Genomic DNA, 72,089 nt, shown 5'->3' on the forward strand with positions numbered 1-72,089 from the left:
CAGTAAGTATGATTTCCAATAAGTTGGTTGCTCGCTCCATTGTTCCGGAGAACGGAGTCTTGGTCATTTTGCCCATGAGGCATGGTTCGCATGTGTCAAATGATTCATAATCGAGAGACTCTAAAAGTCCATCAGCATGGAGCTTCTTCATGCGCTTGACACCAATGTGACCAAGGCGGCAGTGCCACAAGTATGTGGGACTATCGTTATCAACTTTACATCTTTCGGTATTCACACTATGAATATGTGTAACATCACGTTCGAGATTCATTAAGAATAAACCATTGACCAGCGGGGCATGACCATAAAACATATCTCTCATATAAATAGAACAACCGTTATTCTCGGATTTAAATGAGTAGCCATCTCGAATTAAACGAGATCCAGATACAATGTTCATGCTCAAAGCTGGCACTAAATAACAATTATTAAGGTTTAAAACTAATCCCGTAGGTAAATGTAGAGGTAGCTTGCCGACGGCGATCACATCAACCTTGGAACCATTCTTGACGTGCATCGTCACCTCGTCCTTCGCCAGTCTCCGCTTATTCCGCAGCTCCTGTTTTGAGTTACAAATATGAGCAACCGCACCGGTATCAAATACCCAGGAGCTACTACGAGTGCTGGTAAGGTACACATCAATAACATGTATATCACATATACCTTTGGTGTTGCCGGCCTTCTTGTCCGCTAAGTACTTGGGGCAGTTCCGCTTCCAGTGACCACTTCCCTTGCAATAAAAGCTCTCAGTCTCAGGCTTGGGTCCATTCTTTGGCTTCTTCCCGGCAACTAGCTTACCGGGCGCGGCAACTCCCTTGCCGTCCTTCTTGAAGTTCTTCTTACCCTTGCCTTTCTTGAACTTAGTGGTTTTATTCACCATCAACACTTGATGTTCCTTTTTGATCTCCACCTCCGCTGATTTCAGCATTGAATATACCTCAGGAATGGTCTTTTCCATCCCCTACATATTGAAGTTCATCACAAAGCTCTTGTAGCTCGGTGGAAGCGACTGAAGGATTCTGTCAATGACCGCGTCATCCGGGAGATTAACTCCTAGCTGAGACAAGCGGTTGTGTAACCCAGACATTTTGAGTATGTGCTCACTGACAGAACTATTTTCCTCCATTTTACAACTGAAGAACTTGTCGGAGACTTCATATCTCTCGACCCGGGCATGAGCTTGGAAAACCATTTTCAGCTCTTCGAACATCTCATATGCTCCGTGTTTCTCAAAACGCTTTTGGAGCCCCGGTTCTAAGTTGTAAAGCATGCCGCACTGAACGAGGGAGTAATCATCAACACGTGATTGCCAAGCGTTCATAACGTCTTGGTTCTCTGGGATGGGTGCGTCACCTAGCGGTGCTTGTAGGACATAATCTTTCTTGGCAGCTATGAGGATGATCCTCAGGTTTCGGACCCAGTCCGTATAGTTGCTGCCATCATCTTTCAGCTTGGTTTTCTCTAGGAACGCGTTCAAGTTGAGGGCAACGTGGGCCATTTGATCTACAAGACATATTGTAAAGATTTTAGACTAAGTTCATGATAATTAAGTTCATCTAATCAAATTATTCAATGAACTCCCACTCAGATAGACATCCCTCCAGTCATCTAAGTGAAACATGATCCGAGTCAACTAGGCCGTGTCCGATCATCACGTGAGACGGACTAGTCAACATCGGTGAACATCTTCATGTTGATCATATCTTCTATACGACTCATGCTCGACCTTTCGGTCTTCCGTGTTCCGAGGCCATGTCTGTACATGCTAGGCTCGTCAAGTCAACCTAAGTGTATCGCGTGTGTAAATCTGGCTTACACCTGTTGTATTCGAACGTTAGAATCTATCACACCCGATCATCACGTGGTGCTTCGAAACAACGAACCTTCGCAACGGTGCACAGTTAGGGGGAACACTTTCTTGAAATTATTGTGAGGGATCATCTTATTTAAGCTACCGTCATTCTAAGCAAATAAGATGTAAAACATGATAAACATCACATGCAATCAAATAGTGACATGATATGGCCAATATCATTTTGCTCCTTTTGATCTCCATCTTCGGGGCGCCATGATCATCTTCGTCACCGGCATGACACCATGATCTCCATCATCATGATCTCCATCGTCGTGCCTTCATGAAGTTGTCACGCCAACGAATACTTCTACTTCTATGGCTAACGCGTTTAGCAATAAAGTAAAGTAATTTACATGGCGTTATTCAATGACACGCAGGTCATACAAAAAATAAAGACAACTCCTATGGCTCCTGCCGGTTGTCATACTCATCGACATGCAAGTCGTGATTCCTATTACAAGAACATGATCAATCTCATACATCACATATATTTCATTCATCACATCCTTTTGGCCATATCACATCACAAGGCATATGCTGCAAAAACAAGTTAGACGTCCTCTAATTGTTGTTGCAAGTTTTTACGTGGCTGCTATAGGTTTCTTAGCAAGAGTGTTTCTTACCTACGCCAAAACCACAACGTGATATGCCAATTTCTATTTACCCTTCATAAGGACCCTTTTCATAGAATCCGTTCCGACTAAAGTGGGAGAGACAGACACCCGCTAGCCACCTTATGCAACTAGTGCATGTCAGTCGGTGGAACCTGTCTCACGTAAGCGTACGTGTAAGGTCCGTCCGGGCCGCTTCATCCCACGATGCCGCCGAAACAAGATAAGACTAGTGGTGGCAAGAAAATTGACAACATCTACGCCCATAACAAGTTTGTGTTCTACTCGTGCATAGAAACTACGCATAAACCTGGCTCTGATACCACTGTTGGGGATCGTAGCAGAAATTTAAAATTTTCTACGCATCACGAAGATCAATCTATGGAGTCATCTAGCAACGAGAGAGAGGAGTGCATCTACATACCCTTGTAGATCGCGAGCGGAAGCGTTCAAGAGAACGGGGTTGATGGAGTCGTACTCGTCGTGATCCAAATCACCGATGACCGAGCGCCGAACGGACGGCACCTCCGCGTTCAACACACGTACGGTTGGGAAGACGTCTCCTCCTTCTTGATCCAGCAAGGGGGAAGGAGAGGTTGATGGAGATCCAGCAGCATGTGACACCCAAGTTTTTATTTGGATTTTTCAAAAGATTTTGTTTAACTTGAGGGAGGTGTTTTAAAAAAAAAATTCAAAAGAACTCTCCCTTCCAAAATATTTTTTTTATGGCAAGAGTTTTATTTGGATTCACCCAAGACTTGTTTTGGTCTTGGAGGTTCTTGCTTTTTATTTGGACTCAAGACAAAATGCTTTTCATTTGGGGAAAATGACTTTTGAAAATCTCTTTGAAAATGCACTATGGCTTTTGGAATAATCCTTTACCACTTTCAACAAACCTCTCTTGACATGGCCTTAGTGCAAATCCACTCTCCTAAACCTTCCCTCACCTTTGGATCATGATTTACTTCAAATCCAGCAGGTTGGACCTCTCCATATAATTATTTCTCCATTTTAAATCATTCAAAACAATTTATGTCTTCTATTCTAGCCCTTAGAGATTTACAAAGGAGCTACCATTTCTGTTTTGATTTTTGCCCCAAACCTTTTTCCCTTCCTAGTCCTTTGAACCCTCAACCAAGATCCATGAAGATCCACTGGTCTTCAGTTCAAATTTTTCAAACTACACTTGCTGCAAGTTTGGACCAGATTTGTCAAATTTGGTGAAATTCATTCAAATCTTTCTCCAAAAATTCTGAGTAAAATCAGGCAGCCCCTGGGTGCATTGAGTGGTCACCTCACCAAGCCCCAGCTCCAGAAAAAAAAATCTCCTTGCCAAATCATTCTGTCGAACACCTACTGGACACTGTTACTGTCATTGTTCAGTTATGTTCAGAAACAGTTTCAGTGCACTGTCGTTTTCTTCAGAACCTCTCCTCGATCTCGACAGTAACCGCGTTGGCACCTTGCTCCCCGTACCCTCTCCCTTGTCTCTACACCGCACGAGTGCCTGGACGCTTGCGGACGTCGGCGACGAGCAGGAGGAGGTGCGCCGCCCCGTGACCGACGCCAGTGGCGGCTTTGCGGCCGCCAGAGAGAGGCGCGGCGCAGACGGCGCCACCCAGCGCCGCCCAAGCCACCGGAGCTCGCCGCGTGGCCTTCCACTCCCCAGAACGCGCTGCCACTCTCGTCGTGAACCGCAGGGCGTGGAGCGCGCTCTCTGCCGCCGTCGTGCCCGTGCGGCCACCCCACCGTGGACCGGCGCCATTACGCCAAGACCAACCGAGATTTGCGGGGGAACGGCACCAGTAAACCTCACTGATGCTGCCAGGCCACTCAAACCCCCTGCTCAACCACTGCCTCGCCGTAATCGCTCGCCGGAGCAACCCCGTTCACGGCCACCCCCTCGATCCGCCTATAAATAAAGGCCCCGAGCTTCAACTCGAACCCACACCACCTCTGCACTCCCCCAAGACCCTGCCTAGCCACTGGAAGAGCCCCGAGGAGGTCTCCTTCCTCAACTCCGGCCGCCACGACCCGCCCAGGGATCCAGCTCGATTCGCTCCCGTGCGTGCACCTCTGCCTCCCATTTCTCGCCAGTAGCCCTCTAGTGCATCCCTCCTTCTGACCCGCGCTTCAATTCGGAGTTTGCAGCTCACCACCGGAGTTCCCCACCATCACCTGAGCCGCCGTCCGCCGGAGAAAGTGTCGCCGTCGACGTGGTGCTCTCCGTCGGTCGAGTCCACCACCCACCGACGCGGAAGGACACGCTTAAGCTCTTGGTACCCTCCGATCTCCCTGACTCGCCGTGGTTCGACGCCGGCGTCCACCGCAGTCTTCGGGCGCCGGCGAGGTTTTTAAACCTGACATGTGGGACCCCCTGTCAGCCTCTCTTCTGTTTCCCCTCGCGAAACGTTTTCTGTTGGTGCCTTCGGGCAAAATATGTTTTCCCTTTTGAGCTGGCGCGTTTCTTTCCAAAGCGTTTTCTGTTTTCTCAGTTTAAACCCTGGAACTTTTCTGTTTCATTACAGATGAGTCCCTGGACAGAAACCTTTGTAACTTTTTAATAAAAAGTGATTTTTGAGTGATTCTTTTTCTGATAGTCTTAAAATTTTGTCTAGTTGTTTATGGGATTTATTTGTAAAATTTTTGGAGAAGTTTTTATGCACGCGTTGGTTTTCACGTTAGTGCCCGTTTTCGTTATGCCATAGGTTCCGGAAGAGGTGATGGAGCCGCGAACTTCGCCGAGCTAGACTCCGACTTCTCCGAACCAGGCAAGCATGTTTGAACCTTTGATATGATAGGTGTTTGCAATGTTTGCGTATAAGTTTGTGCGTGGCATATGAGTGTCGGTGAGTACCTCGTTGCTTGTGAGGCAACTACCCGCCTGTTCCAAAGTTGCGATGATCTCTGGTGAGAGATGGCCTAATCAGGTGGTGACATGAAGGGCAGCAAGGTGGTACTGTTGTAGCATACCAGCCTTGCGTCATCCGACAAATTCCGACGTTAACATGGACGGAGTCACGTTATCGTTCCTTTCCCTTTTGTGCTACCACATGTTTCTTTGCCATGATGCGGTTTAGTAAGTTGGTAACCTCTTTCCGTGTACACACCAAACAGAGGGACCGGGATGATGGTTCCATGGCCCTGGATTAAAGCCAGTCATCCGGTCAGGGGGCATGGGTGTTTCCGGTTGGGACCGAGAGGGGGGGCACCCCCTTAGAGTGCGCGTATAGAAATTTGATCCCATGCTACGCGAGGTTGTAGCCTCCCCGTCTCAAGGTTTTTCTTGAACGTTGCCGAGGGTGATCCCTGGCTTCGGAATGTTGAATGGGTGTGTACTGGTTAGACGTGTTTCTTCCAAAACACCATAAACGGAACTAGTCCCCGTGACTACTGAAATCCGTTGGCTGTGGTTAAGTACAAACTCTGCAGAGTCAAATCCTTCCAAGTCATCGTATCCATGATCAAGTAGGGTGATCAGTATATCCATATCTATCCCCATGAAATTTATCCCCGGTGAACAAGCTCAAGTGGTAAACCAAGTTTGATTGTTAGTCCTGCGGATGGACTAACCTCATATTTGTCCCGTACTTGTAATAATTTATGTTCTCGAGCTACTGAATTATTGAGCTACAATATAAGCCCTTTATGTGATGTCGCTCAGACGTCCGACTGTGGCATGTTTGCCTTTTACTTTCAATATAAGCCCTTTATGCGATGTCGCTCAGACGTCCGACTGTGGCATGTTTGTCTTTTATTTCCGTTATAAGCCCTTTATGTGGTGTCGCCCCGACGCCCGACTGCGGCATTATTATTCTTGCAGTTTCCTCTCGAGGAGTCATTCAGACCCTCGTTTGGCACCAGTACTACTATTCTTGCAGTTTCCTCTCGAGGAGTCATTCAGACCCTCGTTTGGCACCCAGTATTTATTTTGGGATTTCGGGAGGACTACCGCCCGACTTCTCTGTTATTTTCCCATGCATTATTATCTCTATGTCTGATCGCACTTGTTGATCTGTTCTTATGCTTCATGTTTACATTTTTTATATCTTATGTCCGAACTGTCTTGCGAGTACTTTCATAGTACTCAGCTGGCTTGTCGATTTGGCTAGATGTTGACGAAGGCGATCTCTTGGATGAAGAGTTTGATAGCGCGTCCGACGCCTAGAGGAATCCCAGTCAGTCCTGTGCGATCCCGGATATTGGTCACTTGTATTATATACGCTTCCGCCACCCGCAATAAGTCTCCTCGAGCCTCACTCCGACGCTCGAAGAGCTGTAGTCTTCAGGAGTCATATCACCCGCTTCGCGGTGATATTTCCACCACCGTTATTATCGTGAGTTAGTAGTTATGCCACCCTATTCCGCCGTCTTGTTTTATCGGCGTGCATGTAATAAATTGTTGGGAAGTCCCCGCTCAACCTTGTATTATATTCAGTACTCCTGGTATTTTTCTTCTGTGACCAAGATATTGTCTACCAGTGAGAAGGAATTCTTCTTTACTGGTCCGTGAAAGGGACTGGTCTCTCAATAATTATTTTATTGAAAAACCGGTCGTGACAAGCTTGGTATCAGAGCCAGCCTGACTGTAGGAAGCCACTAGGTGCGATCGCTAATCGGTTATTAGCGTCTTTTGTGCTTTTTCAGCGTTTTGCAATTGTAGCTATTTTCTGTTGGTCATCATAAATTTATGACATGACTACTCAGAATTTTTGCCTACTTTTGTAGATGGCTGGCAGCAGCTGTGAGACTCGAGTGTTCACGAACGTGCCCGAGGGGTTTGTCAAACTTCTCGTCTCCATCACCAAGCTCGCGATCGGGCCAGCGACTCGCCCGGAGTTCACGCTTTACCAGCACAAGCTCAGTGACGACGTGTCTATGCACCAAGCTGTGGTGCAATTCAAGGGAGGACGTTCTACAGCTCGCCACTTCCGTTTTGTGGGAAGGGCCATGCCTACGGAGAGGCATGCCATGCAGATGGCTGCCCGTGAGGCGATAGCTCGTCTTCGGGACATCCTTCCTACGATGAAGACTCGTCGCTACCGCTACCTCCCATGCCATGTGCCATATACCAGTCACTATGCATTCGCCTGCCATCGGGGAGAACGAGATGAAGCCATCGAGATGGTTGTGGAGTATCTCAAGGCTCTGGAGGAGTCTTTCGACAACCTCGTGGACGATCTTGTGGGTGCCCGCATGGACTTAGTCCGGGGCGGTCCTGCCTGCAGGAAGGAGCTTCTCCACACAGCACCGCCTCTGACATTCGTCTCGTCTTCAGCCTCTTATGCACCGGCCGTTTTAGCCACTGCTCGCCGTCTGCCTACCACTAAGGAGTTCGACCGAGTCATCGCTCCTACTCCAGTCAGAGCTGCACCGCCTGCCGCACCCGCTCTACCACCTGTCGCTCCCGCGCCATCACCGCAACGCAGTGTTGCACGCCAGGAGCCAGCTAGGGAGGAGGTGGAGGTTGATTCTCCTGGACCGCTGAGTCTTGCCCTCGGCAAGGGGAAGGAAATCTTCACCATCTCCGACTAAGAGCGCCGAGTAGCCGCGCGTTATGTCTGCTTGTATGATGTGTTTTCTCTGTACGCTAGTTTGTATTGGTGTGTTTGCTGCTTTCCGGAGGAGTACGCTAGTCTAAATAACATGTCAGGATTGTGTGCGCGCATCCTGAGTGTTGTATCGTGTGTTTGCTTTTCGCGTGTAAGATATAAGCTAAGCAGTTCTTCTCCATGCAAAATCGTTTATGTTTTCTTAAAAAATCCTTGAGGTCTTTTAAATTGTTGCCTTTGCAAGATTTTCCTTGTGCTACACAGTTCTTCTCATGGATTTTGCAAAATAATACCCCAGACTGGAAAAATGTCTCGTCCATGGACTCGCTCCATGCCCAATCAGCCAGAAGAAGTTTATGGGACACAGACTAGCAACAACTTCACCCAGGGACAGTCCAGTCAACAAGACAGCGAAGCAGCCTTGTCTCAAGTATGCCGTCTCTTCGAACAAAGCCAGCAACAGCACCAAGAGATGATGAATCATGTCATCAATATGGGAAACCACCGTGAACCCTATCAACCACATTCCAAGTTATTTGAGTTACAGAAGACCCGCCCTTCAACTTTTGCTCACACCGATAAGCCGCTGGAAGCCGATGATTGGCTCCGTGACATTGAAAGGAAACTGATTATTGCTCAGTGTTCAGATCATGAGAAGGTGCTTTATGCACCACACTACCTTACTGGAGCAGCTGCAGCATGGTGGGAAAACTTCCTACACATGCATCCAAGTGAACACAACATCACCTGGGAAGAATTCAAGGAAGGCTTTCGTGGGGCACACATCCCCAGGAGCATCATAAAAATCAAGAACAGAGAATTTGACGATCTCAAGCAAAGAGGCATGTCAGTGACAGAATACAACGGTCAGTTTACCCAGCTATCTCGTTATGCCTACGACGAGAACATGACAGAAAACAAGAAGATGGAAAAATTCCTGGACGGCCTGGCACCAGCACTAAAATGCCAACTGGTTGTACACACTTTCCCGGATTTTAAAACTCTGGTTGACAACGCCATTACCTTGGAGAATGAGCGACGTAGTCTAGAAGATCTCCGTAGGCGAAAGAGGGACAAGACGACTCTTGCTCGCAACAACCGAAGCAAGACTGAGGTTCCAAGGACAGAAGCAAGGAGATCCACGACCACTGATCCAAGGCCCGTCAGACAGTTTCATGCCAGAGACAAGGAGTACACGTACCGTCCAAGGGTCACCTGCTATGCTTGTGGTGAAGAAGGGCACTATGCTAAACAGTGCCCAAAACCAAGGAACTCAGCCCCCAAGCCAAACAATGGTGGGAACAATCCAGCCCCCAAGCGCAACAACTTCAATCCCAACAACAACCACAAGAAGGGTCACCTGAACCATGTGACCAGGGAAGAAGCGTAGAATGCCCCAGACATCGTGCTCGGTACGTTCCCTGTCAACACAGTACCTGCCACAGTTTTGTTTTATTCTGGAGATTCCCATTCGTTCGTTTCGAAGAGTTTTGTTTTGCAACATGGTTTTCCGATACTTCCCTTGGAAAAATCTATGATCATCAAGTCCCCCGGAAATAAGCAAATCGCTCAGGGTTACTGCCAAGGAGTGGTCATTGAGTTCGAAGGACTACAGTTCCAAGCAAATCTCATCGTGTTGGAGAGTAAAGGACTGGATGTCATTTTAGGGATGGACTTGACCACCAACAAAGGATTCATCGACTGTTTCAATCGGACCGTGATTCTCACTCACCATCACGGCAAGACAATAAAGGTTACAGCTCAAGAAAGGCCACGGACACGGCAACCAAAGCTGAACAAAGTGGACATTTCAGAACTGAGAAAAGTTCTAGTGGTATGCGAGTTTCCTGAAGAACTGCCAGGCATGCCACCAGACCGAGAGATAGAATTCAGCATCGAGCTAGCACCTGGCACCGCTCCCATCTATAAGAAACCTTATAGAATGGCACCCTCAGAATTGGTGGAGTTGAAGAAGCAGATAAAGGAATTATTGGACAAAGGATTTATTCGAGCCAGCTCCTCACCATGGGGTTCGCCAGTGTTGTTCGCCAAGAAAAAGGATGGGACACTGAGACTGTGTATAGACTATCGAGCCCTCAATATGGTCACCATCAAAAACAAATATCCGATGCCACGGATAAACGATTTGTTTGACCAGCTCGCACAAGCCAAGGTGTTCTCAAAGATTGATTTGAGATCGGGATATCATCAACTGAAAGTACGGAGAGAAGATATCCCTAAAACAGCATTCACCTCCAGATACGGATTATGAATTCACAGTGATGCCTTTTGGTCTAACAAACGCCCCCGCATATTTCGTCCACCTCATGAACAAAGTGTTCATGAAATTCATGGACAAATTTGTTGTGGTGTTCATCGACGATATTCTGGTATACTCAAGGACACCGGAAGAGCATGCTGAGCATCTCAGAATTGTTTTGGGAGAATTAAGGAAACATCAGTTGTACGCCAAATTTAGCAAGTGTAAATTTTGGCTAAGACAAGTTGGTTTCCTAGGCCATATATTGAACCAAGAAGGCGTGGCCGTAGACCCAGAAAAAGTCAAAGCCATACTTGACTGGAAGCCACCCGCCAACGTTACAGATGTGCGGAGTTTCCTGGGAATGGCCGGATATTACAGAAGATTTATTGAAGGATTCTCCACTGTGGCAAAACCAATAACACAGTTGCTCAAGAAAGACAAGAAATTTGTATGGACGGAAGCATGCGAGAAAAGCTTCCAAGAACTCAAGAAGAAGCTGACAACCGCACCGGTCTTAACTGTGCCAGACATACACAAGAGTTTTGAAGTGTATTATGACGCGTCCCGAAAGGGTCTCGGGTGTGTGCTAATGCAGGATGGCAAAGTTGTCGCATATGACTCCAGGCAACTGCGAAAACATGAGGAAAATTACCCAACACATGACTTGGAGCTAGCAGCCGTCATACATGCACTCAAGGAGTGGAGGCACTTTCTGTTGGGAAATCGCTGTGAAATATATACGGACCATAAGAGCCTCAAATATATTTTCACACAGCCAGAGCTAAATTTACGCCAATGGCGCTGGTTGGAATTGGTCAAGGACTATGATGTCGGCATTCACTACCATCCAGGGAAAGCAAATGTAGTGGTTGATGCCCTTAGTCGAAACCCCAGCCCGGACAACAACGGTCCGCAAAACTTGAGGCCTGAGTTTCAGCAAGAGTTCGCTAGGCTCAACATGGTGTTAGTCTCTGAGGGCACCGTATCGAATCTGGAGATACAACCCACCCTGGTGGAACAAATTAAGAAGGCTCAACAGGGACATCCCAGCATGGAAGGTATAAAGAAGAAAATGAACCTTGGTAAGGCTTCAAAGTTCGTCACAGACAGTGAAGGAATATTATGGTACGGAGACAGACTTTGCGTACCTAACATTGAGGGACTCAAGCAACAAATCTTAACCGAAAGCCACACCGCTCCATACTCGATCCATCCTGGAGGAACCAAAATGTACAAGGACATTCAGGAAAGATTTTGGTGGCACGGTATGAAAAGAGATATAGCAACATTTATTGCTTGTTGCGATTCATGTCAGCGCATCAAGGCCGAGCATCAAAAGCCAGCAGGGCTACTCCAGCCAAACAGGATACCGGAGTGGAAATGGGATGAAATAGGAATGGACTTCATTGTCGGATTACCCCGATCACAACGCGGAAATGACGCCATATGGGTCATCACAGACCGACTAACCAAGGTTGCTCATTTCATTCCCGTGAAGACTACCTACTCCACACAAAGACTGGCCAAACTTTATCTCTCCCGTATAGTTTGCTTGCATGGAGTCCCAAAGACTATAATATCCGACCGAGGCACACAATTCGTCTCCAAATTTTGGGATCACCTACAACAAGCTCTAGGCACGCAACTAGCTTTCAGTACAGCGTACCACCCTCAGACTGATGGACAAACGGAGCGGTAAACCAAATCCTAGAAGATATGCTGAGAGCCTGTGTGCTCACCTATGGATCCAGTTGGGAAGAGAGTTTGCCGTATGCCGAATTTGCTTACAACAACAATTACCAAGCTAGCTTGCAAATGGCACCCTTTGAAGCATTGTACGGACGGAGGTGTCGTACCCCACTGAATTGGTCAGAAACAGGTGACAGTCGTATCTTCGGCCCAGACATGCTTAAAGAGGCCGAGGAGAAAGTCAAGTAGATCAGGGACAGACTCAAGACAGCACAGAGCCGACAAAAGAGCTACTATGATCAGAAGCATCGTGAGGTCAGCTTTGAACCCGGTGATTCTGTATACCTCCGAGTATCTCCTATGAGGGGTCTGCAACGGTTCAAAATTAAGGGGAAGCTAGCCCCGAGATTTATTGGACCATTCCGTATAATCGCACGGAGAGGCACAGTGGCCTACAAACTAGACTTACCCAAGGAGCTGTCAGACGTCCATGACGTGTTCCACGTCTCTCAACTGAGAATGGGAATGACTTTTGAAAATCTCTTTGAAAATGCACTATGGCTTTTGGAATAATCCTTTACCACTTTCAACAAACCTCTCTTGCCATGGCCTTAGTGCAAATCCACTCTCCTAAACCTTCCCTCACCTTTGGATCATGATTTACTTCAAATCCAGCAGGTTGGACCTCTCCATATAATTATTTCTCCATTTTAAATCATTCAAAACAATTTATGTCTTCTATTCTAGCCCTTAGAGATTTACAAAGGAGCTACCATTTCTGTTTTGATTTTTGCCCCAAACCTTTTTCCCTTCCTAGTCCTTTGAACCCTCAACCAAGATCCATGAAGATCCACTGGTCTTCAGTTCAAATTTTTCAAACTACACTTGCTGCAAGTTTGGACCAGATTTGCCAAATTTGGTGAAATTCATTCAAATCTTTCTCCAAAAATTCTGAGTAAAATCAGGCAGCCCCTGGGTGCATTGAGTGGTCACCTCACCAAGCCCCAGCTCCAGAAAAAAATTTCTCCTTGCCAAATCATTCTGTCGAACACCTACTGGACACTGTTACTGTCATTGTTCAGTTAAGTTCAGAAACAGTTTCAGTGCACTGTCGTTTTCTTCAGAACATCTCCTCGATCTCGACAGTAACCACGTTGGCACCTTGCTCCCCGTCCCCTCTCCCTTGTCTCTGCACCGCACGAGCGCCTGGACGCTTGCGGACGTCAGCAACGAGCAGGAGGAGGTGCGCCGCCCCGTGACCGACGCCAGCGGCGGCTTTGCGGCCGCCAGAGAGAGGCGCGGCGCAGACGGCGCCACCCAGCGCCGCCCAAGCCACCGGAGCTCGCCGCGTGGCCTTCCACTCCCCAAAATGCGCTGCCACTCTCGTCGTGAACTGCAGGGCGCGGAGCGCGCTCTCTGCCACCGTCGTGCCCGTGCGGCCACCCCACCGTGGACCGGCGCCATTACGCCAAGACCAACCGAGATTTGTGGGGGAACGGCACCAGTAAACCTCACTGATGCTGCCAGGCCACTCAAACCCCCTGCTCAACCACTGCCTCGCCGTAATCGCTCGCCGGAGCAACCCCGTTCACGTCCACCCCCTCGATCCGTCTATAAATAAAGGCCCCGAGCTTCAACTCGAACCCACACCACCTCTCCACTCCCCCAAGACCCTGCCTAGCCACTGGAAGAGCCCCGAGGAGGTCTCCTTCCTCAACTCCGGCCGCCGCGACCCGCCACGGGATCCAGCTCGATTCGCTCCCGTGCGTGCACCTCTGCCTCCCATTTCTCGCCAGTAGCCCTCTAGTGCATCCCTCCTTCTGACCCGCGCTTCAATTCGGAGTTTGCAGCTCACCACCGGAGTTCCCCACCATCACCCGAGCCGCCGTCCGCCGGAGAAAGTGTCGCCGTCGACGTGGTGCTCTCCGTCGGTCGAGTCCACCACCCACCGACGCGGAAGGACACGCTGAAGCTCTTGGTACCCTCCGATCTCCCTGACTCGCCGTGGTTCGACGCCGGCGTCCACCGCAGTCTTCGGGCGCCGGCGAGGTTTTTAAACCTGACATGTGGGACCCCCTGTCAGCCTCTCTTCTGTTTCCCCTCGCGAAACGTTTTCTGTTGGCGCCTTCGAGCAAAATACGTTTTCCCTTTTGAGCTGGCGCGTTTCTTTCCGAAGCGTTTTCTGTTTTCTCAGTTTAAACCCTGGAACTTTTCTGTTTCATTACAGATGAGTCCCTGGACAGAAACCATTATAACTTTTTAATAAAAAGTGATTTTTGAGTGATTCTTTTTCTGACAGTCTTAAAATTTTGTCTAGTTTTTTATGGGATTTATTTGGAAATTTTTTGGAGAAGTTTTTATGCACGCGTTGGTTTTCACGTTAGTGCCCGTTTTCGTTATGCCATAGGTTCCGGAAGAGGTGACGGAGCCGCGAACTTCGCCGAGCTAGACTCCGACTTCTCCGAACCAGGCAAGCATGTTTGAACCTTTGATATGATAGGTGTTTGCAATGTTTGCCTATAAGTTTGTGTGTGGCATATGAGTGTCGGTGAGTACCTCGTTGCTTGTGAGGCAACTACCCGCCTGTTCCAAAGTTGCGATGATCTCTGGTGAGAGATGGCCTAATCAGGTGGTGACATGAAGGGCAGCAAGGTGGTACTGTTGTAGCATACCAGCCTTGCATCATCCGACAAATTCCGACGTTAACGTGGACGGAGTCACGTTATCGTTCCTTTCCTTTCCGTGCTACCACATGTTTCTTTGCCAGGATGCGGTTTAGTAATTGGTAACCTCTTTCCGTGTACACACCAAACAGAGGGGCCGGGATGATGGTTCCATGGCCCTCGATTAAAGCCAGTCATCCGGTCAGGGGGCATGGGTGTTTCCGGTTGGGACCGAGAGGGGGGGCACCCCCTTAGAGCGCGCGTATAGAAATTTGATCCCATGCTACGCGAGGTTGTAGCCTCCCCGTCTCAAGGTTTTTCTTGAACGTTGCCGAGGGTGATCCCTGGCTTCGGAATGTTGAATGGGTGTGTACTGGTTAGACGTGTTTCTTCCAAAACACCGTAAACGGAACTAGTCCCCGTGACTACTAAAATCCGTTGGCTGTGGTTAAGTACAAACTCTGCAGAGTCAAATCCTTCCAAGTCATCGTATCCATGATCAAGTAGGGTGATCAGTATATCCATATCTATCCCCGTGAAATTTATCCCCGGTGAACAAGCTCAAGTGGTAAACCCAGTTTGATTGTTAGTCCTGCGGATGGACTAACCTCATATTTGTCACGTACTTGTAATAATTTATGTTCTCGAGCTACTGAATTATTGAGCTACAATATAAGCCCTTTATGTGATGTCGCTCAGACGTCCGACTGTGGCATGTTTGCCTTTTACTTTCAATATAAGCCCTTTATGTGATGTCGCTCAGACGTCCGACTGTGGCATGTTTGTCTTTGATTTCCGTTATAAGCCCTTTATGTGGTGTCGCCCCGACGCCCGACTGCGGCATTATTATTCTTGCAGTTTCCTCTCGAGGAGTCATTCAGACCCTCGTTTGGCACCAGTACTACTATTCTTGCAGTTTCCTCTCGAGGAGTCATTCAGACCCTCGTTTGGCACCCAGTATTTATTTTGGGATTTCGGGAGGACTACCGCCCGACTTCTCTGTTATTTTCCCATGCATTATTATCTCTATGTCTGATCGCACTTGTTGATCTGTTCTTATGCTTCATGTTTACATTTGTTATATCTTATGTCCGAACTGTCTTGCGAGTACTTTCATAGTACTCACCTGGCTTGTTGATTTGGGCAGATGTTGACGAAGGCGATCTCTTGGATGAAGAGTTTGATAGCGCGTCCGACGCCTAGAGGAATCCCAGTCAGTACTGTGCAATCCCGGATATTGGTCACTTGTATTATATACGCTTCCGCCACCCGCAATAAGTCTCCTCGAGCCTCACTCCGACGCTCGAAGAGCTGTAGTCTTCAGGAGTCATATCACCCGCTTCGCGGTGATATTTCCACCACCGTTATTATCGTGAGTTAGTAGTTATGCCACCCTATTCCGCCGTCTTGTTTTATCGGCGTGCATGTAATAAATTGTTGGGCAGTCCCCGCTCAACCTTGTATTATATTCAGTACTCCTGGTATTTTTCTTCTGTGACCAAGATATTGTCTACCAGTGAGAAGGAATTCTTCTTTACTGGTCCGTAAAAGGGACTGGTCTCTCAATAATTATTTTATTGAAAAACCGGTCGTGACACAGCACGACGGCGTGGTGGTGGAAGTAGCAGGGATCTCGGCAGGGCTTCGCTAAGCTCAGCGAGAGGGAGAGGTGTTACGGGAGGGAGAGGTGTTACGGGAGGGAGAGGGAGGCGCCAGGGGCTGTGGTGCCGCTGCCCTCCCTCCCCCCTTTATATAGGGTCCCTGGGGGGGTACCAGTCCTGGGAGATCCCATCTCCAGGGGGGCGGCGGCCAAGGGGGTGGCTTGCCCCCCAAGCCAAGTGGGGCGCCCCCCCCCCCACCCCCAGGGTTTCCAACCCTAGGCGCAGGGGAGGCCCAAGGGGGCGCACCAGCCCACCAGTGGCTGGTTCCCCTCCCCACTTCAGCCCATGGGGCCCTCCGGGATAGGTGGCCCCACCCGGTGGACCCCCGGGACCCTTCCGGTGGTCCGGGTACAATACCGGTGACCCCAGAAACTTTCCCGGTGGCCGAAACTGGACTTCCTACATATAATTCTTCACCTCCGGACCATTCCGGAACTCCTCATGACGTCCGGGATCTCATCCGGGACTCCGAAAACCTTTCGGGTTACCGCATACTAATATCTCTACAACCCTAGCGTCACCGAACCTTAAGTGTGTAGACCCTACGGGTTCGGGAGACATGCAGACATGACCGAGACGACTCTCCGGTCAATAACCAACAGCGGGATCTGGATACCCATGTTGGCTCCCACATGTTCCACGATGATCTCATCGGATGAACCACGATGTCGAGGATTCAATCAATCCCGTATACAATTCCCTTTGTCAATCGGTACGTTACTTGCCCGAGATTCGATCGTCGGTATCCCAATACCTTGTTCAATCTCGTTACCGGCAAGTCACTTTACTCGTCCCGTAATGCATGATCCCGTGACCAACCACTTGGTCACTTTGAGCTCATTATGATGATGCATTACCTAGTGGGCCCAGAGATACCTCTCCGTCATACGGAGTGACAAATCCCAGTCTCGATCCGTGTCAACCCAACAGACACTTTCAGAGATACATGTAGTGTACCTTTATAGTCACCCAGTTACGTTGTGACGTTTGGTACACCCAAAGCACTCCTACGGCATCCGGGAGTTACACGATCGCATGGTCTAAGGAAAAGATACTTGACATTGGAAAAGCTCTAGCAAACGAACTACACGATCTTTGCGCTATGCTTAGGATTGGGTCTTGTCCATCACATCATTCTCCTAATGATGTGATCCCGTTATCAATGACATCCAATGTCCATAGTTAGGAAACCAAGATTACCTGTTGATCAACGAGCTAGTCAACTAGAGGCTCACTAGGGACATGTTGTGGTCTATGTATTCACACATGTATTACGATTTCCGGATAACACAATTATAGCATGAACAATAGACAATTATCATGAACAAGGAAATATAATAATAACCATTTTATTATTGCCTCTAGGGCATATTTCCAACAAGCCGCCCCGGCAAGGACAACCAACAAGAGAGGCCCGCCCGGGGCCGTGACAAGAAACAAGAAGACGATGATCACGACGAGGACGACGAGTCCGGTGAGCAAGAGTTCCAGAAGGCTACGGAGGCCATGTGCGTCGATGGTGGCGCCTCGCTGCATACTTCTCACCGCCAGCTCAAGCAGTGGGCGTTTGAGATTACAGCAGCGGAGCCATCGTTCGACGCTCAGAAGCCGCTGAAGTGGTCCAGCACGCCCCTCATCTTTGACGCCGAGGACCACCCTGACCGCACGACCGCGGTCGGGTGTTTGCCATTGTTGGTCTCACCAACGATACACAACCTCAAGGTAAAAAACATGTTGGTTGACGGCAGGGCCGGCCTGAACTTGATCTCGCCCGTCATGATCAAAAGGCTGCAAATTCCTGATGAAGACCTCAAGGAAATGGGCACGTTTCAAGGGGTCAATCTGGGGAGGAGCCAGCCGAAGGGGAAGGTCACACTGCCCATGACGTTTGGAGGAGAGTTGAACTACAGGACGGAGAGGATCATCTTCGACGTGGCCGAGATCTCCTTGCCCTACAATGGGATCCTCGGCCGCCCGGCACTAGCCAAGTTCATGGCGGCATCACACTACGCCTACAACATGCTAAAGATGCCCGGGCCGTTGACCATCATCTCCGTCCCCTCCGACAAGAAGGACGCGCTGATTTGCGCCGACCAACTCTACTGGGAAGCAATTGCAGCAGCTGCCGTCAAGGCACCTGCTCCTGCGGCTGAAGGCCCGGGAGGGAAGAAGAAGCCCGGCAGGACCTCTCGCACCCACTCCGGCAAGCGCACCTCCTCGGAGTGTTGTGCTACCGTCGAGGACGTGCCAGAGAGTTCTACCGGCAAGAGCAAGAAATCCAGAGCTGAGCCGCCGCAGACCAAGAAGGTGTCCGTCAGGGAGGATGGCACGGGAGGGGCCTTCACCATAGGCTCCACCCTTGACAGCAAATAGGAAGGCGCGCTCGTCACCTTCCTGCGGGCGAATGTCGACGTGTTTGCGTGGCAAGCATCCGACATCCCCGGTGTTCCCAGGGAGGTGATTGAGCACCACCTAGCTGTCTGTCCTCGTGCGCGGTCCGTCAAGCAGAAGGTCAGAAAGCAGGCTCTGGAGAGGCAGGAGTTCATCACAGAGGAGATCAGGAAGTTGGAAGCGGCAGGTTTGGTGAGAGGAGTGCTCCACCCGACGTGGTTGGCCAATCCGGTAGTGGTGCGCAAGGCAAATGGGAAGTGGAGGCTGTGTATTGACTACACATATATCAATAAGGCTTGTCCTAAGGACCCCTTCCCGTTGCCGCGCATCGACCAAATTGTCGACTCCACGGCCGGGTGTGATCTGTTGTCATTCCTCGACGCCTACTCGGGCTACCACCAAATCTTCATGACAAGAGAAGACAACATTCATCACCCCATGTGGTACGTATTGCTTTTTACGGATGCCTTTCGGGTTGAAGAGTGCTAGCTCGACGTTTGCAAGAGCAGTCCAAATTGGTTTTGAACCCCAGCTCCATAGAAATATGGAAGCATACATGGATGACATAGTGGTCAAAACCAAAGACGGGGCAACTCTTGTGCAAGATCTGGAAGAGACATTTGCCAACCTGTGCAAGATCAACCTCAAGCTGAACCCTGAGAAGTGTGTCTTGGGCGTTCCGTCCGGCAAGCTTCTCGGGTTCTTTGTGTCGCAACGCGGGATCGAGGCAAACCCAGACAAAATCAAGGCTATTGAGCAGATTGAGGCGCCCAAGCGGATCAAGGATGTGCGTCGGCTCACCGGCTGCGTCGCCGCCATGAGCCGATTCATCTCCAAGTCCGCCGAGCGCGCCCTTCCTTTCTTCAAAATCTTGAAGAAGGCATGCCCAATGGAGTGGACCCCATAAGCCGAGGCAGCATTGCAGGATCTGAAAAAATACCTTTCCTCCACGCCAATACTGGTTGCGCCTAAACCACAAGAACCGTTGCTGTTGTATCTGACGGTGACGAATCAAGTGGTCAGCGCCGCACTGGTGGCCCAGAGGGAGGTCCACGAGGAGGCAGTCACGACGGCAAAACCAGCGGATGGCAAGCCAAAGATTACCCCAGCAGGGCCTGGTGCCGGCAAGGCGAGGCCCCCGGCAGAGTCTGATGCCACCAAGGCAGTGCTCGCGCAGTCGAGTGAGGTGGTGCAGAAGAAGAAGATGATGCAGCACCCGGTTTACTTTGTCAGCTCCCTCTTACAAGGAGCTAGGTCGAGGTACTCCGGTGTGCAGAAATTGCTCTTCGGCCTCCTTATGGCCTTGAGGAAGCTGCGTCATTACTTCCAAGCCCACGAGATCACTGTCATCACCCACCTTCCGTTGCAATGGATACTGCATAACCCAGATGCAACCGGAAGGATTGTGGAATGGGCCTTGGAGTTATCAAGTTTCGGTTTGAAGTTTGAAAGTACCTCGATAATCCAGAGCAGAGTCTTGGCGGAGTTCATTGCAGAATGGACCTCAACGCCTGACGAAGAAATCCAGGAGACCACTCTCCCCGGCAAGGAAGCAGACTGTGACTGGATCATGTACTTTGATGGGGCTTTCTCGCTGCAAGGCGCTGGTGCCGGTGTGCTGCTCGTCGCACCCACCGGAGAGCACCTCAAGTACGTGATCCAGATGCACTTTCCCAGGAAGATGTCCACCAACAACACTGTTGAGTACGAGGGATTGCTCGTCGGTCTCAGGATCGCAGCAGACCTCAGGGTTAAGAAGCTCATCGTCAGGGGTGACTCGCAGCTTGTTGTTAGGTAGGTCAACAAGGATTACCAGAGCCCATTGATGGAGGCCTACGTAGATGAGGTGAGAAAGCTGGAGGAGCGCTTTGACGGCATGCAAGCGGAGCATGTCCCCCGAGCGGAGAACGACATCGCCGATTACCTGTCAAAGCGTGCTGCATTCAAGCTACTTGTGGAGCCGGGTACCTTTTTGCTCCGTCTAACTCAGCCATCCGTCGAACCATCAACACAGCAGAACAAGCGGAGGAAATCAGGTCCCGGCAAGTACCTTCCCGCCGAGCCCCCTGGGACGGCCGGCAAGGATGTTGCCGTGCACACTGAGCCTGCCCAGGAGCAACTGGCTCCGGCAAGGCGTCAAGCCCTGACCATAGAGACAGCCGCTCCCAGGGCGGAAGAGATGCCTTTGGTCCTTGCCATCAAGCCCCAGGCTCCGGCATGGGCGCAGCATACCGTCTAATTCCTCCAAACAGGGGAACTTCCTGAGGAGCAGGAAGAAGCGGAGAAAGTAGCCCGTCGGTCCGCCCTGTACCAGTTCATTGATGATGTCCTGTACAGGTGGAGGCCGAACGGTGTGAAACTGAAGTGCATCCCCCGGGAGGAAGGACTGGAGCTGTTGGCGGAGATACATGGAGGCATATGTGGCTCCCACATAGGGTCGAGGGCCCTTGCCGGCAAGGCATTCCGACAAGGTTTCTTCTGGCCCACCGCCCTCCGGGATGCGACGGCACTAGTAACCAAGTGTGAAGCGTGTCAGTTCCATTCAAAGAAGCTTCATCAACCAGCTCAAGCCCTTCAAACAATCCCTCTCTCCTGGCCATTCTCGGTCTGGGGGCTCGATATACTGGGCCCTTTCCCCCGCACTGTCGGGGGCTTTGAGTACTTGTACGTTGCAATCAACAAGTTCACAAAGTGGCCGGAAGTGGAGGCAGTGAGAAAAGTGACTGCTCAGTCAGCCGTCAAGTTCTTCAAGGGACTGGTCTGCTGTTTTGGTGTGCCAAACAGAGTCATCACCAACAACGGCACGCAGTTCACAAGCCACACCTTCATGCAATACATTCAAGACCTCGGTAGCAAGATCTGTTTTGCTTCCGTGGCACACCCACGGAGCAACGGCCAAGCGGAGAGGGCAAATGCTGAAGTGTTGCGAGGCTTGATAACGAAGACCTTTGACAAGCTGCACAAGAGTGGAAGGCGTTGGATTGATGAGTTGCCGGCAGTACTTTGGTCGATCAGGACGACGCCAAATCGAGCCACCGGTCAGACACCCTTTGCCCTAGTATATGGGACGGAGGCAGTTCTCCCCACGGAACTCATATATGGGTCACCTCGAGTGCTCGCTTATGATGAGCTTGAGCAAGAGCAGTTGCGGCAAGATGACGCAATACTCCTTGAGGAAGATCGTCTTCGGGCGGCTGTGAGAGCAGCACGCTACCAGCAAGCCTTGCGCCGCTACCATAGCCGCAAGGTTCATGCCCGAAGCTTTGAGGAAGGCGACCTTGTTCTTCGGCGCGTTCAGTCGGCCAAGAATTCCAACAAGTTGACGCCAAAGTAGGAAGGCCCTTATCGGGTAATACGAGTCACCAGGCCCGGCGCAGTCCGCCTGGAGACCGAAGATGTTGTCCTAGTGAGCAATTCCTGGAACATCGAGCATCTTCGCAAGTTTTACCCATAAGGCGCGGCTTGCCGGGCCTCCCGGCAAGCCACCTTTTGTACAAGCTTTGCCGGCAAGGCATGTAACCCTTTGTACAAAGCCAGGCGCAGACCCTGAGCATAAATAAACGAAGCGTTGGCGCCCTAAGTTATAACATGCATGCTAGGTCGAGTCTCTTCCTTGGTTAGGGTTGATAGTGCTTAGCGGCGACTAACCCCTAGCCTAGAGGTCGAGTGCATGTCTATCTATTTCTTTTCTGTCCTCCTTTGGTTCGCAGGGCACGTGAGCACTTCTGCTGAGCTACTTGGAAGAAAGGAAACGGACCGGCGTCCCGACCCCGGCAAACCAGAGTTGCCGGGGGCTGCAAGCACAAGGATCCAACCGCGGCAAGACAAGGTTGCCGGGGGCTGCAGATCTAGATAAGTCTTTCATCCTCTATCATGCATTTCGGAACGGAACTGGGATGTGTCAATCCTCGTTTTATTTCTAGGCCACCGTGCTCCCCTTTTCTATACCCAAGGATTATCTCCTGGGCCCGGATTTGGTTGTAGTCGCGGTGGCAAGGAAGCAAAACGAGGAGCCTAAGCCCGCTTCATCCCTGCCTCCACCAAGGGCGCGAGAATGGTCGAGCGAAGTGGGGGGACGGCAAGGCCTGTTGCCGGGCGAAAAACGTTTATCTTAAATTGTAACAAGGATTCGCTCCTTGTCGCGGGGTCTACCCACGAACGAAAACCCCGGCAAACATCCCTTTTTCATTAGAAAAACATCCCACACAGGTACAGTCCGTACGGAATGAAAAACATGAACAAGGGGGATTACAAGTTTTAAATTTAACAAGGCCCGAAGGCTTACAGATTAAAAAAAGAGATGAGATGCCCGTGATCCCTTTCTTGTCCCTCTCCTCAGGAGGCAGGTCAAGGAGGCAAAAGGGCAAAAGGGGCGCCTAGGCGAGCTACGAGCAGCAGAAAGCACCAAGAGAACACCTCGGTGGCCGCCCATGGGTGGGCCGGTGGTGACGGTGCCGGGAAAGGAGCTGGAAGACGAGGCGGCAGGACCGGCAATATGCAATGAAGGCGTCGGTGCCCGCGTACTCCGAGTTGACAGCCTTGCCGCCCGCCCTCTTCCTCTTCCGCAGCCTCCCGACGCCAGCCGCCCAAGGAGACGGCCCCGAGAAGTTCAAGGAGCTGGCCCCACCCCCGGCAAAACTCTGCCGGAGGAGCGGCCAGGTGCAGATGCTGCTGCTGCCGCACCCGCCCAGGTGCGGGGCGTCCGACGCCTAGTCGGACTCGTCCCCATCATCTGCCCCACTGTCCTCCTCGTCACTTTCGCTCGAAGAAGAGCTTCCATCATCAGAATCTTCGTCGGAGGAGCTCTCCACGCAGCACTTCAGGCGAGTCCCGAAGTCTCCGAAGACCTTGATGGAGAGCAGGCCGTCCTCCATTAATTTGAAGTAGAGGACGAGCCCCGCCGTCAGGATATGGATGCGAGCGAACGTCTTCCATCCACGACGGAGGTACATGACCCGAGGAGCCGGGAAGTCGACGTTGACCCGCGTGCCCCCATTCCCACAGCCCATCATGTGCAATCTGAGGGATTGGGGCGGGTCACGCTCCATCTTCTGGGCAAACGGGGCGGGAAGACGAAGACGGCGACGCGGAGGCCGGCGCAGCCTGATGAAAAACTCGCGGGGCTGGTCTCCAACATGGCCTTCCATCGGAAAAGGCATCATTGGAGGGGGCGAAGCTGGCACGCCGCCCCGTCCTCCTCTTCCCCGAGCACTACGACCTCTGCCCCGGCCTCGCCCCTCCCCATTCCCCTTGCGTCCGGCTCCACCACCGCGGGCTCAGGAGGGGGAGGGATGCGCTGTCGAGCGGCGACCCTCGCTGCCACCGACGAAGGACCAGGATTCCCTTTCTCCATGGTGAGTGAAAGGAAGAAGTAGAAGCAGGAGGAGATAGATGGCAGAAGAGTGCGGGATGCCATCCCCCCTTCCCCCTCCTTATAAAGGGGCGGGGTCGGGGCTCGGCCGCCCCGCTCGGCCAATCCAGCCACCAGAGGCGCAGGGAAGAGAGACCGACCCGCTGCCCCAACCAGCAACGGACCGGTTTCCCACCTCCACCGCTTGCCACCCCAAGCGCATGGAGGACGCGTGGCAAACGTGCAGAATCGAGGGGACGGGCGAAGCGACCTCTCCCCACCCCATGATCGTGGGCTGTGGACGCCTTGAAGACCACAACCCGGCCCCGCGCAGTAAATATGCCGCGCCTCCACGCCTCCCTCCTTTCATGGGGAAGGCGTGAGCTGCCCATTTACGTCGATGTGATGCATGCGTGCAGGAACCGGCCCACGCATGCCGCCCACGTCACGCGCACCCCTCCACGTCGCGCATTCAACGCGGGTCGTGGGAAGCGCAGCGCGCGAAAAGTTTTACCGCGGTAAAAACCGCCCCACCTGCCCCCGCACCGTTTTGAGCCTGGCCCAACAACGTGTCGCGCTTATGTGTGGCCCAGGCCCGGGGGCTCCTGTCGGTGTACAAAAGAAGGGGCGCACCTTTGTACCCATTTACCTATGCACGGGCAGTCGGAGCCGCGCCCACGGCCACACCAAGAAGAGCAGGGGAGGTTAACCAAGGCAAAACCAAAGCCCAAGACAGCCAGAGCAACGCCAAGACCAAGAACGCAAACAAGCAGAGGGGCGGAGTAGTCTCCCCCAGCAAGACCCTTGCCGGGGACTGCCTCAGCAGCCCCGGCAAGACTCTTGCCGGGGCAGCGCGCCCAAACACCAACAGGGCGAGCCACCCTTGAGCCCACGTCCCCAACACCATCAGCCACGTGGGGCCAGGGCTCGGGAGGCACCTCTGTGGTGGCATGAAAATCTTTGTGAAGACATATTCAAGAACAGATGAGGATTAGAAGACAACGATCCTCGGCAAGATCTTTGCCGAGGAGAGCCACGAGACCCCCAGCAAGATTCTTGCCGGGGACGACAGGGCGCCACGGCAAGACCCTTGTCGGGCCCCCCGGCAAGGCTCTCGCCGAAGACGCCAACAGGGCCACTGCCAGGCCCGCACCAGCCAAGTCTCCACCGCCATTCGCATGCAGCTGCCAGCCCAAACTAGCTGGGCAGGCACCTGCGTGGCAACATGTAGCTTCCAGGCCAACTCAGCCGGCGCCTGCGTGGCGGCATGCAGATCTTCGTGAAGACCCTACCACCGCGCCACCTCAGCTGCCTGCCTGCCTACATGGCGCCGCACGCATCGCTGGCAGGGCGCGTGTCGAAGCGAGGAGGAGCGGCGACTGACGGGACGGGCCTCGCCCCCGTCCCCGATAAAGCTAGGGGACACCTCAGCGGCGCATTAAATGTGACTTGTCCTGTAATACGAGCGATAAGCTCGCAATACTGTACACCTTTCCACCTCCTGTATGCCACTGTGGCAGCCCCTTTCGCCTATAAAAGGAGGCCCATGGCATAATGGAGGAGGATTCGGCTCTTTCGAACCACGCACTCACCATAGCTAGTTCGAGAGCTCAAGAACTCTCTGAAATACACCCACTAAAGCAGGACTAGGGTTTTACGCATCCTCGCGGCCCGAACCTGGGTAAACGATCCTTGTGCTGACTACTGATCCTGCTCTTCTTGCAACCCTGCGCCCCGGCAACCGTAGTAGGGATTCTTGTGATCCCATAGGTGTTTTTCCACACCGACACCTGGCTCATGATGCCACTGTTGGGAATCGGTGCATGGAAAACAAAAAAAATTATATGCACACGCAATGATCTATCCATGGAGATGCATAGCAACGAGGGGGGAGTGTGTCTACGTACCCTCGTAGACCGTACGAGGAAGCGTTTCACAACGTGGTTGATGTAGTCGAACTTCTTCGCGCTTCAGCCGATCAAGTACCGAATGCACAACACCTCCGCGTTCTGCACACGTTCAGTTTGGTGTCGTCCTCGCCATCTTGATCCAGCAAGCATAGCGAGGAAGTGATGAGTTCCGGTAGCACAATGGCGTGGTGACGGTGGTAGTAAAGTGATCCCGCAGGGCTTCGTCTAAGTGTTGTCATGATCTAGAACGAAGGAGGAAACTAGAGGCGGAGGGGTGCCGACACACGGCATGGAATAATCCTATGCCTTTGTGTGGCACCCCTCCCACATATATATAGGAGTGGGAGGGGAGGAGGCAGCCCTAGGGCGCCCCCAAAGGGCTAGCCGAATCCAACTAGGTGCGACCCCTCCCCCCCCCCCCTTACCAAATATTTGCGTGGGGGGAATAAAGGGGTGAGGCGCCCCCTCTCTTTCCTTCTCCTTATGAGAAAAAAGGAAGGAGTCCTCTCCCTTCCTTCTCCTTGTGTCGCGGCCTAGAGGGGGGCGCACAAGCCTCCTGTGGGCTGGTTTGCTCCCCTCTTATGGCCCATTAAGCCCAAGGACATCCCCCGCCACTCCTGAAACCCTTCTGGTGACCCGATACATTCCGGTGCATTTCGAAACCATTCCGGACTCCGTATACTATCGTCCTATATATCAATTTTTATATCCGGACCATTCCGGAGCTCCTCATCATATCCATGATCACATTCGGGACTCCGACCAACATTCGGTCACCAAACCACATAACTCATATAATACCAAATCGACATCGAACGTTAAGCGTGCGGACCCTACGGGTTTGAGAACTATGTAGGCATGACCGAGACACCTCTCCGGTCAATAACCAATAGCGGAACCTGGATGTCCATATTGGCTCCTACATATTCTATGAAGATCTTTATCGGTCGAACCGTTATGACAACATACACAATTCCTTTGTCTGTCGGTATGTTACTTGCCCGAGATTCGATTGTCGGTATCTCTATACCTAGTTCAATCTTGTTACCGGCAAGTCTCTTTATTCGTTCCATAATACATCATCCCGTGACTAACTCATTAGTCATTTGCTTTCAAGGCTTATTATGATGTGTATTACCGAGAGGGCCTAGAGACACCTCTCCGATACTCGAAGTGACAATCCTAATCTCGATCTATGCCAACTCAACAAACACCATCGGAGATACCTGTAGAGCATCTTTATAATCATCCAGTTACGTTGTGACGTTTGATAGCACATAAGGCATTCCACCGATATCTGGGAGTTGCATAATCTCATAGTCGAAGGAATATGTATTTGACATGAAGAAAGCAATAGCAATAAGACTGGATACTCATTATGCTAAGCTAACGGATGGGTCTTGTCCATCAAAAAATTCTCCTAATGATGTGATCCCGTTATCAAATGACAACTCATGTCAATGGTTAGGAAACCTTAACCATCTTTGATCAACGAGCTAGTGTAGTAGAGGCAAACTAGGGACATGGTGTTTGGTTTATGTATTCACACATGTATTAGGGTTTCCGATCAATACAATTCTAGTATGAATAACAAACCTTTATCATGAATAACAAAATATAAAATATAAAATTTATTATTGCCTCTAGGTCATATTTCCTTTAGTCTCCCACTTGCACTAGAGTCAATAATCCAGTTCACATCACCATGTGATTTAACACCCATGGTTCACATTGCCATGTGACCAACACCCAAAGAGTTTACTAGAGTCAATAATCTAGTTCACATCACCATGTGATTAACACCCAAAGAGTATTAAGGAGTGATCATGTTTTGCTTGTGAGAGAAGTTTAGTCAACGGGTCTGTCACATTCAGATCCGTATGTATTTTTGCAAATTTCTATGTCTACAAAGCTCTATATGGAGCTACTCTAGCTTATTTCTCCCACTTTCAATATGTATCCAGATTGAGACTCAGAGTCTTCCGAATTGGCGTCAAAGCTTGCATCGACGTAACCCTTTACGATGACCTCTTTATTACCTCCATAATCCAGAAATATCTCCTTAGTCCCCTTAGGTAACTAAGGATAATTTTGACCATTGTCTAGTGATCTACTCCTGGATCACTATTGTACCCCCTTGCCAAACTCATGGCAAGGTACACAACAGGTTTGGTACATTGCATGGCATACTTTATAGAACCTATGGCTGAGGCATAGGGAATGACTTTCATTCTCTCTCTATCTTCTGCTTTGGTCGGGTTTTGAGTCTTACTCAACTTCACACCTTGCAACACAGGCAAGAACCCTTTCTTTGACCGATCCATTTTGAACTTCATCAAAATCTTGTCAAGGTATGTGCTTTGTGAAAGTCTATTAAGTGTCTCAATCTATCCCTATACTGCTACCGTCTTTCTAAGCAAAATAAGATGCATAAAAGATAAACATCACATGCAATCAAAATATGTGACATAGTATGGCCGTCATCATCTTGTGCTTTTGATCTCCATCTTCAAAGCAACGTCATGATCTCCATCGTCACCGGCTTGACACCTTGATCTCCATCGTAGCCTCATTGCATCGAGGTCGTCACGCCAACTATTGCTTCTACAACTATCGCTAACGCATAGTGATAAAGTAAAGCAATTACATGGCGCTTCCACTTCATACAATAAAGAGACAACCCTAAGGCTCCTGCCGGTTGTGGATATTACAAAACATGATCATCTCACACATCAACATATATCAAATCATTTCTTGACCATATCACATCACAACATGCCCTGCAAAAACAAGTTAGACGTCCTCTGCTTTGTTGCTGCTATTTTTACGTGGCTACTACGGGCTTCTAGCAAGAACGGTTCTTACCTACGCATAAAACCACAACGGTGATTCATCAAGTTTGCTGTTTTAACCTTCCTCAAGGACCGGCCGTAGTCAAATTCGATTCAACGAAACTAGGAGAAACAGACACCCGCCAGCCACCTTTATGCAAAACTAGTTGCATGTCAGTCGGTGGAACCGGTCTCATGTGCGTGGACATGTAAGGTTGGTCCGGGCCGCTTCATCCCACAATACCGTCGAATCAAAATAAGACGTTTGTGGTAAGCAGTGTGACTATCACCGCCCACAACTCTTTGTGTTCTACTCATGCATATCATCTACGCATAGACCTGGCTCATGATGCCACTATTGGGAATCGGTGCATGGAAAAAAAATCTACGCACACGTAATGATCTATCCATGGAGATGCATAGCAATGAGGGGGAGTGTCTATACGTACCCTCATAGACCGTAAGCGGAAGCGTTTCACAACGAGGTTGGTGTAGTCGAACTTCTTCGCGCATCAACCGATCAAGTACCGAACGCACGGCACCTCCGCGTTCTGCACACGTTAAGTTCGGTGTCGTCCTCGCTGTCTTGATCCAGCAAGCATAGCGAGGAGGTGATGAGTTCCGGTAGCACAATGGTGTGGTGGCGGCGGTGGTGAAGTGATCCCACAGGGCTTCGCCTAAGCGTTGCGATGATCTAGAACGGAGGAGGAGAATAGAGGCGGAGAGGTGCTCACACACGGCGTGGAATAATCCTATGCCTTTGTGTGGCACCCCTCCCACATATATATAGGAGTGGGAGGGGAGGAGGCAGCCCTAGGGCGCCCCCAAAGGGCTGGCCGAATCGAACTAGGTGCGACCCCTCCCCCCTTTTCCAAATCTTTGCGTGGGGGGAAGGAAAGGGGGAGGCGCCCCCTCTCTTTCCTTCTCCTTGTGAGAAGAAAAGCAAGGAATCCTCTCCCTTCCTTCTCCTTGTGATGTGGCCTAGAGGGGGCGTACCTGCCCCCTGTGGGCTGGTTTTCTCCCCTCCTATGGCCCATTAAGCCCAAGGACATCCCCCGGCACTCCCGAAGCCCTTCCGGTGACCCGATACATTCCAGTGCATTCCAAAACCATTCCGGAATCCAAATACTATCGTCCTATATCAATTTTTATCTCCGGACCATTCCGGAGCTCCTCATCATATCTGTGATCACATCCGGGACTCCGAACAACATTCGGTCACCAAACCACATAACTCATATAATACCAAATCGACATCGAACGTTAAGCGTGCGGACCCTACGGGTTCGAGAACTATGTAGACATGACCTAGACAACTCTCCGGTCAATAACCAATAGCGGAACCTGGATGTCCATATTGGCTCCTACATATTCTACGAAGATCTTTATCGGTCGAACCGTTATGACAACATACACAATTCCCTTTGTCCGTCGGTATGTTACTTGCCCGAGATTCGATCGTCGGTATCTCTATACCTAGTTCAATCTCGTTACCGGCAAGTCTCTTTACTCGTTCCGTAATACATCATCCCGTGACTAACTCATTAGTCATTTGCTTGCAAGGCTTATTATGATGTGTATTACCGAGAGGGCCCAGAAATACCTCTCCGATACTCGGAGCGACAAATCCTAATCTCGATCTATGTCAACTCAACAAACACCTTCGGAGATACATGTAGAACATCTTTATAATCACCCAGTTACGTTGTGACGTTTGATAGCACACAAGGCATTCCTCCGATATCGGGGAGTTGCATAATCTCATTGTCGAAGGATATGTATTTGACATGAAGAAAGCAATAGCAATAAAACTGAACGATCATTATGCTAAGCTAACGGATGGGTCTTGTCCATCACATCATTCTCCTAATGATGTCCCGTTATCAAATGAAAACTCATGTCAATGGTTAGGAAACCTTAACCATCTTTGATCAACGAGCTAGTCTAGTAGAGGCTCACTAGAGACACAATGTTTGGTTTATGTATTCACACATGTATTAAGGTTTCCGATCAATACAATTCTATCATGAATAATAAACCTTTATTATGAATAAGGAAATATAAAATAACAACTTTATTATTGCCTCTATGGCATATTTCCTTCACTATCCTCAATGAGCGACGTTTGTAAGTTTGTTTGGAAGAATGCAGGAGGGAGCTAGGAAAGATGTGGATATGACATTCGGAGTGCTCCAAGCTCGTTGGGGTATTGTTCGTGGAGCTGTAATGATGCGGGATGTGAAGACACTTTGGCAGCTCATGACATGTTGCATAATCTTACACGATATGATTGTCGAGGATGAGGGTGAAGGGGCAGCCCGCACACATGATTTTGAGAAGCTCGGTGCTCAGGTCTGCCTCCCGAAACAAGAGGGGTAGCATATTGCCAACTTTCGAGAGATGCATCGACAACTACGATATCAACATGTGCATATGCAACTTTTGTTTGATCGTGTGGACCATATATGGATCCATGCTGGAAATTAGTAAACTTTGTTTTTAATTTTTCAATTATGCACTATGAACATTTTTTATGTTTGCACTATGGTTCAATTATGTATTTTTAAATATGAATAATTTGTATTCGTGTGCACTACTCATTGTTTGGCGACGATGATCGACGAGCATGTATTTGATGTTTTGAAAGTAGGGGTTGTGGTTCTAAATTGGGTCATCTGAGGGCCGTCCGGTCACTGTCCGCGGACGCATAGAGGCCCAGATTTGGCAACTCCAGCTGTAGATGCTCTCAAGGCACATGTTTTGAGTTCTTTATATACCTCTGTCCTTTCCTCGTGAGATGGGCTCTTCTCTCCAGTCAAACCTACTACCAACCCAATGGACCATCCACCAATCCACAATCATGAAAATGAATCTTTTTTATTCACTCGATTGACACAAAAAATAGTCTGATCTGCTACATAAAGGAGTATATAACGCTATCTGATACAACTGGAACATGTTCCACACGGATTCAAAAGAAATCATTTTGGAATTAATCTTGTGCGTGAACATATGGTTGTATTGGTGCTAAGGCCATCTCATGCACCACGAGCTTGTTGATGGTAACGGTGGAGCCAAGTGGCTTTCTTGAAAGATACACCCCTGCTGACATGTAGATGGCCTCCGTCGGGTACAGCCTTGACGTCACCGTCAACCTCCCTCCCATCGCAAAGCTCTCCACGATCGAATGATCCACAAGAACCCTAGCAAATAAAGCCTCGCCGTCGAGCACCGGCACAGTGCTTCCTACGACCCGCTTCACCACGTCCCCGGCCCGCGACGACTGCAACTCGTCATTGCAGAACTGGGTCCGGAGGCCGCCGTCGAGCCCCCTGGACACGTAGAATTTATGCCACCATCTATTCGCTCCGGCCGCTATTGGTGAGGACGAGGAGGCTGAAGGGACCGAGCGCGCCTCGGTTGGCAGCACCGCCGCTCCCGCTGCAGTTGTAGTTGACGTCAGCCTCGTTGAGGGTGGCGATGGCGGAAGCGTTGAGGTGGAATGACACCTCGATGTCGAGTTGATCAGCTTGACGAAGGTGGACGGGGAAAACGGAGCCAGTGTCTAGTGTGATCCCGCTGAGATTGGTGGAATTGAGACGAAGGGTGTCAATCTCCTCCACAGGCCATTGCAGGAGGTTCGTTCGGGTCTTCTCGTCAAGTGCCACCGTTCTCGAAATTATCTGCACACAGTTGTACACCATTAACTAGTCAGTTCAATATTAAGCAAGGTAAGTCCATCGATATGCACATTGACATCAATAACGTAAAAACACATGACTCAAATTGTTCTTATTCAAGTAATAATGGCGACACATGATGTATCATCTATCCATCAAGTATGAATAATGCACTAATGGAACTATTGATGATAAATGCAAGGTAAAACCAAACAATTATATCTATGCTTAGTAAACATACCTGGAGGCTGGAGTGATGCCCATCCCTTGGCGACGCTAGTCCGCTTGGAGTCGGTCTCACCGACATACCCCCACAGCACGCACCGCTGCTTCGACGAATCATTAAATGCCATGGACGCAAAAAGCTTACCCCAATTGTACCTCAACCTGATCCCCACATCCGCCTCCGGGTCCAACGGTGTCCACCTGTTAGTCATCTTGTTGTACCTCCCCAATGCGTAGTAGTCATGTCTTTCATCGTCCATACTTTCATCACGTACAACACCTCCTCTGACAAGTTGTTGCCGCCACCAACAGGGTAGAAGTCGATGCACACCCACATGCCAGTTCCCTCGACGCGGTGGAGTGGGCCGGGGATGAACTTGTACTTGACGAAATCTTTTGTCTTGTACATGAAGGTGATGTCGGTGTGGCCATGGTCGTCTTTAGACCCAATGACGGTGCGCCACGTCTTGTCGGACTTCTCAAACCAGGCGGTGGTGGGGTCACGAGAAGTCATATTCGTGGACACCGGATGGCGGGAGAATTACAGGGTTGGCAGGGTGCTTGGTCCAGTTGCGGAGGACGGGGTCATTGGGGGTCAGCGGGGTAGGCCAGACACTGGACCTGCGGAGGTGGTGGAGTTCCATGTGTAGAGCAAGATGACCTTGCCATCGGGTAACGCGGTGGCGGACCCCGTGAAGAGGCCGTTGATGTTGTACGAGTGGTTGGGGACCACGGCGAAGGGTAGGTGGTGCTAGTGGACCATGTCCCGGGACACGGCATGGCCCCACACCATGTCCCCCCACACAGCGCCATGCGGGTTGTGCTGGTAGAAGTAGTGATACCATCCACGGTAATACATTGGACCTACATATTGATATTGTGTTTGAATTAATTCACCCTGCCTATCGCCGGCCGGGTCCACCCTGTCGCCAGTGATGTCTTCTCTGTCGCTGCCAGGAGCAGGGGCGTGATAGCAGCCTGCCTATCGCTGGCCGGGTCCACCCTGGCTCCTGCGAGAGCATGGGCGATGAGGAGCACGACCAAGGCCGAGGCAGAGAGCATGGTGGCACACGCACGACACCTCACGCCACCTCTGGTCCGCTGTTCCGTCGTGGTGGCATGTGACTCCATGACGGCAAAGAATTCAAAGAGAGAATGTGGCGCAATATGTTGAGTTGAGAGATCATCCAAACAAAAACTAAGAATACATTTAAACAGTAGTTCTTCGCAATGTGTTATCCCAGGGATTATCCTAGTAAACAAAAATAGCACTTAGGTTAAAAACTACTCCATAATGTTGGTAATCGAGAGGTTATGAATACTCCAATTAAATAGTACTCCATAATACCAAATATCCAAAGAAAATCTATTTGACAAACATATCCAAACATATTGGACACAACAAGGAATCTAGTGTATGTGTGCGCGCATTGCGTGTTTGGGTGTTGTATTTATTGTTTTGCATACTTGTTGGGAAATGTCACAAATTAGTATAATATTAATACAAATGATCCATTACATTAGCACGAATGAGTGTATAACAAATTTGACACTAAACTCAAGAGAGAAAACTCTATCCTATTCCGCTAACTAGATCCATCCGATCGAACTGGAACAAATTTGACAGTAAACTCAAAAAGAAAAAACTTCAGAATTTAGTCTCGTCCTTCAACATATGGCTTTAATGGTGATGAGGCCATCTCGTGCACCACGAGCTTCTCGACGGTAACTGTGGAGCCGGTGGCATTGTTGAAAACATACATCCCACCCGCCGCGTTAATTGCCTCCGTCGGGTACACCCGCGACGTTGCAGTCAATCTCCCTCCCATCACAAAGCTCTCCACTATCGAATGATCTACAAGCACCCTAGCAGATAATGCCTCACCATGGAGCACCGGCACGGTGCTTCCGACTACCCGCTTCACCAGCTCATTGGCCCGAGACGACCGCGACTCGTCGTGGCAAAAGTGGGTCCGGAGGCCCCCATCGAGGCCCCTGGACACGTAGAAGTACACCGCCATTTGTTCACTGCGGCTCTTGGTTGTATGGATTAGGAGGCCAAAGGGTCCGAGTACGCCACGGTTGGCAGCACCGCCGCTGGTACTGCAGTTGTAGCTGACGTCGGCCTCGTTCAGGGCAGCGACAACGGAAGCATTGAGGCGGAAGGAGGCCTCGATGTCGAGCTGAGCGGCTTGGTGCAGGCTGAGGGGGATGACAGAGCCGGTCCCGACGGTGATGCTACCGAAGTTGGTTGGGTTATGGCGGAGGGTGTCGATCTCCTTCACCGGCCATTGGAGGAGGTTTGTCCGGGTCTTTTCATCCAGCGCCACCGTCCTCGGAATCGCCTACACGCTCATCATACACCAGTCATTAGTTAGTTCTTCAAGCAAGTATGTCGTCAAGTATGAATGCACATTGACGCCAATAATTTGAGAAAAAAATGATGAAAATGATTCTTGTTTATAAGTAACAATGGCACGGCAGCAGATAGGGAGGAAGGAAAAATGTCTTGATTTTCCGTGGTTAGCAAAGACTCGAAAATTTAACCTCTTGTAAGATGCAAAGGGCATTCGGTTGAGATGTGCTGATTGATCGATTGATACATGCATGCAGTGATATACTCAATCTTCAAGAGGCGATGCATGATATATCTATTTGACATGCATATAACTAACGAATAGAATAGTGATAGATGCTAAACACAAAAATAACAATCATATCAATGTGCAATAATTATACCTGGAGGTTTGCCCATCCCTTGGCAATATCGGTTAGGTTGGAGTCGGTCTCACCGACATACCCCCAGCTCACGCGACGCCGCTTCGCAGGATCATAGAAGGATGTGGACGCAAATAACTTTCCCCAGTTGTACCTCAGGCCGATCCCCACATCCAATTCCGGGTCCAAGGGTGTCCACTTGTTGGCCGCCGCATCAAACCTCCCCAGTGCGTAGTAGTCGTGCCGTTCATCGTCCATGCTCGCCTTCAAGACATACAACTCCTTCTCCGATGAGTTCTTGCTGTCGCCGATGGGGTATAAGTCGACGCACTCCCACATGCCGGTGCCTTCAACGCGGTGGACCGGGTGCGGGATGAGCTCGAAATTGATGAAGTCTTTCGTCTTGTACATGAGGGCGATGCCGGCATGACCATGGTCGTCTTTGGACCCAATGATGGTGCGCCACGTGTTATCAGACTTATCGAACCATGCTGTCATGGGGTCGCGGAAGTCTTTTTTATAGGTCCCGGGGGGCGGGAAGAGGACGGGATTGCCCGGGTACTTGGTCCAGGTGCGGAGGAGGGGGTCATTAGGGTCCACAGGTTGGGCAAGGCACTGAACCTGAGCAAGGTTGTCCGTGTTGCCCATATAGAGCACGACGACCTTGCCGTTGGGAAGCAAGGTGGCGGAGCCCGTCAATACGCCGTTGCTCTCGTACCAGTGCTCGGGGACCATGGCGAGGGGCAGGCTGCGCCAATTGACCATGTCCCGGGACACGGCGTGGCCCCATGAGATGTTGCCCCACGTTTCGCCCCTCGGGTTGTACTGGTAGAAGAAGTGGTACCATCCACGGTAATACATCGGAGCTGCATGTTGTATTTGAATTAGCTAATAGTTTCACAGCTGATAGACAGATAGACAGCGAGCAAGTGATCGATGAACGTACTAACCGTTGGGGTCTGCATGCATGTCGCCGGAGTACATACGCCGCCGGCCGTGAGCAGACAAACAAGAAAGCAGCCATGTCAGCTTCTCCTTACATACATCAAACCCTGAGAAAAATGAACCGAAATACTGGTTACCGACCGTTCATGTAGTGCTTGTCCGGCTGGAAATGGAACCCCGTGCGCTGCCACTGCAGCATAGCGATGCTCCACGGGAACCGGTCCTTGTGGCCGCCGCGGCCCTCCCCCGTGCTGCTCTCCGTCTCTGCTAGTATACGGGCCCGGACATGATGCCCGTCGCTGGACACCCTGGCCACCGTGAGCGTGTGGGCTACTAGGAGCGCGGCCACGGCCGAGATGGCCAAGACGGCGGCGCATGCGCGCCACCTAAACCCACCGCTAGTCCGGTAAGGCATGGCGTGTGACTCCATCACTGCGGGCGAACAACAGTTGGAACAAGGAGAATTTGTTCCACTCTTGCTTCAGCTCAAACCGAGAATGTGTTGGGCAGTTCAGCCAAGCGGAGGGATTTATAGTGGATTTGGGCACGGGCAATAATGCCCATAGATTTGACCAGACCGAATATTGATAACGCGTTCTCTTCAATGCCGCAAGCCCATCGAGAGATCAACCAAATCAAATCTGGGTAGCCAAGCTCCCTAAAAAATATGTCGAAAAAGGTTCTCCCTCCATTCCCTAATATAAGACCTTTTAACTTTTTCTTGATTCGTGTGTATCTAGACACATATTAGTATGAATGTTCACTCATTTTAGTATGTATGTAGTCAATATTTTAAAATAGTTAAAATGTCTTATATTAGGGAACGGAGGGAGTATTTAATAATAGTCGTATGTATGTAATGCTTGGGGGAAGATCTTTCTATCTTTCATGATCCAATCAGATTATCCAAATCATAAATAGTACATGAGGAGAGATTTGATACTGTAATACTCCACAAGAATGCTAGCCATACTCAATCTCATAGATTCCTATAGAATCCCATGGAAAACCGTATTCGATAAAAGTAGCACGCACGGCTTTGAGGGAAGTCGTTCGTATCTTTCAGATCCACCCTGAGAGATTATCCAAATCATATTTTGTATTCTGGTTAAGACGAGAGTTTTTTTTCTTTTACCAAACGAAACATAACACTGCATATACATGCCCCACAACATATGCTGCTAGGCCAGAAATTTGTCCAAATCAAAATTATGTATACTAAATGAACAATATAATCCACAATGCTAATAGCCGAGAGATTTGATGCAAACAAAAATTAATCTCCAGTTCAGCAGATGAACCAATAATATCGAGATATACATACAAATAATAATAGTGCTGCCACATGCAGGTAAAGTAGTCGAGAGATGGTATTGCGTGGAAGCGGAGCGAGAGCAAGCGAAATCACATGTTGGCTCCCAGGTGACGCCACATCATACTGGCCTTTCTCGGCTATTTGGAAGTTGGCCATAGTTGGAACGCATACATGTGATTTGACCAAACCGAATTTTGGTAACGCGTACTCCACAATGCCCCAAGCCGATCGAGAGATCAACCAAATCAAATCTGCTGGGTAGCCATGCTCGATGTCATCTATCCCTAAAAATTCTGTTGAAATAGGAAAATTTGATAATAATCATATGTACGGCTTGAAGGAAGATCTTTTTATCTTTCATGATCCAATGAGAATATCCAAATCATAAATAGTAGTAATACTCTATTTATGACGAGAGATATGATATTGTAAGAGCATCTCTAGCAGGCCCCGCATCCCATCGACCCACAAAACGTGTTTGCAGTTTGCGGGAAAACGGCTTTGCGGGCCGGCGCGGACGGCCGCAGAGGCAGGCCCCCCAAACGGACCCGTATAAAAGAACATTCGCGGAATATACTTTTTTTTCGGGTCGGCTTTGCGGGGTCTGCTCTTGCGCGGCTACATCCCGCATCCTGCCAGTCCGCAAATATAAATACCACAGCACAAAAATAAAACAAACAACATCCACACCACAAAATAATTGTTCAGAAAAATTATCAATACCAACAAAATACAACAATCATCCACATTACAAATAATTGTTCAAATCATTGAAGCAAACTTAAATAATGCAATACAAAACTTGTCCTGAATACAAATACAAATGAATAGAAAAATAAGTTTGTTACTGTCCAGCCCTTTGCCAATGGTGCTCAATGAGATCCTCCTGAAACTGAAAGTGGGTGTTTGCACTTTCAATCTCCTTGTATATTTGAAGAAAAGCTCTAATGCGGTTAGGGTCTCTAACTGGTTTGATACGGCTACCCACATTGTCGTAGAAGAACTCCAAGTTCATGTCTCTCTCGTCTTCGAGAATCATATTGTGAAGTATAACAAGCATGTCATGATGTTTTTCAAGGTCCGCTTGTCCCAAAAACAAGCAAGACCACGAACAATGGCAAACCTAGATTGCAAAACCCCGAATGCTCTTTCAATGTCTTTTCGGGCTGCCTCTTGCACCCTTGCAAATTCACATTGTTTTCTAGTTTTGGGTTCTTTGATGCTCTTGACAAATGTGCACCAAGGAGGGTATATACCATCTGCAAGATAGTACCCTTTTGTGTATTCATGCCCATTGATAGTGTAGTTGCAAGCAGGAGCATCACCACTAGCAAGCCTAGCAAACAAATGAGACCGTTGCAACACATTGATATCATTGAGAGTGCCTGGCATACAAAAGAAGCAATGCCAAATCCATAAATCCTTGGATGCTACGGCCTCTAGCACAATTGTTGCATCACGAGACTTGCCACAATACATTCCCTGCCATGCCTTCGGGCAATTTTCCAAGTCCAATGCATACAATCAATGCTATCTAGTATGCCAGGTCAACCTCTCCTCTCATTAGATGCCATCAATTTCTTTGTGTCATCCTCGTTGGGTGCCCGAAGATATTCAGGACCAAAGACACGGATGATCACTTTGTCAAATCTACGCACTGACTCAACTATGGTATCTTCACCAATGCGAAGGTACTCATTGGCATAGTCAGCCGGAACGCCATATGCAATCCCCGCATAGCTGCCGAGATTTTTTTTATATGCACTAAATCCCTTCAAGCCCGCAGCATTTCTTCTTTGAGTAAAATACCGACAATTTGCCTCGCAAGCTTGTACAATTTTCACAAAGAGGGATCGGCGCATTCGGTACCTTCTCCGGAAGAGGTGCGGTGGATATGTTGGATTCTCCGTGAAGTAGTCTTGCATCAACATCTCGTTCCTGAGATGGCGATTCCGAGGAATGCAAAGATGCCCGACGGTCGATCCTCGCCGCCTCTTCCGGTTCTCGTCTTCGTGCTCCTTGACGGCAAGAGCCATCACCAACGTCTGCCGCCGGAAGTTTGCAAGCATCGTCTCAACATCCGAGTCGTCCGAATCGGATGAATCGGAGAGCAAAAACTTCTCGCACGGGATCAATTCCATCTACATGAACAAGAATCGCACGCCGCGTCAACCAACTATGCAAAGCGCTCAGCACAAAGCACAAACAAACACTAACCGGCGGCGACGAGGGGCGGCTCGAGGGCGGTCGATCCCCGGCGGCGATAGCGACGAGGGGCGGCTAAGGGCGGTCGACCCCCGGCGCCGATAGCGACGAGGGGCGGCTCTTCTCGCCGAATCCGGGGGCGGTGCAGCGTATCGGTGGAGGAGCGTGGGGGACGCCCCCGCGGCACGATTTCGCCCGCAGATTTGGCCGGCATCGCCGGCGGCGGATGGGCGGAACCAATGGCAGGCGGCGGTGGAAGGAGGTGGGGGAAAGGGCGCGGGTTGAAATGTCCCTTCAGCCAACCGCTTCACTGCGATACGGGGCACCGTAGGGGCGAGGCGGAAACCCGTGTATTCGCGGGTTGGGGCCGAGATTTTGCCGCGCCTCTCAAAAAAATTTACGGGCCGGCCGCGTTTGCGGGGTCTGTTCGGGCGGGATTTTCCGCGCCGACCCGCATTTTGGTGGTTATTTTGCGGGTCGGGGCTTTTTGCAGGGTCTGCTAGAATACTCCAAAAGAATGCTATTTATACTCTCTTTTTTGCGGGGGGATTTGATGTAAAAGATATATATTATAGATCCCTATAGAATCCCATGGAAACCTGTTTTCGATAAAAGTTGTACCCACGGCTTGGAGGGAGATCCTTTGTATCTTTTCAGGATCCACCCTGAGAGATTATCCAAACCATATTTAGTACTCCAATAAGACGAGAGGTTTTACCAAACGAAACTTATTACTGCAATACACATACCCCACAACATATGTTGCTAGGCCAGAAATTCTTCCAAATCAAAATTATCGTACTATATTAAGAATGTAATCCACAATACTAATAGCCGAGAGATCTGATGTATATATTATTTCTCCTGGTTCAGCAGATGATTCAATAATATCAAGTAATCCGTAAAAAACAATGTTGCAGCCACGTGCAGGTTAAGTAGTCGAAAGATAGCATTGTGTTGAAGCGGAGAGAGAGAAAGCGAAACCACATGGCTCCCAGGGGTGCCACCACATCAAACTGGACTTTCTCGGCTAATTAAAAGTTGGCCGATAGTTGAAATGCATACATGTGATTTCATTTGCGTCATATAGCAGCGCGACGCACACAAGAGTAGCCAACTGGGCCGCACCATAGGCATCGTAGGAAATCAAAGCACTGCAGCAAGCTGTACTGTAGCTAGTAGACTGCAGCGAACGGGTTTTTTCTAGTTTTATTTCCAGGCAATTTTTATATTAAAATATGAAAGATGTTTTGAAAATTTGAGAAAAAAATAAATATTTGAAAAATGATGCTTTTTTCAATTCCCAGCATTTTTTGAAATTTCCTAATAAAATGTGAGATTTCCTAAGACGTCGTTGCTCTCGTACCAGTGCTCGCGGACCATGGCGAGGGGTAGGCTGCGCCAGTTGACCATGTCGCGGGACACGGCGTGGCCCCATGAGATGTTGCCCCACGTTTCGCCCCTCGGGTTGTACTGGTAGAAGAAGTGGTACCATCCATGGTAGTACATGGGAGCTGCATGTTGTATTTTGAATCAACAAGTAGTTCCACCGTAGATAGATAGACAGAGGGGAGCAAGTGGTCGATGAAAGTACTAACCGTTGGGGTCTGCGTGCATGCTACCCAAAAAATTGAAGCATAAAATTTGCTTCCCTGTGAAGCATATACTGTGCTTCCTTGTGAAGCACAGTTGTTCTATCGGTTCTCCTTTTTTTCTCTGTTTTTGTTCTTTTTTTGGATTCCAGATTTTGTTTGTTTGTTTTGGGTTTCCCATTTTTTACCCATTTTTTGTTTCTTGCTTTATTAAAGTTCGCCCAAACATAACATGGGATCTAGTTTTGAAGATCTCAACGAGAGAAACACAACGGTGAAAACCATTCATGATTTGAACGCACGGTTGAAGAGATCAAATGTTTTGAAATGACAAATCTACGAAAAACATAAAACTTCCAGGCTGTGACAAGTTTCGAACATGCCGTGCGCTCACTCGTCAGCACTAGAGGAGGTGGGAGGGACTTTTGTAAGGGATACCACTTAACTAGTGATTTTAGATAATAAGGGTAACCGAAGCAAGGGAAATATAAACCAAACTTCCTATTCAACGCTTACAGTGCCAATTACAATGTTATTGGTAGTTGGCACCCACGTCCTTTGATAACTTTATTTGGATAGACATATGTGTCTCTCTCCATTACTGGTTTTGAGACCTTCTAGAATGTTCTCTTCGGTTTTTCAGGCAGGGTTTTTTCTTTCTATTTTTACTTATTTTTTGTATTAAAGCGGTTATTTTTTTTCATTTTATAATTTACTATTTTAGTTTCGTTTTTGCTCTCAATTTTTATTTTTAATTTTATTTTATTTTTCAAATTTTATATTTGCAAATTCGTGAATGCTTTCAAATCCGTGAGCTTTTTCAAATGCGTAAAATTTTCAAAACAGCGTACTCTTTTTTGAATCTATGATTTGAATATAATTTTGCACATTCTTGAAATTTACTAACTTTTTTCAAATTCAATTTTCTTTTTTATAATATATCTTTTTCTAACTCGTTAACTTGTTTCATGTTTATAAAGTTTTTTTAGTGTATATTTTACAAAAATAGCTGGTAATCGTTTTTTCTTGAACCTTTCTCTACAATGATAAAAAAGGAAAAAAAAGCGAGTGACTTTCACTGGAGCGGCCGAAAGAGGAAAAAAAAACAGGGTGATTGTATCGAACGGAGCAAGCTTTACATGGGCTGTCCATGTGTCCCATACAAGCGCCTTTTGGTGCTATAGGGCCGACGAGGAGTTCTCAATGGAAACAACCCTTAAAAGGGGTGAAAAGAAGGGAGCGGCGTTTCGGAATCCGGGCTTAGATGAGCCCGGGGATGAACATTAAAATCAAATAAAATAGTTTGATGATCCCATTCTCACTCACCCATAGGAATATTTGGATGGGCTTGTTCTCCATGCAGCCATCTTATGTGTGGATAGCAAATCTAGTCCTGGTCATACCACTATGTACAGCGTTTCCTCTATATTTTCCTTTTCGACCAAGAGATCGGTTGGATGATCAGTCTGTACTACTTTCACCCCTTATCCTTCCTGTTTGTATCAAGTCCGATGCACATACTAAATTCCCCCACCCCCACTTTATTTCTTGTTTGAACCAAGTACAAGATTCGACTTCATGATGTAGCTTTACCTCTAACAATAGAAGAAAAAAAATAGGTGACGTTGGACCATCCGATCGAGAGGGGCTGAGAGGCAGAAAATGATGCACGTGCAGCGACGTAGCGAGCTGGGGAAATAGAGCCACGGCGGTTTCGAAGGAAGATATACCTGAAGGTCGTCGGGATGTGGATAGGTGGGCGGCGGGAGGCCGGATCCGCCCACACTAGGGCAACGACGAAGGGATCGGAGGACCTCCCGCGCCGGCGCTCGGCCAGAGATAACGGTGCGGCCGGCAGTGGGTCTCCTCCCTCGCTGTCGACGACGGCGTAAATGCTGCCCCTCCTCCCCTTCACCGGTGGAGGGGGATACGTCCGGATCTCTAACCAGCGGTGAGGATAGATAGACAGTGTTTTTTGAAGGGAGAAAGACAGTGTTACCACCGCTATCTTGTTTAGATCTGGAGAGGATGAGAGTATGTGAATAGAGCAACCTAACAAGCAAGCGCGGAGGCTCCGGCCTATATGTACGTAGTAGGGTAGTTTTCCTTTTTCACTCCATCAAAATATTCGTTTGAAATTGTGTACGTGCTAGGTCGTCGTTTTTTTAGTTGTTGATTGTTTTTTGAGATAGCTACCCGCTTATTCTAAGTGGTGTTACAGTGTGCCAGGTCGCGCTTTGTATCGTTCAAGTCTGGTACAAGACCCTCCATTAAATGAACAACCACCCTCTCATAAAATTGTGAACAAGCCCACGGCTAAAATTATCGAAAACGTGGGCTGCCCCAACATGCATTATTATTTACTAGCACATATGCCCGTGCGTTGCACCGGTAGATAATTGCTTTTGCAACAAGCGGCGGAAACTATAATTGATGTGTTCATAAAAAACAATCTCCACGGCGGTGGGCGACAGAGCGAGGAGCTGCGGTCTTTCCGCGGGTCATGTTTGGCCCGCGAGATCTTAATAGTGGAGGGGCTAGTCAATGCAGCGGTGACCACCCAACTTGTACATTTGTTTTCCTCCGGGTCGACCTCCGTCTCGGAGTTGTGGTTCCGTCTTCATTTGGTTGCTGGGCGGCGGGCGACCTTCGACGCACGGTTATTTCGACCACTTTCTCCTACGACGATGTAACCGGATGGATTACTAATTGCAGCGCATAAATTATGTTTCATTAGTATAAGCAGCGCATAACCAGGCATGAATGTCCCATTATTATCAGGGTTTATTCTCTTCAACTATTTTTGCACTCATGTGCCCATAAATTTTATTAATTAGAGCAAAACCAGCATATTCTCTTTTATTAGCACGTCCCACAATTTTTTCCCATTATAGCCAACCAGCATATTGTCTTTCATTGGCACGTGCAAGTTATCTCCAGCAATAATTTGTGGAGTCCCTCGTTCTGCTCATAATTCTCAAAACAACCTCCTTATTCTCACATAACCTCCTTATTTCCAGACAACTTATGGACATATAAAAACTGGTGTTATTTAGTACTCCCTCCGTAAAGAAATATAAGAGCATATAGATCACTATTTTAGTGATCTAAACGCTCTTATATATGTTTACAGAGGGAGTATAAAATTTCAAGATGAGACTGATCCTATCGTAATTGCAAGCTAGCTGAGTTGGTTTTATCCGTGGGCACAATAGCGAAGGTCTATAGTTCAGTCCCCTCGCGCCCCTCTTTTTTGTTACTCGTCCGACAGAAAAAGAAATGTGTGGTAGGTCCAGTTTGGCCCACCTGGGGGATAACCGAAAAAATTGGGGAGCTACGTGTGGAATGGATGAAACAAAATCTATACACTTATTTTTTCTTTTCTTAGGGCAGCCGTGTGGGAGCTACTATATGACGCTAGTTGCGTCAGATAGCACGTGGGATGCACAATAGTTCGCGTCTGGGCCAGCCCACTGGCAGGCACCGAAATAATCTGTATTTACAAGGCACGAGCTATAATCCAAAAAACGACGTGTGGAACACTGAAACACATGACCTTAAAGACCGGACCACGTGCTGCTTGCCATGGCAACAAATGCCTACTACTAACCAATGGCCAGCGTGAATATTTCAGAACATAGTGCAACATCGGATATAAAAAACTTTTTGAATTTTTTTAAATGTGAATTCTCGAATATTCTTCGAAACATGAGCACTTTTTGAAATTACAAACAATGTTTTTAACATTCCGTCCATTTTGGAAAAAGCATGCTTTTTTTGAAATAACATCATTTTTTGAACACAAAAACCTTTTATCAAAACCCAATTTTTTTTAATTTGTGACCGGATTTTGAAAACGGAACATGTTTTCAACATTCAGAACAAAATGTATTCTTAAACTTAGACATTATTTTGAATTTGTGAACATTTTACTAAAAGAAGAATATGTTTCATTTTTAGGAATATGTTTTTAAATACATTTTTTAAATCACAAACAATTTTGGAATATTTCTTAATTTGAAAAAAATCGGAACAAGAAAATGAATTTAATGTTCCAAATATTTTCAAAAACGCGAACACAATATTCTAATTCAAATATTTTTCAAAATTTTACAAAAATTGAAATTCTGAACTTTTTTTGAAAATTTTGAATTACGAAATAAGGTAAAAATAAAAATAAATTTGGACGGAAAAAGAAAACGGGCCGGCCCAGTCTTGGGCGCCCTGTGCGAACTCAAACTATCTACCGCCCAGGGTGAGAAATGGGCTTTTTGAAGCTATATGTGCTGGAAAATAAGTGGGCTGGCTTTACTGGGCCACATCATGTGCGGGCCGAGTACAAAATTCGTGATTGCTAAAAATACAGATGGACGCACAAAAATTTAGTACCATCTCGGATAGAAAAATAAATTTTGATGGTAAATGGTTGAAAAAATCGATGAAACGCACCTTGCTTTATTAGTAGGTATAGATATTTTCTACTCCCTCTGTTTCTAAATATAAGTCTTTTTAGACATTTCAAATGGACTACAACATACGGATGTATGTAGACATATTTTAAAGTATGGATTCGTTCATTTTGCTCCGTACGTAGTCACTTGTTAGAATCTCTAAAAAGACTTATATTTCGGAATGGATGGAGTGTGTGGGAGTATCCTCAAAACAAAATGTGAGAGTACAATATTTATTGGGCCTTTTTGTAATTGGTGCTAAATTTTGACCAAAGATTTAACAGACAAAATGTTAGTGCATGTTAACAATAATTATATCGTCGGATTCGTATTTGGACATAATTTTCAATGATGTAGGGGCTGTTTGGTTTTCAGCCACATATTACCACACTTTGCCACACCTTACCTTAGGCAAATTTGACCAAGTTAGGTGGGTGTTTGGTTCTAGCCACACCTAAGACAAGAAATTTTTTATTAGCAGTGAACCCCACATGTCATAGACACAAAAAGTGTGGCAAGATCCTTTAGGCAAGCCAAAGTGGGTCTAATAATTTGAGCGACTCATGTTAGGCAAGTGTGGCAAAAATAATATGGCAACATAAGACAAACATAGTCACAATCCAAACAGCCCCGTAATTTTTTGTGACATGCATGAACATTTGGTTAGTTAAATTTATAGTCAAAATTTGGCAAGGTGCATCAAATCAACACATGCAAGTATCAAAAGGAAAGTCACGGCATGCATGCATGCGTTGTACTCCCTCCGTTTCCAAATATAAGTCTTTTTAGAGATTGCAACAAGTGAGTACATACGAAGCAAAATGAGTGAATCTACACTCTAAAATATGTCTACATACATCCGTATGTTGTAGTCCATTTGAAATGTCTAAAAAGACTTATATTTAGGAATGGAGGGAGTAACTAATGCATCGGTAAACGCAAATTATTGAAATATATCGAGTGTAGTGCTTTGATGTGTCGCATCAACTCGTACAAGACCGAGAAGTTTGATTACTACAACGCCCTCTCGCCTTAATCGCGCCTGCCTTTGGCTGCATGACAGGTGGGCCACCGACCTGTTAGGCCCACTTGTCATAGACGCAAACGCAGGAGCAGTAAGTCAATGAAGCTGCGTCCCTCCCTCGCCCATGAGTGTGGTGGCTGGCAGGACTAGGAGAAGCTTTCGTTCGCTACACGCTCTCCCTCCCGCACGCGGTGGACATGCAGCAGTTCAATCGGTGTCAGATGGCCGGAAGCATACTGTAGTACTCCTCCACTGCAGTAGTACTCCATCATTGTCCGACTTCCCGAAGAGGCGAAGAGCCAAGCGCAGCCCGGACGCTCGTGTGGCAGTTTCATGTGTAGAGTAGTCTAGGATAGCGTGTACCGTGCCTATAATCTTAAAATCGTTGGGGTTGGCTCCATGCTTTTCTTTGATTAAAATAATCTTGTGGCCCTACCTGTCATCCTGGTGATTCTAGTTTGCACGCTCATCTGGTCAAGACAGGATATATATTTTAATTTGTGATGGGGTAAATGTTAGAGGTTGCAGCAAATGGAGTATTGTACACTGCGGGTCTTTCAGCCAAGTTTAGAGGCAACCATGTAGGGCCAGTGCTATGATGTGTCGCGTCAACTCGTACAACGAAGAGAAGCTTGATTTTACTACTACACGTCTTCTCCCTCGCCCATGCACGTGGTGGCTATCCCTCCCGCACGCGGTGGACGGACATGCAGCAGTGGATTCGATACTACTATAGAAGTAGTAGTAACATCATTGTTCGTCTTCTCGAAGAGGCGAAGAGCCAAGCGCAACCCGAACGTGGCAGTTGTGAACGATCGCGTGGCAGTCTTTGTGTAGGGGTGGGGCGTGGTGCGGAGCCTTGACGCATATAGCCAGGCTCTTGCATGAGACAAAATTGCTATTTGAGCCCACTATTGTAGTACTAGTATTTGCTAGTATAGCCCTGTAAACTGGAAAGAAGTATTTGCCTTTCCAGAGATTTCACCGCGTGCGGTACTGGCTCAAATCTCAAATCTCATCAACCAAGGCATTTTGTGATTGGAGAAATGTATCTCGTACCAAATAAACAAACTAAAACAATGGGTAAGCTTTGTTAAATATCCTCACCAAGAAAAAAAAATTAGGACTCGTTTGAGCGCGCGTGCGCACGCACAAGGAGTCATAAAACCAGAGCAATAAAAGTCACTATGTAAACAAGGAGTCCTCCCATGCAAAACTACAACATCTCACTGTATAAACGAAAATAGAAATCCATTATGCAAATGACAACCATTCACTATATAAAGAAACACGGGTCCACTCTCCCGAACAACAATAGTTCATTTTCTAAACAAACACGTAAGCTTATTACGCAGACCACACCGGTTCACTATGTAAACAAACAAAGTTCCACCCACCCAAACTATATCGATCCTACACCCAACAAAGTAATATAGTTCACTGTGACATCAATGCAGAACATGACCCAAGGATAGATGTTTCAATTCTGCAAGCGAGGCTGTGCGGAATCGTTTACATATGTCTTGGCCTTCCTTGGTGAGCGTCTTTGATCCAATGTAGCTTATTACTGATGAGATGCAAGAGCTTCATTGAACATACGAGTAATCGTCCATATTGGAGAGCTGGTTGTGTGCCGAGTCCATCTCGTGCACGACGAGCCTTTCCGCCATAACGCTGGCACCGGTGGCATTGTTGAACAAGTACACTTTTGCCTCCTGATAGGCCTCCATCGGGTACACCCGCGACGTCATCGTGGTCCTCCCGCCCATCGCGAAGCCCTGCACGATGGAGTGGTCCACGAGCACCCTCATTGAGAAAGCCTCGCCGTCGAGCACCGGCACCGTGCTCCCAATCACCCGCTTTGTCACGTCCTTGGCCCGTGACGACCGTAACTCGTCTTGGCAGAAGCTGGTATGGAGGCCTCCATCAAGGCCCCTAGACACGTAGAAGTACACCGCCGTTTGCTCGCCGCGGCGGTCACCAGCAGCGAGGACGAGGAGGCCGAAGGGGCCTAGCGCGCCGCGGTTAACAGCACCGCCGCTGCTGCTGCAGTTGTAGCCCACATCGGCCTCATTGAGGGCAGCGACGGCAGAAGCATCAAGGTGGAAAGTTGCCTCGATGTCAAGCTGAGTGCCTTGGCGGAGGGGGATATGGATGACGGAGCCGGTGTTCATGGTGACGTCGCTAAGTTCAGTGGCATTGAGGCGGAGGGTCTCAATCTCCTCCACGGGCCAGAGGAGGAGGTTCGTCCGGGTCTTCTCGTCGAGAGCAATTGTCCTTGGAACTGACTGCACGCATGTCAAACACCATTAATCAGTTAGTTATAAGCTCGAGTACACTACATACTGACATTGAGAACTTGAAACAAAATTACTCTAAAAAAAAGGAACTTCAAACAAAATAAAAACATACGCAGAACTAGCTTTTATTAAATTATATAGTAGTAATGAAATCTGATTTCCACAGAAGAAACGTTAACGGCCGCACAAACAAAAATGGTATCGACCGATTGGCATAAAGAACTTCAGAAACTACTGAAAAAATTCATCTTGCGGTTTGGTCAGCTGGACATATATGGTAACAAAGTGATTAACATGCATGTTTCTGCCAGCCTACGTGTTGGTCCATGTTTTCTGGCCAATCGGCCTGCGTGCATCAGCATTTTAAGCAGATGTATATGTTGTGTATATAATGATACAGCAACAACAGCATTTCAATCCCCAAGAGAGCCAACGCATAGATCTATGTACCTAACATGCATAATGAACAAGTATAGATAGATATATACCTGAATTGAGGCCCATCCCTTCACGACATCAGCCCGCTTGGAGTCGACCTCGCCGACGTACCCCATCAGCACGCGCCGCTTCTTCGCCGGATCATAGAACGAGGTGGACGCATAAAACTTACCCCAATCGTACCTCAGCCCGATCCCCAAGTCGAGGTCCGGGTCAATCGGCGTCCACGTGTTTGCTGCCGAGTCGTACGTGCCTAGCGAGTAGTAGTCGTGTCGTTCATCGTCCATGCTCGCCTTCAACACGTGCAACATCTCCGATGAGTTGTCGCTGCTACGGCGACCGACAGGGTAGAAGTCGATGCACTCCCACTCGCCGGTGCGCTCGACTCGATGCAAGATGCCCGGGATGAGCTCATAGTTAAGGAAGTCCTTGGTCTTGTACATCATGGCGATCCCATCGTGGTGGCCGTCCTGGTCGTCCTTGGACCCGAGGAGGGTGCGCCATGTGTCATCAGATTCATCGTACCAAGCGGTCATCGGGTCTCGAAAATCCTTGGTGCCGATCCCCGGCGGCGACCAGATGACGGGGTTCGCGGGGTGCTTGGTCCAGCGGCGGAGGAAGGGGTCGTTGGGGTCGGCGGGGGTGGCGATGCACTGCACCTCAATGGCGGAGGCGTTGGTGGCCCCCGTGTAGATCATGATGACGGTGCCATTGGGTAGCACCGTCATAGAGCCCGAGAGGACCCCGAGGATGTCGTACCACTGGTCGGCCACCATGGCAATAGGGAGGGTGCGCCACGTGACAAGGTTCCGAGAGACGGCGTGGCCCCACTCCATGCCGTCGTCCCAATCGGTGCCCACCGGGTTGTACTGGAAGAACATGTGGTACCATCCGCGGTAGTACATCAGACCTGCAATGGTTTTGTTAATCAGATCAGATGGGCCAAGTCAATTATCTTGCCTGTTTCATCCCACACTTGCATAATTATTTTTGTGTTTACATGTTTGTTTTTTCTGTTTGGTTGAGAAAGAAACTACATCTAGAGCGTTGGATGGGGCATGTCACATCACATCTGTATTGGCCAAATGTAATCCTAAGCTTGCTACTTTTCTAGTGGCAGGGACATGACACATCACTCTCGAGCTTCATTGTGTTTCTTACTCCCTTCTTACTAAAGTATAAAACGTGCATCTACAAAGTATGCATGATAGTAAGTTTACTGTAAGATATTTCACAATGGGAACATAAATATTTGTTTGGTATCTTAGATGTTGAATTTTTATAAACTTAACAAAGGCTAACTAAGGACAAAATTCATATGCTTTGCATTTTGGGAAGGGGGGACCACATTATGAACGTTACTTCTAATCATAATGTATCCAATCTACGCCACTGTGGAGTCAACCCCCAACCCCCTATGGAAACTCTGTTTTCCCCTGTTTTGCTGCGAAATTTTTCCTCCAAATTTGGTGCGAGTTAAGCAATTTTGATTATGTCTAGAGAGAGATCCCGTCTTTTTTCCCCACACAGAAGACTTTATTAGTTAGTGCGTGGAGTACTAACCGTTGGGATCTGCATGATGTCGCCGGAGAAGACCGCCGCCGTCGCCGTCCGCCGGCAAACAGAGAGCAAAGGCAGGGACGTCAGTTTCTCCATCAAACCAAGGCAGAGAAAAATAAATGGACGGAGGGAGGGACCAAGTAATGACGTACCGCTCATGTAGTTCTTGGCCGTCTGGAAATGGTAGCCGCTGCGCTGCCACTGCAGCATCTCGTTGCTCCACGGGAACCCGCCCGCCGCCTCCTCGTCGACGGCCTGGTCCACCCTGAACCCTGCCAGGAGCGTGGCGCCGACCACCACCACCACCATGGCCGAGGCCGTCAGCACGGTGGCGCACACGCGCCACCTCGTCCAGCCGGTCCGCTCACCATCGGCGTCGGCGGCGGCGGCGCCGGAGGGCAGCGGCTTGTACGCGTACGGTAGCGGTGGCTTGCCGTGTGACCCCATCGCAGCGCCGCTCGTGAACTCCAAGAGAGTTTGGTAGATTGTGGGTGCTCGATGGGTGTGGGTTCTGGAGCCGGCGAGCTAGCGCCATTTATAGGTAGATGGACGGCTGTAAGCAGGGAGCAGTCACCGTGGGGTTTTCACTGAGGTTTTGGCGTGTCACATGATTGCTACTAACATGGTCCAAACACGGCACAGGTGGATGCCAGTGTAGCCAAAACTACGCTTCGACTGTGATTTACAAGGAAACAGCAGTGGGAAAGTAGTCGACGAAAAAAGGTTATGGGTTCTGCGTTGCGGGAAAGCTGTAGAGCCAACACAGGCACGTCAGGGGTTTTGGCGCGTCACGTTTGTAGCTGTAAAATGTATGTTCAACACTACCCTCGTGTAGCCAAAACTACACTTCACCGATGGACGGCCAAGACTGTGTTAGGTTCTGCTGTAATTCACCAGAAAACAGCTGTAGGAAAGTAGCCGACAAAAATAGTTATGGGTTATGCGTTGCGAGAAAGCTGTAGAGCCAACACAGTCACGTCTGAGGTTTTGGCGTGTCATGTTTGTAAAAACGTATGTTCAACACTATCCTCGTGTAGCCAAAAGTACCCTTCATCGATGGACGGCCAAGACTGTGTTAGGTTTGGCTGTAATTCACCAGAAAACAACTGTGGAAAAGTAGCCGACAAAAATAGTTACGGGTTATGAGTTGCAAGAAAGCTGTAGAGCCAACACAGTCACGTCTGAGGTTTTGGCGTGTCACGTTTGTAAAAACGTATGTTCAACACTATCCTCGTGTAGCCAAAAGTACCCTTCATCGATGGATGGCCAAGACTGTGTTAGGTTTGGCTGTAATTCACCAGAAAACAACTGTGGAAAAGTAGCCGACAAAAATAGTTATGGGTTATGAGTTGCAAGAAAGCTCTAAAGCCAACACAGTGGCGTAAAGGGTTTTGGTCACTATTCTCGTGTAGCCAAAACTACCCTTCATTGACGGATGCCAAGACTATATTAGGTTGGGCTGTAATTTACTAGACAACAGCCGTGGGAAAGTAGCCGACAAAGAATAGCTATGGGTTATGCGTTGCGAGAAAGTTGTAAAGCTAACACAGTCGCGTAAAGGATTTTGGCGTGTCACCTTTGTAAAACTGTATGTCGAACATTATCCCCATGTAGCCAAAATTAACCTTCATCAACGGAAGGCTAAGGCTATGTCTGGCTAGCTGCCAGTTGTGTAATGTGTGTTGTAAGAAAGTTGTAAAGCCATTCGGCAACTAGGGGTGTGAATTGTGGCCGCGAGAGTAAATGTCTGAAATGCCCCTGAAGAGCCAAGATGATTGATTACATGATATTTAATGATAAGGATCTCATTGAAGGTTGATTTATTAGCTATAAATGATCATGTTCTAGTTAATGCCCACATTTACCACACTAACGTTCAAGTCGATTGGTGGGACTGACTATGTTCTATCTCAAAGGTGTGGCCTTTTCCATCTATTTCACACCAAAAGACTGACATATAAGGGAAATTTGCCACAAATTTGATACGAGTAATGATGGCATACAAATTGTGGACATAAATATGCACTCAATCGACTAGTTTTAATCTCATTTTCCCATAAGGAACACATAGATATATCACATCCAGTCTGGGAGACATTTCACATGTGTATTGTTGAATAAAACAACTATATATGTACAATACAAATCAAGAAAATGCATAAATCTGACCGTAAATATGTAGAATACAAATAGAAAATAAGCAACCGGAATGAACAAACTAACTTACACATATCATGCCCTAAAAATGCAAACACAAGCATTGCACCAAATACTAACATCACTAGCAGCAAGAACAATGAACGAAAGTTGATCACAACAACAAGAAGGGTGTAGAGGTCTCCTTCGCACCCCTTTCACTAAGAAAACACAAACTAAGAACATCTCTAGAACTTCCCTTAAAATCACCTAATTCCGTAAAAACTTTGTAATTTTAGGGAGTCGTACCCATCTAACCCTTACCCTAAAATTCACGAACCTTCTAAAAATTAAGGAGAGGTCCCGATAACCAAGCTATTCTTCTCAGAAGTCGGTACATTTTTAGCCCCCCCCCCCCACCTTTCTACTTCTCGATCGCTTGAATTTTGTAGGAAAGAATTTCATAGCACAATACCATCACCTGACGCCACTATGTACCATCCTCGCCTCCAGCACGGGTGACCATGTGCTACTTGTGATAGTGTTGGGATTTCCCGAAGATGAAGGGAGATGTAGTATAGCAGCAGATAGTATTTCCCCCGGTTAAGAACCAAGGTTTATCGAACCAATAGGAGACACCACATATACAACTTTAGCAGTACATCCACACACACACACACAAACAAATGCTTGCACCCCAACAAGGCAAGGGGGTGGCACTCCCCTTGTTCTTACCCGTTGAAAGTATCCAATCAGGTAGTGGTAGATATAATAAATAAAAGTAAAAATAAAAACAGCGAGGAATTATAAGATTTTTTTTATAATAGAAGTGAATGGACCTGGGGGGCATAGCTTTCCCTAGAGGCATCTCTCTAATAAATAGCATTGGTGGGTAAATAAATTACTGTTGGGCAATTGACAGAATTGTGCATAGTTATGATGATCTCCAAGGCATAATAAATATGTATTCCGTCCGTGACAAGTAGACCATTAAACTTACTGACTACTACTACTATTACTCCACCCCGAGGCCACTATCTAGCAATGCAGACAAACAGAGTAATGCATTAAGAAAGACGACATAATGTAGACAGAATAAGATTAAGCAACATATTCAAACACCGTCATTTTATACTTATTAGCAACAATAGAAATATGTGCCTTCCAACTCCTCCTATCATATAGTAAGGACACCGCAAGATTGAACCTACTACTATGCACCACTCCCTCTGAAGATCTACTCATTCAATAGGCTGAAAAAGATATATAGATCGGAAAGCACACATAACACTAAGATTACACAGCAAATACATCTCAAAAGACTCAAATAATATCAATAAATAACCTGATCATAAACCAACAATTCATCGGATCCCAACAAACACACCGCAAAATGACATTACATTGATCTCATATGAGATCGTTGTATTGAAGAGAGAGAGAGAGAGAGAGAGAGAGAGAGAGAGAGAGAGAGAGAGAGAGAGAGAAGGAGAGGGAGAGAGAGATCTACCTACTTTTATGTACCCGTAGGTCCTGTAGGAACTACTCTCACATCATCATGGAGGCAGCAAGGTTGATGAACATAGCCTCCCCAATGGTTTCCCCCTCTGGTGGAGTACCGACGGAGGCCTCCAAATGAATCGCAAAAGAACAGAGGCTTGTTACGGCGGAAGGATTGTTTCGGGTCTCACTTCGTGGGTTTCTAAATATTAGAGAATTTATAGTCCAGGAATTAGGTCAACCGGAGCAACGTGGGCCCCACAAGTGCTGATGGTGGCCCCCCTACAGGACGCGCCAGGTGAGCTTGTCGCTCCCTCGTGCATCTTTTGGTATCTCCCCGAAGCTTCTAGGGTCTTTCGTTGTCCATAAAAAATCATCGTAAAATTTTATCGTGTTTGGACTTTGTTTGGTTTTATTTTTCTGCGAAACAAAGAAAACGAAAAAAATAGGAGTTGCCAGTGGGCACTAAGTTATTAGGTTAGTCCATAAAAATAATATAAAATGGCAAGCATATAAAAGTGGTAATATAGTATGCTGAAACAATCAAAAGTTATAGATATGTTAGAGATGTATTTCCATGCTGACATGGGAATGGACCCTGCTGCCCCCTACAAGTACCAGCTACCCTTCCTAGGCCACCACGGCTCCACCAGTGGCAGGATGTCTTCCGCTCGCCCCGCCGCGGGACTGACATGGCAAGCTCATGCTGCCTGTCCTTGCAAAATCTCTAGCACCGTTTTATGTGGTAGTTGTTACAGCCAGGTACTTCCTCATGCTCACTGCCACATTGTGGCTAAGGGGAAGGATAGCATGCCGCCTCTAAAGAACAATGTGTGTTTGTCAACATGCTCTCCCGTGACTCGGGTGGTGCAACCCACCTGTACAGTCACTCCACCACCCCCTACGCAGTCTTGAACGTCGGGAAGGAAGATGCCAATGATCCCGCACATGAAGTGTTTGAGAAAATGCCAGAGAGTTTCTTTCTATTTTAATTTCTTTGTGATGACTTTCAAATGGCTATTGTTGCAATTTATTATCAATTCTCAATTTTCCTAATGAATATTTCCCATTTCCCGAAGTGGAGGAGATCGAGCCACATACCATGAACAAGAAGCAATCAAAGTCATAAAGCATTAGAGCATAAATTCATTTATTACCACCCTTTTGTATAAACCCCTTACAGGATTGAAGTAAACAATTGCGCCCCTAGAAACATATAGGTGTGTTCTTAGTTGTTTCTCTTGAAATTTTCAACGAGGTGGATAATCCCCACATCAATATACATCATATCGCACTATCACGAGGAAATGTGATCATGCCACAATCTGGATTGTGCAGCCGATTTGTCCAAAGAATAAAATCATTTAGGATGTTTGTTATTGAAACATTGGAGGATAGAAACTTGCTTCAAAATACCTATGCAATCCCAGATCTTCCACATCACAGTGAGCATGGTGATGATTTAAGAGAGTCAGGCAGTGGTGGTGTAGCAGATGAGATGAGTAGAACACCAATGGGCATGTAAGGTGGCACGATGTAAGTCCGTTCCAGATCCATTGAATGAAGAAGCAATAAAGAATATGTGATATCATGACTCTAAAATGCGAGCATAAAGAGGGCACGATTAATCATCAATGGTGGTCTTTTTCTTGAGGATTTGACGAATTTTAATTCCATCCATGTGTACTAGCCAGGCAAATATTTTGATGTGTGCTGGAGCATTAGCATCCCACATATGCGCTAGTTCCGGCAATATCAATTGTTCGGTCAGAGAAGCATATGCATTTTTTGTGTTGAAGAGGCCACCTCCATGGATTGTTCAGACATCACCCATATTTTGAAAATTTACCTACATAGAAGAGGACACAAATGGCACAGTTCTGCAAATGCAACCACGGTAAGTCGGCTACACAAGGATATGTCTATCCCCATCATGTAATATAGTGGTTAAAAAGGCATTGGATTTTAGGTGGTGGAGGAATAAAGCATGGAACACATAGGCAACTGAATTGTGGTATAGTTTGTGGTGTGTCTGTTGGGACATGATGAATTGTGACTTTATGATCAGACTGTTCATTGAAATTAACTGAATCTTTCTAGGTTTTGTTGCTGCATAATTGAATAGCTTTGTATGCTCTCCGATCTATCGATCTTCTTCGGCTAAGTTCGATGAGTTTTTCTTCAGAGGGAGTGGTGTTTTGTAGTGTGTTCAATCTTGCAGTGCTCTATCCCAGTGACAATAAGGGACAAAATATGTATTGTACTATTGTCACTAAGGATAAAACGACGGGGTTTTGTCATATTGATTAACTTCTTCCTATCTACATTATGTTATCTTGCTTATTGCGTTACTCTATTACTTTCAACTTTAATACCTTGAGATGCATGTTGGGTAGCGGTTTGGGTTAGAGTATTAGTAGTAGATGTAGTTGGATTAACAGTCTACTTATCACAGATGTAAGGCCCATATGAGGTTATGTTATGAATGTCCATAGTTATAAATATTGCAAATTGGTCAATTGTCCAATTGTAATTTGTCCACTAGAGGATGGACCCGAGGGGCAGAGGCTCACTATAGGCATCTTTTTCATAAGCATAATATCGATGGGTAAACAAATTACTGTTGGGCAATTGATATGTCTCCAGCGTCTCTATATTTTTTTTATTGTTCATGTTATTATAGTATCAACCTTGGATGTTTTATATGCATTATAAGAATTAGATATCTTTTTTGGGACTAACCTATTAACTTAGTGCCAAGTGTTGTTTTTGCCTGTTTTTGGTTTTCCAGAATATCGGTGCCAAACGAAGTCCAAATGTCAAGAAAGGTTTGGAAGATTTTTTTGGGACATAAGAGAGCCTGGAAGCTTCGCGAGGGGACGAGAAGATGGAGTACTGGCCCAGGAGGCACCAGGGAACGCCCAGGGGGTAGGGCACGCCCTGCTGGCTCGTGGGGCCCACATGGCTCCGTTTGACTAACTCCGCCTCTATAAATTCTTCAAAATCAGGAAACCAATATAGAGCCAGCCAAAATACTTTTTCCGCCGCCACAAGTTCCAGAACCACGAGATCCCATCTGGAGGCCTTTTCTGGCACTCTGCTAGAGGGGGATTCGATCACTGAGGGTCTCTACATCAACCTTGCTGCCCTTCCGATGATGTGTGAGTAGTTTACCACAGACCTAAGGGTCCATAGTTAGTAGCTAGATGGCTCTCTCTCTCTCTCTTTTTGATCTTCAATACAATGTTCTCCTTGATGTTCTTGGAGTTCTATCCGATGTACTCACTTTTTGCGGTGTGTTTGTTGAGTTCTGATGAATTGTGAGTTTATGATCAGATTATCCATGAATATTATTTGAGTTTTCTCTGAACTCATCTATGCATGATTGTTATAGCTTCGTATTTCTCTCTGATCTATTGATTTGGCTTGACCAACTAGATTGATTTATATTGCAACGGGAGAGGTGCTTTGTAATGGGTTCGATCTTGTGGTGCTCAATCCCAGTTACAGAAAGAGACATGACACATATTTTTATCATTGCCATTAAGGATAAAAAGATGGGGTTTATTCATGCGTGAGTTTACTTTGTCTACATCATGTCATCTTGCTTAAGGCGTTACTCTGTTCTTTATGAACTTAATACTCTAGATGCATGCTGGATAGCGGTCGATGTGTGGAGTAACAGTACACTACTGCAGGATGATGCTAACACGACACTACGGTCAGAGACCCTTCATCGAAACTGTGTGCGATGCAATAATTACAAACGGTGATGTAAAAAAGGCATCAAAAAAGATGCAAAACGTTTGTGATGATGGATGCATCAAACACGGTTCAGAATTTAGTTGCATGTGCGATGAGGGGCATACGGTTCAGTTCAATGAACTGTTTGCGATGAGGCAGAAGAACAGAAATGGGCAGCTAGATGAAGGTGTGTGCGATATACAGCATAAGGTTCACTTGTATGAACGGTTTTCGATTGATGAATTCATCGCTGACAGGTTACCTAGTGTGGTCCGTGTGTGTTGTGATATGCTATGTCTACAGAACATCTATGCTCTTTGTACATAAGAACAACATATATATACTTGTAACATGACATGATTGCAATACCAAATTAAACATCCAATTACGTTATATAACAAATACCGTAAATATTGTAAGGTTCAAATTCAAAGATTACAACGCCCAAATTCAAACATTGTAAACATCGACATTTCTGCAAAGGGATCAGCCGCTGACAAGTCATGTATGGGTTTGACACAATGACTTCCAATTGCTCTGCCATATGCTCTTCCAAAACGAAGCTTAGCTTTTTGGAGCCTCTTCCATTCTGCAGTACCTACCGGCTCTGATCAACATACCATTCATCTTTACTAATTAAATGCGTGTTCAACCTCAGTACCCTCAGCACCTTTGCTCTGGCAAGAAAGAACCTGGCGAGTGCAATCTCCGGTAAGGTCCCTCGGTAGGAGTTCAAAGTAATATTTGAGAGATGCAGATCCAGGCATTCGATGTGATTGTCGTTATAAACATTATCCACCTCTGGGCCTATTATTATCTGCAAAAGAAGAGAACCTGTTAGTGCCTACATGCAGTTTTGAACACTACCACACGCCTATTTGGTTTGCAAGGATTTGTAAAATGCACCAGCGTGCCATCTTCGATCTGACATGATTAACATGGGCATTTGATTACAATCTAGAAACGTGTAGCCTTCTTCACAAGAGGTTGGATTGGATGAAAAATTCCTGAAGAAAACTAGTACAGATGAATCCAAAGGAGAAATGCTTATGGATTGTAACCATATGAATCAAGCAACCAATATGTGGTCGGGGGTGTATGTCCTGAAATCCTCCAAAATTCCTTCAGAAATCATAGTACATTGTCATTGTAAACTTGGGAAAAGCTGCAAAAAATTGGACTCCCTTATGGTTAACATTTAACAGGAAAGGAACATCACCTTGATATACAACTTCTTCAGGCACGGAAAGCATCTCAGGCAACTGATAACTTGGTCCAGGTTGGGGCCGACAGATTCTAGTGCCAAGACCTTCACTTTGCCTAGAATCTGGGTGAAGCTTTGCTGGATGACAGACGAACATACATCTTCAAAACTAGAAATAATGTTGATATCAAGAAAGAGAGGTATAAGGCGACTGTTGTACCTGAAAGTAGTAGTATTTGACAGACGAGTAGCCCTCTACTGTCAATTTCGGCGCATAAATGACATTGATTCTTGTTGGACCTTGTTGATCAACTACAAGTAATCTCTCAAGTGAAGGTGTGTCCTCAGTGACCATATTGTGGTCCACCTTTTGTGATCTCTCATTGCAGCACCAGCAACACACATAAATAGTCCAGAGAGTCTTGGAGGTGATGTGGAAGGTACTCGACCAATTCATTGTCTGAAGACGAAGGAACTCGAGTGCAGTACAGCCGCGGAGCAGGCTCTCCATGTCATCCTTTGGGATGCAGATGGCGACGAGATCGAGGTGCTTCAGTCGTGGTAGGAAAAGAGCGGGCACATCATTAAGGGGGGATGGCAGTTCATGAACTTGGCGAGGCGCAGTGTGGGCGCGAAGCGAAGCACGGACGTTGGTAGCAAGCGCATATGCCCATCATTAAAACTGAGCTTCTCGAGCTGATCTATGGCGGGGGATCAGAACCACTCGTCAAGCTTAGCTCGGTCCTTGCCATTGGAACGGAACTTGCCCGTGATAAGGCCTCTGATTGGGCCATGGTGACTGCCGAGGATCTTGGAGAATGCATCCAAGCTTTTGCGATAGCCATGGCAGAGCTCGTGGGCGTCGAGGAGGTCGACAGGGGTGAGGAGCCATAGGGGGCGCCACCGCCGGGAAAGGGCGGCTGTCCTCGCCCCTTATTTGATTGGGAGGAGGGATATGATGACTCTCAACATATCATCGGGGAGGTTGCTGATGAAGTCTACGCCTGCTGGAGTCGCTTGCGGTTCTTTATCGACCCGCCTCCGCTTGTTGGCAGCCTTGTTCTCCACCTCGTCAGCGGCGACGGAAACCTCTGTCTTCATATTCACCCCGTGCTCCGGTGCACTTTGCGATCGGAGAGCGGCGTCGAGGATGCGGGCGGAGAGAGAGGATTGTGTGTGTGGCGAGGATGGGGGATGCGGCCGCTCGGGCACGCCATTAATACATACCAATGGGATCGAGGCGGGCGGCGGTCAAAGGTTTTCTCGCTCCCCGGCGAGCCTGCGCGGCGGACTTCTGTCATTCCTATACCATCATTTTATGGAGTGAGGCGGACGCGCCATTAATATGGATGAGTGGGAGCGAGGTGGGCGGCGGTCAAAGGGATGGCTCGCCTCCCAGTGAGCCTGCACGGCGGACTGCTGGCACGCCTACTGTCATTTCACACAGCTACTAGCACGCCCCGTACGGTGAGTGCGTAGCGAACACGCGCATGAATTAGATAGTGCTAGTGATTTTAGTTGCAAAAATTAGATAGTGCTAGTGATTTTTAGCTGCATATTTTGACAAATCGCAGTGTCTCTTGGCTTAGCGCCGAAGTCTGGCTTTAATTTGCATATCATATTCAATCTGAACCGTTTGCATTGACGAGAAGCACAAATCCTGCGTTGAACAGCTCGCACGCTTCCCGGTGAGCCTCTCGGTGAGCCTGCGCACTGGACTGCACTCGCACGCCTCCCGTTCAGTCAAGCAGCTGTCCGCACGGCACCTCCTATAGCCATTAAAACGAAGACACGTGGCATCACATAAATGGTTAACAGAACACACACGATTTGAATTATACAAACGTTTGAGATATTAAAGTGGCAACTATTTTTTCAAAATGCCTTTGTTGGCTGTTATTCGAGTGCGCCTTCTCTCAAAATGGACACGAAAAATACCACAGCATGTCGGGTGCCATTCCATGATAGCATGCCAAGTTTCATGAATTTTAGACGAGTGTTGGATTTACTAGAATTTAAAAACAAAGTATCTCAACGTTTTGCTGGCAATCAACGGTGCCCTTGTGTTTGAAATTCATTCCCATTTCTTGCATGGGACCTAAGCATGCACCCAAGGACACAGATTTGATTTTCCAACCAATTTATATGCACTGGAGCATGTGCATGTAGTTCAAATTTGAATTATGCACATTAAATGCCTAGAAAACCCAGTTAATGTATAAAAGTGTCCAAACGAACCCTGAAAAATTCCAAAATTTAACACAACACTCCTGTTGTTCTATGTTGACACTAGAAAAAATTTGAAAGCAACAGGAGGCAGCGGATATCGTTTCGTCCCCAAAGGTGGGACGTTCCCTACCGAAACCATCAGGCTTGTTGTGAGAAGCTCTAGTTTGTGAGAAACTTATACCCAAACCTGCCCCAAATGGGACAAAAAATTTACCGTGGCATGTTGATGCCGCTCCATGATAGCATCCCAAGTTTCATGAATTTCAGACGAGTTTAGGATTTACTAGAATTTAAAAACCAGGTATCTCAGTGTTTGCGGCCGAGTGATGGTGGCAGGGTGTTTGAAATTCATTCCCATTTCTTGCATGTGACCTAAGCATGCAACCAAGGACACAGATTTGAATTTTCAACCAATTATATGCACTGGAGCATGTGCATGTAGTTCAAATTTGAATTATGCACATTAAATGCCTAGAAAACCCAGTTAATGTATAAAAGTGTCCAAACGAACCCTGAAAAATTCCAAAATTTAACACAACACTCCTGTTGTTCTATGTTGACACTAGAAAAAATTTGAAAGCAACAGGAGGCAGCGGATATCGTTTCGTCCCCAAAGGTGGGACGTTCCCTACCGAAACCATCAGGCTTGTTGTGAGAAGCTCTAGTTTGTGAGAAACTTATACCCAAACCTGCCCAAATGGGACAAAAAATTTACCGTGGCATGTTGATGCCGCTCCATGATAGCATCCCAAGTTTCATGAATTTCAGACGAGTTTAGGATTTACTAGAATTTAAAAACCAGGTATCTCAGTGTTTGCGGCCGAGTGATGGTGGCAGGGTGTTTGACATTCATTCCCATTTCTTGCATGTGACCTAAGCATGCAACCAAGGACACAGATTTGAATTTTCAACCAATTATATGCATTAGAGCATGTGCATGTAGTTCAAATTTGAATTATGCACATTAAATGCCTAGAAAACCCAGTTAATGTATAAAAATGTCCAAACGAACCCTGAAAAATTCCAAAATTTAACACAACACTCCTGTTGTTCTATGTTGACACTAGAAAAAATTTGAAAGCAACAGGAGGCAGCGGATATCGTTTCGTCCCCAAAGGTGGGACGTTCCCTACCGAAACCATCAGGCTTGTTGTGAGAAGCTCTAGTTTGTGAGAAACTTATACCCAAACATGCCCCAAATGGGACAAAAAATTTACCGCGGCATGTTGATGCCGCTCCATGATAGCATCCCAAGTTTCATGAATTTCACACAAGTTTTGGATTTACTAGAATTTAAAAACCAGGTATCTCAGTGTTTGCAGCCGAGCGATGGTGGCAGGGTGTTTGACATTCATTCCCATTTCTTGCATGGGACCTAAGCATGCAACCAAGGACACAGATTTGAATTTTCAACCAATTTATATGCATTAGAGCATGTGCATGTAGTTCAAATTTGAATTATGCACATAAATGCATTGAAAACTCAATTAATGCATAAAAATGTCCAAACGAACCCCGAAAAATCCCAAAAATTGACACAACACTCCTGTTGTACTATGTTGACACGAGAAATTTTTTGAAAGCAATAAGAGGCAATGGATATCGTTTCGTCCCCAAAGGTGGGACGTTCCCTACCGAAACCATCAGGCAAGCTCTGGTTTGTGAGAAGCATATCGCCAAACCTGCCCCAAATGGGGAAAAAATTACCACGGCATGTTGATTCCACTCCATGATAGCATGCTAAGTTTCATGAATTTCAGATGAGCTTTGGATTTACTAGAATTTAAAAACCAGGTACCTCAATGTTCACGACCGAGTGACGGTGGCAGGGTGTTTGACATTCATTCCCATTTCTTGCATGGGACCTAAGCATGCAACCAAGGACACAAATTTGAATTTTCAACTAATTTATATGCATTAGAGCATGTGCCTATAGTTCAAATTTGAATTATGCACATGAATGGATAGAAAACTCAGTTAATGTATAAAAATGTCCAAGCAAACCCTGAAAAATCCAAAAATTGACACAACACTCGTGTTGTTCTATGTTGACACGAGAAAATTTTTGAAAGTAAGAAGAGGCAATAGATATCGTTTCGTCCCCCAAGGTGGCACGTACCCTACCGAAACCATCAGGCTTGTTGTGAGAGAAGCTCTGGTTTGCGAGAAGCTTATACCCACACCTGCCCCAAATGGGACAATATTTTTACCACGACATGTCGCTGCCATTCCATGATATCATGTCAAGTTTCATGAATTTCAGACGAGTTTTCGATTTACCAGAATTTTAAAACCATGTATCTCAATGTTAGCGACCGAGTGACAGTGTCAAGGTGTTTGACATTCGTTCTCATTTCTTGCATGTGACCTATTCTTGCAACCAAGGACAAACATTTGATTTTGCAACCCGTTTTTATGGACTGGAGCATGTGCATGTAGTTCAATTTTGAATTATGCACATAAATGCCTAGAAAACTCAATTAACGTATAAAAATGTCCAAACGATCCCCGAAAAAATCCAAAATTTAACACGACACTCCTGTTGTTCTATGTTGACACCAGGAAAAAAAATTGAAAGGAAGAAGACGCGATGAATATCATTTTGTCCACAAAGGTGACACGTAAGGGAACCATGAGGCTTTTTGTGTGAAGCTCTGGTTTGTGAGAAGCTTATACCACAACCTGCCCCAAATGGGACAATATTGTTTACCCCAGCATGTTGATGCCATTCCATGATAGCATGCCAAGGTTCATGAATTTCAGACGGGTTTTGGATTTACTAGAACTACAAAAGCAAGTACCTCAACATTTGCCGGAGAGCCACGGTGTCGTGGTGTTCGAAATTCATCCCCATTTCTTGCATGGGACATAAGCATAAACCCATGGACACATATATGATTTTACAACCCATGTTGGTGCAGCGGAGCATGTGCTTGTGCTTTAATTTTGAATTGTGCACCTGAAATGGCTAGAAAACCAATTTAATGTATAAATTTTCCAAACGAACCCTGAATAATTCCAAATTTTTTACGACACACATATAGTTGCATGTTCACTGCAGATAAAAGGTCTAGCAATTCAAACACCGTCCATTGCCGCTGTGACCCCATTATGTAATTCAAATCAAGACGAAAAATCAAGTAGATCCCACACAGTTTATTATCACGAACCGTGTGAGATGCAGCACAAAATATCTTGGAGCACCGTCGGAGTATAGTACGCATATGGCTTACGCGAGAAGGTGCGACGGCTACAGTCCACAGCCCGCTCTGAATAAGGGACCGTGTCTGATGACACTTTGCGCGCTAGTTTTTTCGCTGAAGCGATTCCAAATTTTCGGCTTCCGTGGAAATATCAACCTCCCCGCCTCTTCCCCTTACCAAAAGCCACATTTCCCCTGTTTCCGCCTTCCTTTCCAAGTTGAAACCTTCACTCCTTGCTTGCAGGGCTGTCTCCTCGCTGGCGACCCTCCTTCACACTGCTCTGCCTCACCTATCCAGGCAGGTAATCCACACCCGACCCCCATCCTCCTCCTCCTTCCACATCCCACATGCCCCGACCGCCGGCGCGACACCTTCCACCCAAATCACCGACCCCTCCACCAAATAAGCGCCGCCCTAAGACATGGTGCACGCAGTATAGCCAGGATCTCAAGGAGCATTTGGTAGCAGAGAAGCAAATCGCGGCCGCACGCGCGGATGAGGTCGCGATGGCTGCAATTCGTGCCGACCCCCAGATCTTAGAGGAGCACCTCACTGTTGAGGCCACCGTCGATGCCTCATGCGCCGATGCCGCGGCGCGGCTGGCTGCTTTAAACGATAGCTCGTGGCGTTTTCTCGAGGCCACCCTCGGTGCCTTCGACGAAGACTACGAGGTGTTTTCTTAGCGTGCACATGCTTACCTCATCTCGAGAGCCAGCAGGTTGTTGCCCGGAGCGGCTCAGGCAACTCACCACTATGACAAGGGCACCCACGATGCGGAGGCCTCGCCCTCTTACATGTCCAGGGAGCCAATCGTCATTGATATCTCCGACAACGAGGAGTAGCTTGTCTTATTAGCTCACTATAAGGACCCATGTTCAGTTTGCTAGCGACTGCCTTTCCTTAACAAATTCTAGTGAATTGTGCTATCTACTTTTACCATGCAATCTTCTGCTCCAGTGTATATGTTCCATATTTCATGCAATGTGGTGTTTAGTTAACTGTTTGGTTCAATTCTGCAAATGTGATATTCAATTCTTCAGGGTGAAATTTTCCAAGTTGTCAAGCATGCTTGGCTTGGTTAACTGTCTGATCTTCTATTATGAGTACGTTGTATTGTGCAATGTGGTGCTTAGTTAACGTTTGGTTCATTTGTTGTGGTGTTTAGTTAACTGCTTGGTTCAATTCTGCAATGCGATGTTCAATTGTTGTGGCTGCATTCTGTTATTGTATACAATGTGAGAAATAAATCGAATTTGGCTGTACTAAATACATGAGAAACAAATAGAATTGCTATATTTTCCAAGTTGTTAAGCGTGCTTGGTTTGGTTAACTGTCTGAACTTCTATTAGGAGTATGTTATATTGTGCAATGTGGTGCTCGATTAACGTTTGGTTCATTTGTTGTGGTGTTTAGTTAACTGCTTGGTTCAATTCTGCATTGTGATGTCCAATTGTCGTGGGTAGAATTTTGTATTTTTGTGCATATGAGGAATAAACCGAATTTGGCTACACTTAATACATGAGAAACATATACAAGTGCCATATTTCCTAGTTCTTAATCATGTTTGGTTTGGATAAATGGGTTTTCCATGTGGCTTGAATTAATCTGATGAATATGCAATGTGCTTATTTTTCATCAACATATTTTACTGATAGCATCCGAACCCTTACTTAACCTGATGACTAACTACCTTATATGTATTGCAGGGAAACAATGGGAAGCACTGAGGTTTACAATCGAGGTTAGCATGTGCATGGTCAGTTGTCTAATAGCACATTATTGTGCAATTGGAGGAACCATTCTAATATTTAGGTTTTTAACAATTTGGTCTTGCACAAGTAGGTCCTGCTGCTAGAGGTTTTGACCCACTGTTCGACCCTTTTTGCATATGGGGAAATGAGTTGTCCATGAATATCAATCAAGTCCAGAAACTCAGAAAGATTGTTAGGATAAACAAATTAGCGGCAAAAAACAGCAAAATCTTTGTCTGCATAATGAAGAAGACATCAGTTCAATACAAGATGGTACTAACTATTATACCTTGACTTTTTTTGTTCCTTTGCCCCATTTCCAATATAGAGAAGATATTTATGCACATCCTTGCTTTCAGGCCTTTCCAAAGCAGTTCACTGATGATTACCTCTCAAACCACCTCTATGGTCAGGAGGCGAGGAAAGTTTTCATACAACACCCACGGTTCAATATTGAAGTGTTCCTGAAGAGGATGAAGGATGGACAGTCAATCATCCACAGGCACTGGCCTAAAGTTGCAAAGACCTTCAACATGAATGAAGGCTCAATATTCGCCTTCGGTTTCAGCAGTTTTCCAAATGAGATGCATCTGTCTATGTACCGTCTATGATGCTAATTTCGAAAGGTTCTAGATGTTGCATGTGAAACTTGGTGCTGGTGCAGTTGTGTAATGGGGTAGCTGGGTGCTGAAGTTATATCATGTTGTACTTGGATGTATTTCAATTATGAAATCCTGCTTCCTTAATATGGAAATGAAATATATCATGTGCTTAATATGAATGTCAATTAGATTAATAAATGGATTATTAATAATAGGGCAATTAGCCTACTAATTGGCCAATTAGCCTGCTAATTGGGTTTTCCTATTGCAAACGGTTATTGAGAAAACACCGTGGGCGATGACCTTAGGCAACGCACACAGTTTCTAGGAATAAACCGTGTTGGATCAATGAACAATTACATACGACATTCTCTTGAAAACTGTTTGTGTTAGGCCACCTTGCGCAAACGTTTTCCTTGGAGCGACTGTGTGGGATGTATATACGAACGGAAACGTTTAGCGGGGACTGACTGTGTGGGATGTACTTACGACCGGAAACGATTTTGCCTGTATAATTGTATTTTTTAGCACTATTGTACGTATAACCATATTTGGTCGCTCGCCGGTCGCACAAGACCTCATTTTGCCGAGCATGTGTGCCGGGAGGGCATATCCCCGACGGTTTCTGGGTCGTGTGGGAGGGAACCCCCTATCGCAGTCACTCACTAGGTGACGGTTCCAAACGTCATCGCGGAAAGGGGTTAAAAACTGTTTGTATAGCACCTCGCTGTACCAGTGGTAGTAGATGCAGGCAGGAGTCAGTCTACTTGTCTTGGACGAGGTGCCTATATACATGATCATTGCCTTGGATATCGTCCTGATTATTTGTTTTTCTATCAATTGCCCAATAGTAATTTGTTTACCCAACGTATGTTATTTTCAAGAGAGAAGCCTCTAGCAAAAACTATGGCCCCGGGTCTACTTCTATCATATATTAAAAATCCTACTTGCTGCACTTTTACTTTATTTATTTTATTTTGTATTTTTGTTTAAACTATCTATCAGTTACTACACAATTTAATCTTGCACATAACCGCCGAGGGACTGACAACACCTTGTTCGCATTGGGTTGCAAGGATTTGTTTTTTGTGTGCAGGTGCTGTCGAGGTGTTGCTTGGTTCTCCTACTGGATTGATAACCTTGGTTCTTAACTGAGGGAAATACTTATCTCTACTGTAATGCATCATCCTCTCCTCTTCAGGAAGTGCCTTCTTATCCTCCCTGACAGCCAGGACCCACCCGGTCGAAGCTATGTAGCGTTGTCATTCTGGTCGCAAACGTGTATGTACATAGTGGTTCATCGGTCTTTCTGCCACGATGAACCGTGGCCCAGTAAGGAGCGGTAGCTATTTAGACAGTCCCCTCTATATCGTGTACATGTACGTACATACATATGGACGGGGTCTCGAATGCCTACTCGCGCATACGTAAGGCCAGGGCTCGTGTACATGGAGAGGCAGCGGAGGGCAGCAACGGTGTCCTGTTCATCGGCAGCCAACCGGCTGGGTTGGAATGGAGAAACTACGTCGTGTTCATCGAGAGGCAACGCAATGCGTCCTGTTCATCGGGAGCCAACCGGCTTGGACCGAACAGCCGAAACGAGGCCTAGCGTACCGCGGAACGGAGGAAACGACCTTCTGTTCGACCTCCTATGGTCGAGATGGGATCCTGTTCACCGGGAGGGGTCTGGCGTACCGCAAAACAGAGGAAACGGACTTCTCTTCGACCTCCTACTGTCGAAACGGGGTCCTGTTGATTGGGAGGGGTGTGGCGTACCGCAAAACGGAGGAAATGGACTTCTCTTCCACATCCTATGGTCGAAATGGGGGTCCTATTAATCAGGAGGGGTGTGGCGCACCGCAAAACGGGACTCCACGGGCTACTGTTCATCCACCGTCTACTGCCTCGCTCCAGCCTCCACGGGCTACTGTTCATCCACCATCAACCTCCTCCAGCCTCCACATGCGACTGTTCATCCACGGCGTCTCCCTCCTGCCTCCACCAACTACTGTTCATCCACAGGCTCCTATTCATCCAGCCTCCACCAGCTACTGTTCAACCAGCCCTCCATGGGCTACTCTTCATCCAGCCCTCCACCGGCTACTATTCAACCAGCCGTCCATGGGGTCCTGTTCATCCACCCCCAACCGGCTCGATCAGGGTCCTGTTCATCCAGTGGCAACGGCCTCTACTACCACGGGGTCCTGTTCATCCAACCCCCACCGGAAACTGTTCATCCAACCCACAACAACGCTCACTATTCATCAAGAGGTAGCAGGTTCGATCGGCTTCAGTTACCAGCAGTAGCGAAGGAATCGCTCGATCGGGTTCAGTTAACAGCCAGGGATCGATCGATCGCTTGGGTTCAGTAACGTGTAGCCAGTGCAATCGCTCGGGTTCAGTAGGCGAATGCCTCGCTCGGGTTCAGTTAGAGCCCAACGCCTCGCACCCACGCGCATACGTGTACGAGGGAAACATGCAATCCCTTCGTGTATCGCTCGGCCCCGACCACCCACCGTAACCGGGAACTCCCCGATATTGTCCTCGCCCACGCTTCTACCATGGTTTTTTCCGTCATGGAAGGACCAAAGAATGTCATGCAGCTGCGTCTCCAGCCCGCCCAGGACGAAAAGCCCATTTTTTGTCATGATTTTTTGTCATAGAAGTAGGAGCCCACCACATCTATGATGATACCGGGTTTTGTCACAATTATCTTCATAGAAGTGTCATAAGCATGACAGAAAAAAATTCATTTGGTCCAAAATGTCATGGATGTGTCTTTTTTTTGTAGTGTGAGTGGGAGCTCTGTAGCATCTCTGATATTATATGTGGATGACATATTGTTGATTGGAAATGATATAGAATTTCTGGATAACATAAAAAGGATACTTGAATAAGAATTTTTCAATGAAAGACCTCTGTGAAGCTACTTACATATTGGGCATCAAGATCTATAGAGATAGATCGAGACGATTAATAGGACTTTCACAAAGCACATACCTTGGCAAAGTTTTGAAGAAGTTCAAAATGGATCAGTCTAAGAAAGGGTTCTTGTCTGTGTTGCAAGGTGTGAAGTTGAGTAAGACTCAAAGCCCGACCACGCCAGAAGATAGAGAGAGAATGAAAGTCATTCCCTATGCCTCAGCCATAGGTTCTATAAAGTATGCAATGTTGTGTACCAGACCTATTGTGTACCTTGCCATGAGTTTGGCAAGGGGGTACAATAGTGATCCAGGAGTAGATCACTGGACAGTGATCAAAATTATCCTTAGTTACCTAAGAGGACTAAGGAAATATTTCTCGGTTATGGAGGTGATAAAGAGTTCGTCGTAAAGGGTTACATTGATGCAAGCTTTAACACCGATTCGGATGACTTTGAGTCTCAATCAGGATATGTATTGAAAATCAGAGCAATTAGCTAGAGTAGCACCATGCAGAGCATTGTAGACATAGAAATTTGCAAAATACATACGGAACTGAATGTGGCAGACCCGTTGACTAAACTTCTCTCACAAGCAAAACATGATCACACCTTAATACTCTTTGGGTATTAATCACATGGCGATGTGAACTAGATTAATGACTCTAGTAAACTCTTTGGGTGTTAGTCACATGGCGATGTGAACTATGTGTGTTAATCACATGGCGATATGAACTAGATCATTGACTCTAGTACATGTAGGAGACTGATGGAAATATGCCGTAGAGGCAATAATAAAATGGTTATTATTATATTTCCTTAATCATGATAAAGGTTTATTATTCATGCTAGAATTGTATTGACCAGAAACTTAAATACATGTGTGAATACATAAACAAATACCGTTTAAGCCTCTACTAGACTAGCTCGTTGATCAAACCTGGTTAAGGTTTCCTAACCATAGACATGTGTTGTCATTTGATAACGGGATCACATCATTGGGAGAATGATGTGATGGACAAGACCCATCCGTTAGCTTATCATAATGATCGTTCAGTTTATTGCTATTGCTTTCTTCATGTCAAATACAAATTCCTTCGACTATGAAATTATGCAACTCCCGAATACCGGAGGAATGCCTTGTGTGCTAACAAGCGTCACAACCTAATTGGGTGATCATAAAGATGCTCTACAGGTATCTCCGAAGGTGTTTGTTGAGTTGGCATAGATCAAGATTAGGATTTGTCACTCCGAGTATCGGAGAGGTATCTCTGGGCCCTCTCGGTAATACACATCATAAGAAGCCTTGCAAGCAAATGACTAATGAGTTAGTTACAAGATGATGTATTACGGAACGAGTAAAGAGACTTGCCGGTAAAAAGATTGAACTAGGTATAGAGATATCGATGATCGAATCTCGGGCAAGTAATTAACATACCAATGGACAAAGGGAATTAAGTATGTTGTCATAACAATTCGCCCGATAAAGATCTTCGTAGAATATGTAGGAGCCAATATGGGCATCCAGGTTCCGCTATTGGTTATTGACAGGAGAGGTGTCTCGGTCATGT

The 72,089-nt window shown here is 47.2% G+C and overlaps 2 protein-coding genes and 1 pseudogene across 2 annotated transcripts; all 3 read right to left on the minus strand.

Annotated features, from left to right (window-relative positions):
- Positions 1-31,768: 31,768 nt before the first annotated feature.
- Positions 31,769-33,812, minus strand: LOC123169269 (sucrose:sucrose 1-fructosyltransferase-like; annotated as a pseudogene).
- A 524-nt stretch (positions 33,813-34,336) lies between these two features.
- Positions 34,337-36,914, minus strand: LOC123167421 (sucrose:sucrose 1-fructosyltransferase-like). The gene is made up of 4 exons (XM_044585259.1): positions 36,486-36,914; positions 36,350-36,358; positions 35,421-36,265; positions 34,337-35,026 (listed from the first exon to the last, which is right to left on the minus strand). The coding sequence occupies exons 1-4, from the start codon at positions 36,772-36,774 to the stop codon at positions 34,337-34,339; spliced, it is 1,833 nt and encodes a 610-aa protein (XP_044441194.1). The 5' UTR covers positions 36,775-36,914.
- An 11,251-nt stretch (positions 36,915-48,165) lies between these two features.
- On the minus strand, positions 48,166-51,747 carry LOC123169574 (sucrose:sucrose 1-fructosyltransferase). Its single transcript, XM_044587437.1, has 4 exons — positions 51,382-51,747; positions 51,233-51,241; positions 49,720-50,579; positions 48,166-49,219 (listed from the first exon to the last, which is right to left on the minus strand). The coding sequence occupies exons 1-4, from the start codon at positions 51,674-51,676 to the stop codon at positions 48,518-48,520; spliced, it is 1,866 nt and encodes a 621-aa protein (XP_044443372.1). The 5' UTR covers positions 51,677-51,747; the 3' UTR covers positions 48,166-48,517.
- Between the last annotated feature and the right edge of the window lie 20,342 nt (positions 51,748-72,089).

The sequence above is a fragment of the Triticum aestivum genome, chromosome 7D (assembly GCF_018294505.1).
Source record: "Triticum aestivum cultivar Chinese Spring chromosome 7D, IWGSC CS RefSeq v2.1, whole genome shotgun sequence".
Classification (NCBI taxonomy): Eukaryota; Viridiplantae; Streptophyta; class Magnoliopsida; order Poales; family Poaceae; genus Triticum; species Triticum aestivum.

Coding starts and splice junctions, on each gene's coding strand:
- LOC123167421 (XM_044585259.1), bottom strand. CDS start 36,774: ATGGAGTCACACGCCATGCCTTACCGGACTAGCGGTGGGTTTAGGTGG. Junction 35,027..35,420: donor AGGGATGGGCAAACCTCCAG/GTATAATTATTG, acceptor ATGAGCGTGTAG/GCGATTCCGAGGACGGTGGC.
- LOC123169574 (XM_044587437.1), bottom strand. CDS start 51,676: ATGGGGTCACACGGCAAGCCACCGCTACCGTACGCGTACAAGCCGCTG. Junction 49,220..49,719: donor AGGGATGGGCCTCAATTCAG/GTATATATCTAT, acceptor ACATGCGTGCAG/TCAGTTCCAAGGACAATTGC.